The following is a 72,089-nucleotide window of genomic DNA, read 5'->3' as shown; positions in this document are numbered from 1 at the left end:
ACCAGAGAGGACTTGAAAAGGAATTCTAGACACAAAAAATACAGATTTTAACACAGCTTCTTGCTGTTTGCTGGCATGCCACAGCTCCTTTAAGAGAAGTCTTAATTATTCACCAGTAGCAGCCACATAGTTTCAAAACGGCAGCTTTCCAGCCCTGGGCCATGCTATTAGCATGAACTCTGGCTCTTTTGGGAGACCAAAGACCAAACTTTTGGATGGGTTTGGAAGCAGACTGCTCTAACTTGCTTAATAGCAATGTGGACTGACTGTGTGCCTGGAAGTGGGGCAGTGTGTGTAGTTTTTGGAAGCTCCGATCAACTCTGCCATGTTGGAATGGGCACAGGAAGCAGGCGGTACCATATGTAGACTAGTAATCTTGCAGCTTAGATTTCTAAGTGCTTAGCATTTTGAGAAACACTTCTGTTCAGAAAATAATTATAGTTACACAATAAAGATATATCCAGATTTTTAAAAAGCCCTCTAAATGGGTCACAGTGTTGGATAAATATACATAGTCTCATAGTCTTGGAAGAAAAAAGAAAAAAAGAGTATAGAGAGTCATAAAGTTAATGCTTAAAAATGGGTAAAGTCTTTAAAGAGACAGAGTACAGATAGTCATAGATTAAAAGCAATAAAGAAAAATAAGTCATGTAATGATGGAAAGTTCAGAGAGCCTGGATTATATATATTATTGTGTTCTTTGAATTTTTTGACTATGAATGAGTTAAGTAGAGAGAGAGACTTCATTGTCTGGGCTGCTAAACTAAACCAGCATGTATATAATAAAGGTATTATGATTTCCAAATTTGGGTCTAAGGAAATGTTGCTTTAAAAAAAGAGGTTCTTCTCTTGTTTCCACAGAAGATGAGAACCTGTAGATTGCTTCCAGATTAGTATGGTTTAATGGAGCAAGACCCCCTGAAAGGTTGCTGTAAACACCTCTCAAAAGAAAATACTTTGCCCAATAAACACCAGAAAGCAGTATCGAGCAAACTACACCCATATTTTTAAATATTGCTTGTAAATGTTTGTTTACATTTAAAGGTGGATATGCTATAGAGATAAATCCTTTGCATTGGTATGAATCTTGGTTTGATAAAAGTTTTAAGTCAATTATATGTATATTTATGCTCTTGATTAAGGTATTATGTTTGTACAGCTCTTTTAAAAATGTAATGTATAATTAAGAAATATAGGTTAATAGATAATCATCTATAATAGTCAAGCTTGTAGTCATGCTAGTTAGATTTTCTAAATGTATACAGATATATTTCAGTTAGATAGGTATTCTTCAAATCTTTCAGACATCTTTAGAATATGGTATTTAAAATGTTTCAAGAACTTAGGAATTTTCATGACAAGACACATCTGCTCCTGGCAACACAAGCTACTTCAAGAGGATGATGATGGGCATTAAAGAGGTTCCTTATAGAGTTGGTCAGCCATTTTGACAAGAAACTGCTCTTTCCTGGAATGCTTAACCATACATGCAGGACTTACACAGAAATGATTGCTGAACTTGCCTAAAGGTGAGAAAGGGCCTTCGGGGTTCTTGCTTCATGAAAGAATCTGCCCGACACATTCAGAACACAGAAGAAAGTGACTGGCAAACTGCCAATATAGGCAGACCTGTCTTTGAAATTTCATACTTCATGGAAAACTCTATTGGATAATGTGGGCCTGTAGGTCGAAGATGGATGCCCCAATGGTGTGGAAGAACTCTGAATGACTGTCAGGGCAGCAAGATGTCTCTATCAATTCTAGAGTTTTAGAAGTGTCTTACAGTGTACTTCCTGTTAACTTAGGTAATATCATATCCTTCTGGAGTCTTTGATGGAGTTGAAGAATTTATAGTTATAGCTAAAATTTCTTTAGTTATGATAAAATATAGTATATATAGTAACTGTAATTCTTATTTGATACTTGATTTGTTATATGTAATTTTAGTATGTTAAAGTTAAAGCTTTTCTTTACGTTTGAACAGAAAATGGGAAATGGTGTGGGAGATCATTTTCTCTCTGTGTTGCTTTTATTGGTTAATGAATAAAGAAATAGTTTGGCCTATAGCATGGGAGGTGAAGGGTAGAGTTAGAGAGATGTTAGGGAGCTGCTGCCAGAGATAAGCATGCTGAAACTTTGCTTGTAGGCCATGTCCTTGTGGTGATATACAGATTAATAGAAATGGGTTAAACTGATATATAAGAGTTAGACAATAAGAAGCTAGAGCTAATTGGTCAATCAATGTTTTAACTAATAGAGTTTCTGTGTGATTATTTTGGTTCTAGGAAGCCAGGACAAAGAAGTGGCCTGCTTCTGTGTTTTAAACTACATCTAACAATTGCAACTCTGCTGCTACCAGCAGTGGATCACCAGGCTGAGGAAATTCTGTTTCCTCAGGCACTGACTACTTCAAAGAAAAAAAAAAGGAACTTATCTAAATCTCTGTTTCTCTAAAGAACTCAAGATTCAAAGTTTGAGGAAGAATCCTACTCCCCAAGAGGCTAAGTAGCAAGCAGATCACCTAGTTTACCTCCTAGGGTTTCCTAAGATGTTCTTGGACTTCTCACCAACCCTCTTTAAAATCTCTTCTTCAGCTGGCTTCCTACAACTTCCAGACAGCTATTTGCTGACTCAGCCTCCTGATTACACATGAATTTTATTCAATGAATTACGTCTTTGAATACTTAAATGAATATTCCAGAGAATAAACAAAAATACCCCAATGATGTTGCAATTAGCCGGATTCCCTAACCACATAAAGACATTACTAAGAAAGAGAGTTACAGACCAATCTCATTCATGAACCTTGATGCAAAAATACTCAATAAAATATTGGCAAATTGAATCCAAGAACACATCAGAATCATTATTTATCGTGATCAAGTCAACTTCATTCCACAGATGCAAGAATGGTTCATCAAGTGAAAATCTGTCAATGTAATCTACCATATAAACAATCTGAAAAATAAAAACCAGATAATCATCTCATTAGATGCTGAGAAAGCCTTTGACATAATACAATATCTCTTCATGATAAAGATATTAGAGAAAGCAGGAATACAAGGAACATACCTAAACATAAGAAAAGTAATATACAACACGTCAATAGCCAATATCAAACTAAATGGAGAGAAATTCACAGCAATCCCACTGAAATCAGGAACAAGACAAGGTTGTCCACTCTCACCACATCTATTCAATATAGTTCTTGAAGCCCTAGCTACAGCAATAAGAAAACAAAGGAGATCAAAGGGATAAAAATTGAAGAAGTCAAACTCTCGTTATTTGCTGATGATGTGATAGTTTACTTAATTGACCCCAAAATTCTACCAAAAAACTTCTACAACTCATGCACACTTTCAGTAATGCAGCAGGATATAAGATTAACTCAAAAAAAATCAGTAGACCTTCTTACAGGTGGTAAATTGGCTGAGAAAGAAATCAGAGAAACATCACCCCCTCACAATAGCCACAAATAGCATAAAATATCTTGAAGTAACTCTAAGCAAACAAATGGAAGACATGTATGACCAGAAATATAAATCTTTGGAGAAAGAAATTGAAGAAGATACCATGTTCTTGGGCAGGTAGAATTAACATAGTAAAAATGACAATCTTACCAAAAGCAATCAACACATTCAGTGCAATGCCCATAAAAATCCCAGAAAAATTTTTCACAGACCTCTAAAGAACAGTGCTCAACTTCATATGGAAAAACAAAAAACCAAGGATAGCCAAAACAAGCCTGTACAATAAAAAACATGTGGGGGCATCACAATCCCTGACTTCAAACTCTACTACAGAGCTACGGTACTGAAAACAGCCTGATATTGGCATCAAAACAGACAGGAGGACCAATGGATGTGAATGGAAGACCTGGATATTAATCCACACACTTATGAACAACTGATTTTTGACAAAGAATCAAAGAATATAAAATGTAAAAAAGAAAGCATATTTAACAAATGATGCTGGAATTACTGGACATCAACATGTAGAAGAATGAGAATAGATCCATTTCTAACACCATGTTCAAGCTCAATCCAAATGGATCAAAGACCTCAATATAAATTCAGCCACACTGGACCTTATAGAAGAGAAAGTGTTAAGTACACTTGAATTCATGGGCACAGGACACCACTTCCTGAATATAACCCCAGTAACACAGACACTGGGAGAAACAATTAATAAATGTGACCTCCTGAAACTGAAAAGGTTCTATAAAGCAAAGGACCTGGTCAAAAAGACAAAACAACAGCCTATAGAACGGGAAAAGATCTTAACTAACCACACATCAGACAGAGGTCTTATTTCAAAAATATACAAAGAACTCAAGAAATTGGTCATCAAAAGAAGAAATAATACAATAAAAATGGAATACAGGAATAAACAGAGAACTCTCAACAGAGGAATCTAAAATGGCTGAAAGACACTCAAAAAATATTCAACATGATTAGTTATCACAGAAATGCAAATAAAAACAACGCTGAGATTCCATCTTATACCTGTAAGAACGGCCAAGATAAAAAGCACTGATGAAAACTTATGCTGGAGAGGTTGTTGGTGGGAGTGCAAACTGATTTAGCCCCTTTGGATATCAGTATGGTGATTTCTCAGACAATTAGGAAACTGACTTCCTCAAGACCCAGCAATAACACTTTTGAATATATACCCAAAAGATGCTCAATTGTACTACAAGGACATGGGCTCAACTATGTTCATAGCAGCCTTGTTTGTCATAGCCAGAATCAGGACACAACATAAATGCCCCTTGCATGAGGAATGGATAAGGAAAATGTGATACATTTACACCATGGAGTACTACACAGCAGAAAAAAAAAAACTAATGACATCTTGAAATTTGCAGGGAAGTGATGGATCTAAAAAACATCATATTGAGTGAGGTAACCCAGACCCAGAAAGACAATTATCATATATACTCACTTATAAGTGGTTTTTAAACATAAAGCAAAAGCAAGCCAGCCTATAAGTCACAATCCCAGAGAACCTAGACAACAAAGAGGACCCCAAGAGAGACATTCATAGATCTAATCTACATGGGAAGTAGAAAAAGAAAAGCTCTTCTGGGTAAATTAAAATCCTGGGGAACATGGGAGATGGTTGAAGCGAAGGGGAGAGGAAGGAATGGGAGTAGAGAAAATGTTTAGCTCCATTAAATCAATTAAAATAAAAGAAAACTAAAATACAAAGAATGCACATAATCTAAAAGTGGAAAAACTAGTGCCCAATGTCCCTGTGTTGTTACCCTGAGACATGATGTTGCTTAGAATTAGTCTGTACAGTACTGTGGAATTTGCACATGCATAGATATAGTTATTCCAGGCTGCCATACAGTCACTACCATGTCAGATGACCAAGAAAATCTCTTTCATTTGCAACTAGGAGCATTATATTAACAGGCCTAACAGCCCACACTCCTGAAAGACTCCCTGCAAAAATATAGTGTGAACTTTAAAAATCCTTTAGATTTCATCAGACATCAGCATGGGGATGCATGACAGTGATTAACTGAATGGACAGTATCCATCATGCTTGAATCAAGATACAGACATCAATGAAGAATCAAATGTTATGATATCACCTAACTTTCTAGAGCTTGGATACAACCCTGAATGAAAAGTAAGTGTGGGGACTTAGTAAGCCCACATTCAATTAGTATGTTGAAATCCTACTTCCAAAGTTGGTGGTATTAGGAGGAGATTGGGATGTTCTTACCACAGACTCTGCCAGCACCTTGATTTTGAATTTTCTCACCTCCAGAAGTATGAGATGTTTATGCTATTTATAATCTACCCAGTATATAGTGGGTGTTCTCTTATACTAATGCCAACAAACTGAGAGGAAATATTGCATTGACTTATTTTAAAATGCAATGTCTGTATTCATCTGGAAAATAATGGGTTTGAGGTGTAAAATAATAATAATATTCTACAACATTTCTTCTTTTTAGTCTAAACAAAAAAATGAAGGATGTTTTACTTTAACATAATAAGACTGCACACAATAAGAACAACTATCAAGCAAAGGTTATGTTCACAATGTAATAAATTCCAGTTCATTTGTGCCTGGAAATTTAGAAGAAAATACTTTCTTTCTATCCTACCTTATTAAATATAAAGTTTTATACGCAATTTACTCTCTATCATAAAAAATAATGTTGGGTTGTGGTAGTGCATGCCTTCAATCCCAGCACTTGGTTGGGAGAGGCAAGTGGATCTCTGTGAATTCAAGTTCAGCCTGAGCCAGCCTGGTATACAGAGTGAGGTCCAGGATAGCTAAGGCTACACAGCGACACACTGATCCAAAAATATTATAAAAGAAAGCTGCAACTATAGCTATCTCATCTTCAACTCCATCAAAGACCCCAGGGGCATATGATAGATATTATTTAAATAAACCAAAATACAATTTCCAAAGCTCTAGAAATGACAGAGGCATCTGACTGCCCGAATAGTCACCTGAATAGTTTCTTTACAACATTGGGGGCATCCATTTTCAGCCTATAGGCCTAGAGTATCAGCCAGACTTTCAATAAAACATGAAATGTGAGACAGTCCTGCCTATATTGGCAGTTTGTCAGTAATTTTCCTCTATGTCATGCAGAATATCTAGCAGTTTCTTTTGTGGAGCAGAAATTTTGAAGGACTGTGCTACCTTTTTAAAGTTTAATTTTCTATTTCTATAGCTGCTTATTCTATAGGGTTGTGCAGTATACCTATAATATGCTTTATGTCATAATATAAAAAACTGACTCACTTTAGTAGACACATATGCTGAAGCACTATCAGTATTAATTTGTACAGATATCCCCATAATGACCATAACTTCTAATTATTTGGAATCACAGAATTAGACATTTCAGAACTCAAAACAGTTACCCACTGAAATTCTGAATATGTTTCTATTTTATGGTCTATGTATTTTGATTTTCCACATTTTGTAAAAGAAAATACACCCATTTGTTAAATTTAGTGTTTGTGTACCCTTTGAGTTTGGTTATACAAGGAACAAGGAGGATATTTTTCTTATAATTTCCTTGACTTGCTGCCAAGAAATGGAAAAATTTTTTTCTAAACCTTTGCTATTGACAAGTTGTTTCTTATAAAACTGTGAGTACTCCAAAACATTTCTTATTAATAACTGACCAATTTCATTTTTACTATGTGCTAGAGGGCCTGAAAGACCTGTATTGGATCTTGTATGTATTATACATGTGAGATGATTTCTATTTTTATTTTCTGTAATTGCGCAAATAATAAAGTTAGTTCTGACTTATCAGGAATAAGTTCAGCAGTTTCAATCTGTAGAACAACACTTTCTGCATGATGAGAGTCAGTAATTATGTTGAGTTTCTGAAAAAATCTAATAATATCTTGAGAATAGCATACAATTCTGATTTTTGAAATAAATCATAAGGGATTTGAATCATTTTATTTATTTTTTCTGTGTTTTCCAATTTATTTGCATCAATATAGAATGTAGGGGATCCAGAAATGGGAGACAGGGGCTTTTACTATATGAGGTAAAATCTAATTAATCTTTTTTTATGAACAGAAATCTCTTGCATTTTTGATATTTTTTTACTTAGCTTTCCCATAAATTTGCTGCAAACTTTTTGCTAATTTTCATTTTCTGCCTATAATAAAGCAATTTCATCATTAGTAAAAGGTACTACAATTTCTTCAGGTTCTATTCATGTCATTTAACAAAGTCTTAGTTTTTTTCTTTTAAAATAAACTCATAAATAATTTTCACACTCTGCCCGTGCAATAGAAATATCCATTCTAGGATATCTTCCCTCTTCTTTAAAATCCTCGTAGGGAAATGTGCAGAGCATAAAATAAGCAAAATGCAATCTTGCAGTGGGTCTAAATGATCCACAAAAGCACTTTATAATTTCTTTTCTACCAAAGGCAATTGTTGCTAAGCTTCAGTTGATAATTCTCTTGGACTATTTAAGTCCTTCTCACCTTTTAAGGTTTGAAACAAATTACTCATTTCTTGAGTTGTTACTCCAGCCAAGGGTTGTATATAGGAATATCTCAGTGAAATCTTTGAAAGTCATTTAGAGTCTGCAATTGATCTTTTCTGATTTGTATATTTTATGGTTTTTTATAAACCTATTTTATTTCCTAAGAAATCAAGAGAATCCCCTCTTTGTCTATTTCAGAAGCAATTTGTAATCACCAGTAAGGCAAAATTTTCTATAATTCTTCAAACATTCTTTCTGAGGTGTTTACTTTTAAATCAGCTAATAATATATCATCTTTATAATGATAACTTGTAAATTAAGGAAGCTATACAAAAATTATTTCTAATGACTGTAGTAAAAAATAATGGCACAGTGTAGGTTTGTTTCACATCTCTTGTAGAACAACCTTCCACTGATATCTCTTAGCAGGCTGAGAATTACTATTGATAGGTGATGTGAATGCAAAATTTTCCTCTACCTACTTTAAAGAGCCCATTGGCTGAAACACCTTATTTATGACTCTTATATCTGTTACCATCCTCCATTTTCCAGATTTCTTTTTAATAACAAATAGAGGAGAATTCCAAGTATTTTCAGAGTGAGATACTATTCGATTGTAAAGAAAAACATAAATTATGAAATCTGCAGTATATGGATGGAGCTGGAAATAATTACCCTGAATAAGGTAACCTAGACCAAGAAAGACAAGTGATTTATAATTTTTTTTTCATTTTTAATGTTAACTTTGGCTCTTTAGAGGTGCATTTAATTTGAAATAACCACATAATTTAGTTAATTAATGAGATGTCATGAAGAATGGGATATGTTTCAAGGGAGAGGACATAAAGTACCATGCTATAAATGGGGTAGATGGATAAAGGTATAGACAAGATTAAATGGGAAAGGTAATAGAATAACAACATAGAGGATGGAATATTAGGAGGATTATTTAATGCTAAAGACCTTGTGAACAAGTCATACAACTACTAGTGCAGAAGCTTTCTAAATACACCCACACACACAAATACACACACATAAAATGAAGTTATGTTACAGTTAGAAAACAGTATCCTTAGTAGATACTACAGACTAACAAGTAAAAAGCATACTTCCAAGAATGCTTTGCCTCATTTCAAGTTGTTGGTCAGTGAGATTCTATAGACACCCAGATATTAGTATTTTGCCATTGCTCTTTGTTGCTCTCTAGAAATTGAAGGTAATATCCTATTATTGAAGTCATTATATCTTTAAACCTTAGAATATGGGGAAATTAAGTTGGTTAGAACTAGAAGATTCATCCCTACTATCTGACTTTCTCACTACAGGAAGGCTCTATGTAAGCTGCTGGACGAGAGAACTATCCATTAATTTTACCCAAATGTGAGCTTTATGATGAATGATAACTATCAGTTTGTTAAGAAAGGCCAACTAGTGTAATTGCAGAAGGAATGTCATAGATGTATAACCAGATTTTTATCAACTGGTGAAAAACACATTAATAACCCATGATTTTTTAACTATCCTAAAACATGAGAAAAGTGTAATGTTTTTCAATTCATGTCATCAAATTAGCTGAACTATGATTTTAAATTGTTTGAAAGAGAACAAGACAAAACACATATATACATGTTCTTCAGTTAACATAGATGTTAATAAGTACTAATTAACAGAAAAGTTAATAAGAGCTTCTTTTTGAGACAATATTGTCATTTAGTAGACTGAGGCAAGAATATCACTAATTTGAAGCCATGTTTGTCTAACAGTGACTTCAAAGACATCACGAAATCACGAGATAGACAACAACACTCTGTGTAAGAGAACCTCACATAAAAGTTAAGAAAATGACCTTTGCCGGGCACGGTACTACATGCCTTTAATCCCAGCACTCGGGCCAGTTAAAGGCCCGCCTGGTCTACAAGAGCTAGTTCCAGGACAGGCTCCAAAACCACAGTGAAACCCTGTCTTGAATAGTCAAAAAAAAAAAAAAGAAAGAAAGAAAGAAAGAAAGAAAGAAAGAAAGAAAGAAAGAAAAAAAAAAGAAAATGACCTACCTTTATTTCCTTTTTATATTTATATTATATATTTGATTTTTGTGGGTTTGTATTTCTGTTGGTTTTTGTTTTGAAATGGGGAAAGAAATGTGAAGTGGGGCAGATACAGAGGTGGGAAAGATATAGGAGGAGCTGGGAGAGTGAAAAGAATATAATAACATACACTTTGTAAAAATATTTAAAAAATACAAACTAAAAAAAGAAAGAAATCAAAACACAAATCTCAAAATGCTTTAAAATAGGAGAATGTACTATTATTATATGATGTCAAACTATTTCTAGATTTTATTAATAAATTTAGATTCAATGTCAGTTATGAATTTACTGATTTTTTTCAGAATATGGTAAAATTCTATTTTTTATTGAAAGAAAAATGTGGTGAATTATTAATTTTAGAAAAGGTAAAATAGAGAGAATCTGAGGCTTTTCCTAGCAGTTATGAAAACAATAAAGTAGCCTAATATACATAAAACCTTGTCTCATAGCTACCACCATCACCACAACAAAACCAAATGTACAAGGAAGGGATGGATTATTGAATATACATTATGAATCTTACTAATGACTTAGAATAAATTAGCCAGAATTCTATTCCACTCTGAAATAAAAATACAATTTAGCATATAGTTTAAGACATAGAAAAATGATACATAGAACATGAAGGGAAATATTTTAATATAGCACTCAAGAAGACATACATAATTCAGTTGTAAAACTGAGAAATTTTATGAGGGAAGACCAAATAATTGGCAATATAAAATAACAAATTCAGTGAGATTTTTAGAGGTTCTTCATCTCATATCACTGTGTCAGAGGTTTTATTTTCAAACTTACAGGCAGGATCTAGCCTAAATATTATGGTTTCTAGGTTTTTGACCTTAGGGAATTTCTATGAGTGAGAACATGTGTGTCTATCAGTCTATATGCTTTTTCTGAGGTTTTTCTTTGGTTTTATTTATTCTGTTTGTTTTGTTGTTGTTGTTGCTCTCTTTTGTTTTGTTGGGTATTTTGTCATATCATTATTAGTACTTAGAATATTGTTTGTATTCTAATGAGACAGAAAGAAAGAATGTGAATTTGGATTTGTGTGAAGGTGGGGAAGATCTGGGAGTAGTTGGAGATAACTGTAATCAATATATAGGATGAAAAAGATATACTTTTTATTGATTTTTACTGAGCTCTACATTTTTCTTTGCGCCCTTCCCTGCCTCTCCCCTCCCATTCAACCCTCTCCCAAGGTCTCATGTTCCCAATTTACTCAGGATATCTTGTATTTTTCTACTTCCCATGTAGATTAGCTCTATGTTTCTCTCTCTCTCTTATGATCCTCATTGTTGTCTAGGTTCTCTTGATTGTGATTTGTGGGCTGTGTTTTTTTTTTGTTTTATTTTCAATTATAAAAAATAAAATAAGTGTTTCTCTTTCACAGGTAAACTATAAAATAAGCAGAGTTAAAATTAACAACAAACTAAGAATATATTTGAATATGTAATTCAGGCAAAGGGTTTTATTATTCCTATCAAAGACAGGCCAAATGAAAATCAAGATCCTTTTATACTAAAACCAGGTAGTGATTAAGGGGATTTCTGGCTGTGGCTCTACAATGAATCCCAAGCCTACAATCGTGCATGAAATTTGAGAAAATTATCTACAGTAAATACATCCTTTTCTTTTTTTCTCTGTCAAAGCCATACTTTATCATAGGCTTTATGTTTTCTTTACAATCAGTCTGTGTCCTTTATTTCGGCAAAGAAAAAAGGGAAAATTTTATCTACTAAAAGATACAAATAATAATCATAATGATAAATTTCTCTTTAATGCTTACTATGGAAATCAAAAAGATTATTATGAATATACTAGTCTGGCAGTGCAATTAAGTCTTGCATATATTTAAGAGCAATAATTAGCTCATATTGAAAGACCCTAATTTCTAGGGTTCAGGGAAGGATCCCCCAGACTCAATAAGCCATGGCAATGGATGCAAACAGCAAGAGGATTTTTTATTGTCGAAGGCGCCTACAGGTGACTCAGTACTCTCATGATACTGAGCCCCCGTGTATTTTTTCAACAAGTATTTATAGGGTCTCGCAGTTACATAATAGGGAAACATAGCAACAGCAACATAATTGGTCAATTCAAATTAACATATGGGGTGGGTCAACATCAGGACAAAAACAAGTCTAGATCAAGCCAGTTTCAGCCAGTTTCTGCCCCCTCATGTTTTGATAGATTATACAAAGGACTGGGTGTTTTTCCTTTTTGTCAGGTGCAACTGGTCTCAAGACTGCTTCTGCCACCCACAGATATCCTGTTTTGCCCTAACCCAGTTTCAACATAAAAACGCCTAAGTTTGAAACTGGGGAAGGGGTCTTATTGAGTTGGAGTCTCACAATATAATACCCTTTCACAGCTGAAACTTGTTATTAAATCAGTTACAGAAAATTGTGGCTATTGTAAAGTGTGTAATTCTTCTGATTTCTTTCTCAGCCCATTCCTCATTTGTATAGAGGAGGGTTACTAATTTTTTGGAGTTGATCTTGTATTCATCCACATTACTTGAATGTGTTTATCAGCTGTAGAATTTTTGGGTCACTTACATACACCATCTTATCATCTGCAAATAGTGAAAGTTTGACTTCTTTTTTAATTTGTATCCCCTTGATCTCCCTTTGTGGCCTTATTGTTCTAGCTTAAACTTTGAGTAATGTGTTGAATAGATATGGACAGAGTAGAAAGTCTTGCCTTGTTCTTCATTTTGAGTTTCTCTCTAATTAATTTTATGTTGACTGTCAGCTTGCTGTATATTGCCTTTATTATATTTAGGTATGTTCCTTTTATCCCTGTACTCTCCAAAATCTTTATCATGAAGGGCTACTGGATTTTCTCAAAAACTTTTATAGCATGTAATGAGACGATCATAGGTTTTTCCTTTCAGTTTGTTTATATGGTGGATTACATTGACAGATGTTCATAGGTTCAACCATCCTAACCTCTCTGGGATGAAGCCTACCTGATCATGGAGTATGATCTCTTTGATGTGTTCTTTTATTTGATTTACCAGGATTGTATTGAGTATTTTTGCATAAATGTTCTTGATGGGAATTGATTTATATTTCTTTCTCTTTTTTGAGTCTCTGTTTGGTTTTGGCATCAGGATAACTGTTGCCTCATAAAAACAATTTGGCAATATTTCTTCTATTTCTATTGTGTGGAACAATTTATAGAGTATTGGTATTAGTTCTTTTTTGAAATTCTGATAGAATTCTGCAATTCTGCGCTGCCTTAGCTTTTTTTTTTCCCTGATTTAATTTTGGAATGTGGTACCTATCCAGAAAATTTTCGATTTCTTTTAGATTTTCCAATTTTGCAGAGTATAAGTTTTTTTTTAAGTATAACTAAGTGATTCTCTGGAATTTTTTAGAATCTCTCGTTATGTTCACCTTTACTTTTCTTATTTTGTTAATTGGGATATGACCTCTCTGCCTTTTGGTTAGTTTGGAAAAAGGTTGGCCTATCTTGTTGATTTTTGTCAAAAAAACAACTCTTTGTTTCATTGATTCTTTGTATTATTCACTTTGTTTCAATTTTATTGAATCCAACCCTGAGTTAATTTCCTCCCATCTATTCTTCCTGGGTGAATTTGTTTCTTTTCATTCTAGAGCTTTCAGACGTACTGTTAATTTGCTTGTGTGAGATATTTCCAAGTTCTTTATGTAGACATTTAGTACTTTGAAATTTCCTCTTAGAACTAATTCATTCTATCAAAGAAGTTTGGATATGTTATAGTCTCATTTTTATTGAATTGTAGGAAGACTTTAATTTCTTTCTTTCTTTTTTCCTTGACCCAGATGTTGTACAGTTAATATTTGACAAGTTTCCATGCATTTGTTGGATTTCTGTAGTTTATGTTTTTGTTAAGATACAAGGGGTTATTCCAATTTTTATATCTGTTGATGTTTTCTTTATGACTGAGTATGTGGCCAGTTTTAGAGAAGGTACCATAATGTGCTGAGAGGGTATATTCCTTTGTGTTTGGATGAAATGTTCTGTAGATGGCTATTAAGTTAGTTTGAGTCATGATATCTATTAGTGCTTTTGTTTCTCTGTTAAGTTTCTGTATGGTAGACCTGACCATGAGGATCAGTGGGGTGTTGATGTCTTCCATTATTAATATATGGGGCTTGATTTGTGATTTTAGTATTAGTAATGTTTCTTTTACAAATGTGCGATCTCTTGCATTTGGGGAATAGATGTTCAGAATTGAGACTTTATCTTGATGGTTTTCTTCCTGTGATGAAAATGAAATGGCCTCCTCCGTCTCTTTTGATTGATTTTAATTTGAAGTCTTTATATGGACATAGATATGAATAGCTACATTGGCTTGCTTCTTAGGTCAATTTGATTAGAAAATCTTTTCCTAACACTTCACTCTGAGGTAATGTCTGTCTTTGAAGTTGAGGTGTGTTTCTTATATGGAGCAGAAAGATATATCTTGCTTCCATATCCATTCTGTTAGCCTGTGCCTTTTTGTTATCAAATTGAGTGCATTGATATTAAGAGATGTTATTGACTATCAATTATTAATTCCTGTTACTTTGGGTTTGTTGGTGTGTGATTATCTATTTTGTATGATTTCATGAGTACAGCTAACTTCGTTGGTTTGTAGTTTTCTTTCTAGTGCTTTCTCTGGGGCTGGATTTGTGGATAGCTATTGTTTAAATCACTTTTTTTAATGAAACATCTTGTTTTCACCATCAATGTTGACTGAAAGATTTCAGGGTATAACATTCAGGGCTGGTATTCATGGTCACTTAAGTGACTATGAAATATCTGGCCAAGCTTTGAGAGTCTTCATTGAGTTGTCGGATATAATTCTGATTCATCTGCCTTTATACATTACTTGGCCTTTTTCCTTTTTATATCTTAAAATGCTTTATTTATTCTGTATGTTTAGTGTTTTGAATATTTTGTGGTGAGAGTCCTTATGTTGGGTACAGCATCTGTGGTATTCCGTAAGCTTCTTGTAACTTTATAGGCACATCTTTCTTTAGATTGAGAACATTTTCTTCTATGATTTTGTTTAATATATTTTCGGTACCTTGAACTGGAATTCTTCTCCTTCTTCTATCCCTATTATTCTTAGGCATTGTCTTTTCATGGTTTTAGAATTTCTGGAACTTTTTTAGGAACTTATTGGATTCAACATTTTTTGTTTACTGATGAATCTATTACCTTTATTATATCTTCAACACCTGAGATTCTCCCTTCCATCTCTTTTTCCCCCCATTGATGATTCTTGCATCTACAGATCCTTTTCACTTCCCCAGATTTTTCATTTCTGTAGCTCCCTTGGTTTGTGTTTTATTTATTGTTTCTATATTACTTTTCAAGTCTTACACCATTTCCTTAACTTTTGAAATATTTTTTCTTGTCTTTCTTTGCTTTCTTTAAAGGATTTGTTGATTTTTTCCAATTTTTTGTTTATTTCTTCCTCAACATCTTATTAAGGGAGTTTTTCGTTTCCTTTTTAAAAGCCTCTTTAATCTCCATAAAGTAAATTTTAATTTGTTTTCTTGTGTTTCAGCTACATTGGCCCTTTCAGATTTTGTTATCTCAGGATCACTGGGTTCTCAAGGTGACACTGCTCTTTAGATTGTTGAATCTATTCTCTCAGTGGTGTTTACTCAACTTTTCTTCCAAATAGTATGTCTTCTTCCTGTGCCTGTTTTTCCAACTGTTGTTGTATGGGCATGTGTAGAAGGAGCTGCAGGCCGCTTCCCACCACCCGGCTCCTGGCCACTGATTAGCTTTATACCCGAAATAACAACACACAAATTGTATTCATTTAAACACTGCTTGACCCATTAGCTCTAGTCTCTTATTGGCTAACTCTCATATCTTGCTTTAAACCATTTTTAATAATCTGTGTAGCACCATGAGGTGGTAGCTTACTGGGAAGATTCTAGTGTACGTCCATTTTGGGCTGGAGCTTCATCACATCTGACCTCATTTCCTTCTACCCAGCATCCTGTTCTGTTTACTCTGCCTACCTAATTTTCTGTCCTATCAAAGGGACAAGGCAGTTTCTTTATTAACCAATGAAATCAACACAAGTTGAAGACCCTCCCACATCAGACATGTACCTGATTTTCCAACTGGTGTGGTGCCTATGACTATGTAGACTGCTGGAGTTGCAGAGGAGGGCTGGCCATGGGGAGGATATTCAGGTTCTTGGGGTTGGATTGTAGAGTAGGTCCTGCTGGGACAGCATCCAGTGAAAGGAAGTGGTTGGGACATCACCTGAACATTGGTCTCTCATCTGACTGCAGATTGGTGGGTAGTGCAACAGAGCACTGGATTTCCACCAGAGTTGGGGGTAGCATCTAGCTGACTTGCTGATTTTGAGATGGGAGGAGGAGGGGTACAAAGGTGTGCTTAGGGTTTCAGTTAGGGTCTGGACTTGGAGCAGTCCAGCTGAGAGACTAGTCACACACCTGATTTTCCAACTGGGGTGGTTTGAGCCTGTTCCCATCTAGTCTGCTTGGATTGCAAAGAAGTGATTATGAGGAGGATGTACAGGTGCATTGGGTTGTTTGGCAGAATGAGTCTTGGCAGGACAGCATCCAGTCGATATCATGGGTTGGGATGCACCCTGGAGCAGTTCTCTCACCAGAGTGCAGACTGGTCTCAGATGTGATTTTAATGCTCAAAATTTTCATCCATTGAGAGGAAATGGTGACTTGTGGGAAATCCACATTTTGTGTAGGTGGCACTTATTTGTTTATAGTGATTTATCTGCCATAGTCAGGATTTTACTCTGATTTCCATCAGTCCACAACTTTGAATCTAGTTTTTCTATGAGGACATTTAACTTTTTGTATTTCAGTAAGGGAAAAACATAATTGCACACAAACCATTATTATATCTGACAACCCTAAAAACTTTAGACAAGGTAAAAAAATAAGGTAATATTTCCTGTGGATATAACATTCTACTGTAAATGTCTAGTTTAGTATTTTCACTTAGGAAAGAAAAAAGATAACATCTATGGTGGTTAGTATTTAATCAACTTCATAAAAGCTAGAGTTATTTTAGAAGGGGGAATTTCACCCGAGAAAATGTCTCTAACAGATTGGCCTGTGGACAAAATTATGGGAGTCAATTTCTTGATTAATGAACTTCACTTGAGAAATTGGTACCACCAGATGGGCCTGTGGGCAAACATGTTTGCGATATTTTCTTGATTAATGATTGATGTGGGAAGTTTCCACTGTGGGCAGTGCCACTGCTGGGTTGGTGGTCCAAAGTACTATAAGATATTGGGATGAGTAGTCCAAGGAAAGAAAACCAGGAGTGAGCTTTAGTCCATGACTTCTTCATCAGTTCCTACTTTAAAGTTCCTACAATCTGTCCTTATCCTGACTTCCCTGGATGATGGACTATAAGCTATGAGATAAAATAAGCCCTTTATTCCCTCAGCTGATTTTGGTCATAGTGTTTTATCAAAACACAGAAGCCCTAATTAAGGTATTATCCATTTCCTATTAGAGAAATGTTTTTCCATGTTGATAGCTTTATCACTTATAATATTGGAGATTTATTAATGTTCTATTTAGAAATTGTCATGTTAGCTTAAGTATATTTTAATGTATTTAAAGGAGTATATATTATAAACTAGTATAATAGAGATTACAAAATATTCTATTTCTTTAAATTAAAATTTTGTATAAGCTTTTGATGGGGGAATCTCATTCAGCCAATGACCTTTGAGAGGCTGAATCGGATTGGGTATTGCTTTAGGTAACAAAAAGCCTATGGGAGTACCCACTCAGCCTCTTTCTGGTCACCACACCTGGATTTTGTATCCCATTCCTGTTTCCTCATTGTAATCCATGATTTTCCCTTTTGATAAAGAAAAACTTAGTATATCCTATTCTGAGCTAGCGTGGGATTCCTTTATTCATGTTTCCCCATCTGACACATTCTGCTTCAAACTTTAATGCAGTAATTTATATTTCAGTCTCATAAAATTACATTTTTGTGTGTGCAAGTTATATTTTTTAATTTTTTAGTTTTATTTTTTAAAATATTTATTTATTATGTATACAATATTCTGTCTGTGTGTATGCCTGCATGACAAAAGAGGGCACCAGACCCCATTACAGATGGTTGTGAGCCATCATGTGGTGCCTGGGAATTGAACTCAGGACCTTTGGAAGAGTAGGCAATGCTCTTAACCTCTGAGCCATCTCTCCAGCCCCGTAGTTTTATTTTTAAAAAGCAAAAAAACTCTTATTTTTATTATACATACCAATCCTAGTTCCCACTCACTCCCCTCCTCCCATTACCTCCACTTACCCCCCCCACACACACCCTACAGCTACTCCACAAAGAGGGTAAGGCACATTGTTTTGGAGAAGGTTGAAGGCCCATCCAACTATAGCTAGGCTGAGCAAGTTATACATCCAAAGAGAATAGGTTCCCAAAAAGCCAGTACAAGGAGTAGGGATAAATCTTGGTGTTACTGCCAGTGACCCATCAGTTTTCCCCAGCCATGCAACTGTCAACCATATTCACAGGGACTAGTTTGGGTCTATTTTTGTTCCTTCCCAATCTGACTGGAGTTGTTGATCTCCAATTAGCTCAGGTAGACTGTTTTAGTGGCTGTACTCATTATGACTGTGGCCACATTACTCATATTTTCACTTCTTCCACTCTTCAACTGGACTTTGGAAGCTCAGTCCAGTGACCGATGAGGGTCCCTGCCTCTGTTTCCATCAGTTGCTGGATGAAAGTTCTGTGGTGATATTTAAGATGTTCATCAGTTTGACTATAGGGCAAGGCCAGTTCAGGCAATCTCTCCTCTTTTGCTTCGGGTCTTAGCTGTGGTCATCCTTGTGGATTCTTGTGAATTTCTCTAGTGCCGGGTTTAATACTAGCCCTATAATGGTTCCCTCAATCAAGACATCTCTTTTCTTGCTTTGTCTCTATCCTTCCTCCATCACATCTTTCCCATTCCCTCAAGTTCTCACCCTCCCTTCACTTCTTCCCTCCTCTTCCCCTGCCACTCTTCGCTCTCCCCCCACCCCCATGCTCCCAATTTTATTAGGCAATATTGTCTATTTCGACTTTCCAGGTAGATCTACATTATGTTTTCCTTAGGAATCACCTTATTACTTATCTTCTCTAGTATCATGAACTGTAGGCTCAATATTCTTTGATTACGTCTAGTATTCACTTATGAGTGAGTCCATATCATGTTCATCTTTTTGGGTCTGGGTTACCTCACTCAGGGTGGTGTTATCTAGTTCCATCTATTTGTATGCATATTTCAAGATTTTTTTTTTAACTGCTGAGTAGTACTCTAATGTATTAATGTGCCACATTTTCTTTATCTATTATTTGGTTGAGGGGCATCTAGGTTGTTTCCAGGTTCTAGCTTTTACAAATAATGCTGCTATGAATGTAGTTGAACAAATGCCATTGCAGTATGATTGAACATCTTTGGGTATATGCCCAAGAGTGGTATTGCTGAATCTTGAGGTAGGTTGATTTCTAATTTTCTGAGAAACCACCAGACTGGTTCCCAAAGTGGTTGTACATGTTTGCCTTCCCACATACAATGGATGAGTATTCCTGCTAGTCCATATCTTCTCCAGCATAAGCTATCATTGGTGTTTATGATTAGCCATTCTGACTGGTATAAAATGGTATCTCAGAGTTGTTTTGATTTGGATGTCCCTAATGGCTAAGGATGTTGAAAATTTCCTTAAGTGTCTTTCAGACATTTGAGATTCTTTTGTTTAAAATTCTGTGTTTAGTTCTATACCCCATTTGTTAATTGGGTTATTTGGAATTTTGATGAGTTCTTTTATTTATTTATTTTATTTATTTATTTTTCCATTAAAAAATTTACACTTCCTCCCCTCCTCCCATTCCCCTCCAGCTCCCTCACTTACCCTCCTCCCTCCTTAAGAGAGGGCAGGGAACCCTGCCCTGTGGGAAGTCCAAGGCCCCCCACCCCACTACATCCAGGCCTAGGAAGCTTTGCATCCAAATAGACTAGGGTCCCCAAAAGCCAGTACATGAAGTAGAAAAAAGTCCCGGTGCCTTTATCAATGGCTTGTCAGTCAGCCCCCATTTTTAGCCACATTCAGAGAGTCCAGTTTGATCACATGCTCATTCAGTTCTGGTCCAGGTGGATTTGGTGAGCTCCCATTAGAACAGACACACTGTCTCAGTGAATGGACCAACCCCTCGCGATCCAGACTTCCTTGCTCATCTTCTCCCTCCTTCTGCTCTTCAAATGGACCTTGGGGGCTCAGTCTGTTGGTCTGATGAGGGACTTTGTCTCTATCTTCATCTGTTGCTGAACAAAGAATCTATGGTGATATTAGAGATAATCATCAGTGTGACAGTGTGGCCAAGCCAGTTCAGGCACCCTCTACTCTGCTGCCCAAGGACCTAGCTGGGGATATCCGCATGAACACCTGGGATCCCCTGTAGACCCAAGTCTCTTGACGTATTGAGTTCTTTATATATTTTGCAGAGCGGTCTTTTGTTTGATGTGCGATTGGTAAAACCCTTTTATCCATTTAGTAGGCTGCCCTTTTCTCTTAATTTATTATGCCCTTTGCTTTATAGAAGCTTATTAGGTTCAGGAGGTTCCACTTATTTATTGTTGCTCTCAGTATCTGTGCTACTGGTGTTAAATTTAGGAAGTGGTCTTCAATGCCCATGCATTGAATGCTATTTTCCATTTTCTCTTCTATCATCTTCAGTGTAGATGCATTTATATTGAAGTCTTTAATTCATCTGGACTTGAGTTTTATGCATGCAGATACATATGGATCCATTTTCATTCTTCTACATGTTGATATTAAGTTATGCCAGCACCATTTGTTGAAGATGCTTACTTTCTTCCATGGTGTAATTTTAGCTTCTTTATCAAAAATTAGGTCTTCATAACTGTGTGGATTAATTTCCATTTCTTTGATTCAATTCCATTGGTCAACCTCTCTGTTTTTATTCTAATAGCAATCTGTTTTCATTACTTTAGGTCTGTAATAGAGCTTGATTTCAAGGATAGCTCTGGAAGTTCCTTTATTGTATAGGATAGTTTTGGCTATGCTGTGTTTTTTTGTTTTGTTTTGTTTTGTTTTTCCATATGAAGTTGATTATTGTTCTTTTAAGGCCTGTAAAGGATTGTGTTGGGATTTTGATGGGGGATTCCATTGCATCTATAGATTGCTTTTATTAGGATTGCCATTTTTATTATGTTGAACTTATCTATCCAAGAACATGGGAAATCTTTCCATTTTCTGGTATCTTCTTCAATTTCTTTCTTCAAAAATTTAAAGTTTTTGTTGAATAGGTCTTTCATTTCTTTGGTTAGTGTTACCCCAAGATACGTTATGTTATCTGTGGCTATTGTGAAAGGTAATATTTCTCCAATTTCTTTCTCAGCTTCTTTTTCATTTGTATATACTGAGGCTATTAATTATTTTTTAATTGATCTCATATCCTGCCACATTACTGAAGATATTTATCAATTGTACAGGTTCCCTGGTAGAGATTTTGGGGTCACTTATACATACGATTTTATCATTTTACAAATCATGAAAGTTTGACTTATTTCTTTCCCATTTGAATCCTCTTGATCTCCTTTTGTTGACTTATTGCTATAGCCAGAACTTCAAGAACTATTTTGCATAGATATGAAGAGAGTGGACAGTGTTGTTTTGTTCATAATTTTATTGGAATCATTCTGAGTTTCTCTCCATTTAATTTGGTGTTGGCTATTGACTTGCTGTATATTGCTTTTGTTATGTTTAGAAATTATCCTTATATCCCTGATCTCTCAGAGACCTTTATTATGAAGGGGTGTTGAATTTTGTCAAGTGATTTTCAGCATCTAATGAGATGATCATATGGCATTTTTCTTTCAGTTTATTCATATGGTGGATTACATTGATAGATTATTATATGTTGAACTATTCATGCATCTCTGGCCTGAAGCTGACTTGATCATGGTTTGTCAATATTTTATTGAGTATTTTTGCATCTTTGTTCATGAGTGAAATTTGTCTATAATTCTCTTTCTTGGTTGATTCTTTGTGTGATTTAAGTATCAGGGTAACTGTAGCCTCATAAAAAGAATTTGGAAATGTTTCTTCTCTTTCTATTATGTGGAATACTTTGGGGATTATGAGTATTCTTTTTCTGGAAGTTATGGCAGAATTCTGCACTAAAATCATCTGAACCTGAGCTTTTTTATTGTTGTTGAAAGTCTTTTGATGATAGTTTTTATCTACTTGCAGTTTATAGGTCTATTTACGTTGTTCACCTAGCCTTGATTTAATTTTGGAATATGGTATCTATCCAGAAAAATAGTCCATTTCTTTTACATTTTTTATTTTTGTGGAATACAGGTTTTTGTTGTATTACCTGATGATTCTTTGAATTCCCTCGGTGTTTGTTGTTGTGCTCCTGTTTTCATTTCTGATTTTTGTTAATTTGGACGTTCTCCTTCTACCTTTTGATTAGTTTTGATAAGGATTTTTCTACCTTATTGATTTTCTCAAAGAACCAATACTTTGTTTCACTGATACTTTGTATTATTTACTTTGCTTCTATTTTATTGATTTTAGCCCTCAGTTTGATTATTTTCTATCTCATAGTTTCCTGAGTGAGTCTGCTTTTTTATGTTTTAGAGCTTCTAAGTTTGTTTTTAATTCACTCATGTGAGCTTTCTACAATTTCTTCAAGTAGGAACTTAGTGCTATGAACTTTCCTCTTAGCACTGCTTTCATAGCATCCCATAGGTTTGGGTACATTTTACCTTTATTTTCATTTAATTCTAGGAAGTCTATAATTTTCTATTTCTTTCTTGACCCAGGGATGATTCAATAGTTCAATGTTCAATTTTCGTGAGTATAGGCTTTCTGAGAATAATGTTGTTGTTAAATTCTAACTTTAAACCTTGCTGAACCAAGAAGATACAAGGGGTTACTCAAGGTTTTTGGATCTGATGAGATTTGCTTTGTTATCTGGTATGTGTTTAATTTTAGAGAAGTTTCCATGAGGTGCTGAGAAGAAGGTCTATTATTTTGTGTTTGAGTGGAATTTCCTGTAGATGTCTGTTTAGTCCATTTGAGTCATGACATCTGTTATTTCTCTGTTAAGTTTCTGTTGGGTGGACCTGTCCAATGGCAAGAGTGGAGTGTTGAAGTCTTCTACTATTAGTATGTGGGGTATGATGTGCAATTTAAGCTTTAGTAATCTTTCTTTTACATATGTAGGTGCTCTTCTATTAGGTGCATAGATGTTCAGGATTGAGACTTTATCTTGATTGATTTTTCCTGTAATGAGTATAAAGTATCCTTCTCCATCTCTTCTGATTGATTTCAGTTTGAAGTCTAATTTGTTGGATATTAGGTAGTAAGAAACCTGCTTGTTTCTTAGGTCTATTTGATTGCAAAATCTTTTCCCACCCTTTTACTTTAAGGGAATGCCTGTCTTTGAGGTTGAGGTGTATTTCTTTTATACAGCAGAAAGCTGGATCCTATTTTTTGTATCTGTTTCCTTAGCCTGTGTCTCTTTCTAGGTGAATTGTGTGCATTGAAATTAAGATATATTAATGACCAGTGATTGTTAATTCCTGTTATATTTCATTGGTACTATGTGTGTATCTATTTCCCTTCTTTGGGTATTTCCGGTGGTAGGCTCTCTGTTGCCTGTGTTTTTCTGAGTGCAGTTAGCTTCCTAGGGTTAGGATTTCCTTCTAGTACTTTCTGGAGGGCTGGCTTTGTGTGTACATATTGTTTAAATATGGATTGTTCATGGATCATCTTATTTTCTCCAATGATGGTGATTGAAAGTTTTGCTGAGTACAGTAGTCTGGGCTTGCATCCATGGTCTCTTAGAGTCTCCAGCGCATCTGCCCAGAATCTTCTGGCTTAGATGGTTTCCATTGAGAAGTCAAGTGTAATTCTTTTTTTTTCCATTCAAAAATGTACACTTCCTCTCCTCCTCCCATTCCCCTCCCCCTCACCCACTCCCCCCTGTTCCCTCCCTCTCCGTCATTAAGATAAAGTGACCTTTATATGTTACTTGACATTTTTTCTTTGTACCTCTTAATATTCTTTCTTTATTCTGTGTGTTTTGCATTTTGGTTATTGAATGGCAAGTGTTTGAGGAGGGCCTGCTGGTTCATCCCTGCTGCCTAACTTGCTCAACCCCAAAATAACCACACAGAAAAGATCCCAGTGTCTGTCTCTTGCAGAACCATGGTGTCTCTATGACTCCACCTTTCCTTCTTCAAGAATTCAGTTCTGTCTTCCCCACCCACCTAAGTTCTGCCCTATCAACAGGCCAAGGCAGTTTCTTTATTCATCAATGGCAATGACAGCACACAGAGGAGACTCCCACATTACCTCCCATTTTTCTGTTTAAATAAAAATGAAGGCTTTAATATAGCAAAATTCTAGCAGGAATTAAAATATTCATATCTACTTTATCTTTTATCATAACTAAAGAAAACCATAACTATAACTATAAATTTTTCAACTCCATCAAAGACTCCAGAAGGATATAATATTACCTAAGTAAACAGGAAGTGCATTGTGAGCAACTTCCAAAACTCTAGAAATGACAGAAGCATCTCACTGCCTGGACAGTCATTCGATGATCTTCTGTACCATTGGGGCATCAGTCTTCAGCCTACAGGCCCATATTATCCAGCAGACTTTTCCATGATGAAGAAAATTTCAGAAGAGTCCTTTCCCTGATGACAACTGTTCAGACTGGTGAGTGGGTGCCATCCCCGGTGGGGAGGAACAAACAGGGAAGGAGCACTGAGCCCCTGCAGCTTCTGTTGCAGGGTCCTCTTTGTTCCATACATCCCGGCCCCAACCCCCAAGCCTGCCCTAGTGTCTGAGAGGTCCTTGGCCCAAGAACAGTTCCTGTTCCTGCACTGAACAGGGGTGAGTGTGCACCCTCCCAGCTGGAGGGGAGTACACCACACCTCCAGCTCCTGCTTCATGGGCTTTTTGGCTACACACAACCCTCCGCTCCCCCTCCAAGTTCGCCCTTTTGTCTGCAGGGTCCTTTGAACTCTAAGAGTCGTGTCCCTGTGCTGAGGACAACCTTTCAGACTGGTCCCTGGCCAGCAAGGGGCCTTGATCCTGTAAGAGAAGATCAATCATAGGGGTCCCTGGCCAGAAAGGGGCCTTGATCCTGTACCAGAAGATCCATCAGAGAGCTTTTGATGGAAGAAATGGGCAGGTGCCAATACAAGAATTCCTCCAACAACCTGAAAAACAACATAGTAACACCAGAACCCAATGAACATACAGCAGGAAGACTTGAATACCCTAATCCAGAAGAAGTAGAAAAAATTAACATTATGAAAGCAATAGAGTCCCTTAAAGAGGATATGAAAAACTCCCTTAAAGAAATGGATGAGAAAAATAACAAAAAGTATGAAGAATTGAGTAATCCATAAAAGATACCCTAGGAAACCAAGAAAAAAAAGGCAAACAGGTATTGGAAACAGTTCAAGACTTAAAAACTGAAATGGAGGCAATGAAGAAAACACAAACTGAGGGCCGGCTGGATTTGCAAAATCTAGGTAAACAAACAGAGATGACAGAGACAAGCATAACCAACAGAATACAAGAGATAGAAGAAAGAATCTCAGATGCTGAAGACAACATAGAGAAAATAAACACACTGATCAAAGAAAACAGCAAATCCAACAAATTCTCATCACAAAACATTGAGGAAATCTAGGATATATTTAAAAAAACCAAACCTAAGAATAATAGGGGTATGAGAAGGAGAAGAATTACATCTCAATGGCCCAGAAAATATATTCACCAAAATTAAAGAAGAAAACTTTCCCAACTTAAAGAAGGATATTTCTATGAATGTTCAAGAAGCATACAGAACACTAAATAGACCGGATAAAAAAAACAAAAAACATCCGCTCGCCATATAATAATCAAAATGCAAAACGTGCAGTATAAAGAAAGAATATTAATAGCTACAAAGGAAAAAGGTCAAATAACTTATAAAGGTAAACTGATCAGACTTCCACCTGACTTCTTTATGGAAACCATGAAAACCAGAAGGTCTTGGGTAGATTTTCTGCAGAAATTAAGAGACCAGGGATGCAAGTCCAGACTACTTTACCCAGCCAAGCTTTCATTCACTATCAATGGAGAAAACAAAATATTTCAGGATAAAAACAAATTTAAACAATACGTAGCCACAAATCCAGCCTTACAGAAAGTAATAGAAGGAAAATCACAAACCATGGAATCCAACAATGCCCACAATAGCAACCCTTCACCAGCAACTCAAAGAAGGGAAACACACAAACTCTACCACCAAAAGAAAATAACTGGAGTTAAAAACCACTGGTCATTATTACCACTTAGTATCAATGGACTCAATTTACCTATAAAAAGGCACAGGCTAAGAGATTGGATACAAAACAGCATCCAACATTCTGCTGTTTACAAGAAACACACTTCAACCACAAAGACAGACATCTACTCAGAATAAAGGGTTGGAGAAAGATTTTTCAATCAAATGGACCTAAGAAACAAGTGGGTGTGGCTATACTAATTTCTAACAAAATTGACTTCAAACTAAAATCAATCAGAAGGGATGGAGATGGATACTTTATACTCATAACAGGAACAATTTATCAGGATAAAGACTCAATCCTGAATATCTATTCCACTAATATAAAAGCACCCACATATGTAAAAAAAAAAAAACATTACTAGATCTGAAGGCAGACATCAAACCACACACACTAATAGTAGGAGACTTCAACACTCCTCTCTCACCAATGGACAGGTCAATCAGACAGAAGCCTAACAGAGAAATAAGAGAATTAATAGAGGTAATGATTCAAATGGATTTAACAGACATTTATAGAACATTCCACCCATATAGAAAAGAACACACCTTCTTCTCAGCAGGTAATGGAACCTTCTCGAAAATTGACCACATACTCGGTAACAAATCAAACTTCCACAGATACAAAAAAATATTAGTAACCACCTGTGTCTTATCAGATCACCATGGAATAAAGTTAGAATTTAAAAAGAATTCTAACCCCAGAAAACCTACGAATTCATGGAAGCTGAAAAGTCAAATACTGAACCACCCCTGTGTCAGGGAAGAAATAAAGAAAGAAATTAAAGTCTTCCTTGAATTCAATGAAAATAAAGACACAACATACCCAAACCTATGGGACACTATGAAAGTGCTGCTAAGAGGAAAGTTCATAGCTCTTAGTGCCCACATGAAAAAAAAAAAAGCTCACATTGGAGACTTAACAGCACAGCTGAAAGCTCTAGAATAAAAGAAGCAGACTCACCTAGGAGGAGTAAAACACTGGAAATAATCAAACTGAGGGCTGAAATAAACAAAATAGAAAAACAGAAAACAATCCAAAGAATCAATGAAACAAAGAACTGGTTCTTTGAGAAAGTCAACAAGATTGACAAAACTTTATCCAAACAAATCAAAAGGCAAAGAGAGAACATGCAAATTAACAGATCAGAAATGAAAAGGGGGACAGATACTGAGGAAATTCAGAGAATCATTAGGTCTTACTACAAAAGCTTATATGCCACAAAGTTGGAAAATGTAAAAAAATGGACTTCTTTTTAGATAAGTACCATGTACCAAAATTAAATCAAGACCAGGTGAACAGTTTAAATAGACCAATAAGTCGTGAGGAAATAGAAGCTGTCATAAAAAAACCTCCCAACCAAAAAAAGCCCAGGACCTGGTGGCTTTAATGCAGAATTTTATCAGAACTTTCAAGAAGAGCTGATACTATACTCCTTAATGTGTTTCACATAATAGAATGAGAGGAATCATTGCCAAACTATTTTTATGAAGCTACAGCCACCCTGATTCCAAAACCACACAAAGACCAACCAAGAAAGAGAATTACAGACCAATCTCACTCATGGACATAGATGCAAAAGTTCTCAATAAAATTCTGAGAAACAGAATCCAAGATTATATTAAAGAAATTATCCATTTCGACCAAGTAGGCTTCATCCCAGAGATGCAGGGCTGGTTCAACATATGAAAACCTATCAATGTAATCCATCATATAAATAAACTAAAAGAAAAAAATCATATGATCATTTCAGTAGATGTGGAAAAAGCATTTGACAAACTTTAGCACCCCGTTGTGATAAAGGTTTTGGAGAGCATTGTGGCAGCTTAGTCTCTTTGAATGCTCACCTTCCTAGACCTGGATGGAGGGGGGAGGACCTTGGACTTCCCACAGGGTAGGGAACCCTGACTGCTCTTTGGACTGGAGAGGGAGGGGGAGGGGAAATGGGGGATGAGGGAGGGAAATGGAAGGAGGGGAAGAGGTGAAATTTCAATAATAATAATAATAATAATAATAATAATAATAAGAAGAAGAAGAAGAAGAAGAAGAAGAAGAAGAAGAAGAAGAAGAAGAAGAAAAATTCAAAGGCAGTTCAGTAGGCAAGTTCAGCAGTCATTTCTCTGCAAGCCCTGCATGTCCAGTGAAGCAGTCCAGGCAAGAGCAGTTTCTTGCTCAAATGGCTTTCAGACTCCATAAGGAGCTTCTTCGATGCCCATCTTCCTCTGGAAGTAACTGGTGCTACAAGAAGCAAACTTGTCTCACTGTCGTGAAAAGCCTTAAGTTCTTAAACATTTTAAATGCCATATTATGAAGGTCTCTGAAAGTTTTGTAAAATATCTATTTAACTGAACTATATCTCTATACATCGAGAAAATCTAACATGACTGAAATTTTGACTATTATAGATGACTATCTATTAACCTATATTTCTTTTTTTCTTTCTTTTCTTATTTATTTATTTATTTATTATTTATTTATTTTTACTTAAAAATCTCCTCCTCTTCCCCTCCTCCCATTTCCTTCCCCCTTCCCCAATTCTCCTCTCACTTCCTCTCCAGTCCAAAGAGCATTCAGGGTTCCCTGACCTGTGGGAAGTCCAAGGTTCTTCCCCCTCCATCCAGGTCAAGGAAGATGAGCATCACATAAAGACTAGGCTCCCATACAACCCGTAAATGCAGTAGGATCAAAACCCATTGCCATTGTCATTGTCTTCTCAGTCAGCCCTCCTTGTCCGATACGTTCAGATGGTCCAGTTTGATCACATGCTCCATCAGTCCCAGTCTAGCTTGCTTTGGTGAGCTCCCATTAGATCAGCCCCACTGTCTCAGTGTGTGGGCCCATCCCTCACAGTCTTTACTTCCTTGCTCAGGTCCTCCCTCCTTCTGCTCCTCCCTTGGACCTTGGGAGCTTAGTCCAGTGCTCCAATGTGGCTCTCTGTCTCTAGGTTCATCCATCGCCAGATGAAGGTTCTATGCTGATATGCAAGATATTCATCAGTATGGCTCTAGGATAGAGCCATTTCAGGCTCCCTCTCCTCAGCTGCCCAAGGATCTACCTGGGGACATCTCCATGGACACCTGGGTACAGCTCTATAGTCAAGTCTCTTGTCAACCCTAAAATGGCTCCTGTAGCAAGCTGCGTGAAGCCACACCTGATGGCAATGTAGAGAGCTGTGTGGAGTCGCACCTGATGGTGCTGGCTCCTGCCCTCCGCGATCCCGAAAGCGAGTGCTCTCTGTGATAATCAACTCCTATGGCTAAAGCCTGACTTATGCTATTATCACGCAATGACTGTCAGCTGCTTGCATATGCGTGAACCTATGGGCAGTGCCCACCTGACAATCTGAGGTTGGCAGCCCAGGCGTACTTAAGGGCTGGGAGAGGTTTGCCCAGGGAGAGAGAGAGAGGGAGAGAGAGAGAGAGAGAGAAAGAAGGAGAGAAAGAGAAGGGAAAAAATTGCTGTGAATAAAGTCCTGGAATGAACTGCAGTGAGAAGAGTTCCGGTGGTCACGTCATCCTTGCTGGACGAGCGGGGCCGCGACAGGCTCCCTTAATTAAGATAAATACTTCCCTGCTCCCATATCTACCCTTCCTTCATCCCAACCCCCCATTACCCCAAGCTCTCCCCATCCCCCCTTCTCACTTTTTCTCCCCATTTCCACTTACCCCCAGTCCACCCCATCCCCAAGTTTCCAATTTTTGCCTGGCAATCTTGTCTCTTTCCAATATCCAGGAGGATAACTATATGTTTTTCTTTGGGTTCACCTTATTATTTAGCTTCTCTAGGATCACAGATAATAGGTTCAATGTTCTTTATTTATGGCTAGAATCCACTTATGAGTGAGTACATACCATATTCATCTTTTTGGGTCTGGGTTACCTTACTCAGGATATTGTTTTCTATTTCCATCCATTTGCATGAAAAAATTCAAGATGTCTTCAACAAATGGTGCTGGCATAACTGGATGTCAACCTGTAAAAGAATGAAAATAGATCCATATCTATCACCATGTACAAAACTCAAGTCCAATTGGATTAAAGACCTCAATATCAATCTGAACATACTGAGCCTGATAGAAGAGAAAGTGGGAAGTACTCTACAACACATGGTCACAGGAGTCCACTTCCTACATATAACTCCAGTAGCACAGACAATAAGGACAACATTGAGTAAATGGGACCTCCTAAAACTGAGAAGCTTTTGTAAAGCAAAGGACACTGTCATTAAGGCAAAAAGGCAACCTACTGCCTGGGAGAAGATCTTCACCAACCCAGCAACAGACAAAGGTCTGATTTCTAAAATATATAAAGAACTCAAGAAACTAGACCTTAAAAGGCTAATTAACTCAACTAAAAAATGGAACACTGAACGGAACAGAGAATTCTCAACAGAAGAAGTTCAAATTGCCAAAAGACACTTATGGGTATGCTCAACCTCCTTAGTGATGAGGGAAATGCAAATCAAAACAACTTTGAGATTCCATCTTACACCTGTCCAAATGGCTAAAATTAAAAACACCAATGATGGCCTTTGCTGGAGAGGATGTGGAGTAAGGGGAACACTCATCCATTGCTGATGGGAATGCAAACTTGTGCAACCACTTTGGAAATCAGTTTGGCGGTTTCTTAGGAAATTCAGGATCAACCTACCCAAGGATCCAGCAATACCACTCTTGGGAATATACCCAAGAGATGCTCTATCGTACTACAAAAGTATTTGTTCAACTGTGTTCATAGCAACATTATTTGTAATAGCCAGAAACTCGAAAAAACCTAGATTCCCCTCCATGGAAGAATGGATAAAAAATGTGTGGAATATGTATGCATTAGAGGGTTACTCAGCGGTAAAAAAAAAAAAAAAAAAAAAAAAAAAAAAAAAAAAAAAAAAAACTATGTTTCTTAATTATACATTACATTTTTAAATGAGCTACACAAACAAAATAGCTTAATCAAGATCAGAAATACATATAACAAAATTGGCCTTAAATTTGCATCAATAAACCAAGATCCATACCAAAGCAAATTATTCATATTTATATCATATCCCCCTTTAAATGTAAAATAACATTTATAAACAGTAGTTGGGAATATGGGCATAGTTATTTTTTTTTCAAACTGTTTCCCTGCTGTTTGGGGTCGCCGTTATTCAGGTCTTTAATGGTATTTCCTGTGCTCTAGGTTCCTCTCATTCAGCAGTTGGGCAAAGGCCTTTCAGGAGGCCTTGGTTCATGAAACCATATTTTCTGGAAGCAAGCCACCAGTTCTCATCTTCTGTGGAAACAAAAGAAGAACCTCTTTTCCCCAGCAATATGTCCTTTTAGACCCAAATTCGGAAGTCAAGATACCTTTACAATATATATGCTTTATTACCTTAGCAGCTCATACAATAAAATATCTCTCTGTACTTAGTTCATTCATAGTCAAAAATTTCAAAGAAAACAATAATATAAATAATCCAGATTCTCAGTATATAGTCCATCTGTCTTATTTCTCTTTACTCCTTTTAATTTATGACTGTCTGCACTCTGTCTCATTAAAAATTTACCAGTTTTAAGCATTAACTTTATTTTATGACTCTCTATACTCTTTATTTTATTTTTTTTTTTTTTTGGTTTTTCGAGACAGGGTTTCTCTGTGGTTTCGGAGCCTGTCCTGGAACTAGCTCTTGTAGACCAGGCTAGTCTCGAACTCACAGAGTGCTGGGATTAAAGGTGTGCGCCACCACCTCCCGGCCTCTGTACTCTTTTTCTTCTCTCTTTAAAGTCTATGTACATTTATCCAAAACTATGACTCATTTAGAGTTCTTTTTCACCTGTATTTGTCTTTAGTGTGTATCCATATTTATCTGTAATTATTTTTTGATGAGAAGCATTTCTTAAAATGCTAAGCAGCTTGGTCTCAGTGACTTGGGTGTTGGTTCCACCTTTCTCAGGCTTTAAATATGGTGGCAGTAGTTCACCTCAGCTCTTGGGCTGCTGGGTGGGAACCATCCTTACCACCTAAACTCTGAATAGAACCATGCAGCATATGAACCCTTTTTATCTGAGTAAAAGCTAAGTCTGCCATCCTGTGCACTGCATGACCTATCAATATTTCTGTGTAAGGTGGCAGGAATTAGCCATGCTCTCCTGTTTGTGCATGCCTAGTAGATCTGATCCCTCTGCCTGCATGGGCAGGGAGCGCTGATTCATGGGCATGGTCTCAGTGACTTTCCTCCCAATTCCAACTGGGCACACAAACACCCAGGTCCACAAATGCCATTGAAATGTTTCATAGCCAGAGTTTGTGCTGGTGGAATGGCCCAGGAAGCTACACTTTAAAACTGCATGGCTCCCACAAAGCCAGAACATGAAGTAGGAACAAAACCCCATGCCATTGTCCTTGGCATCTCATCATGTCTCATTGTCTGCCATGTTCAGAGAGTCCGGTTTTATCCCATGCTTTTTCAGTCACAGTCCAGCTGGCCTTGGTGAGCTCCCAATAGATCAACCCCACCCCTCATGGTCCTGACTTCCTTGCTCATGTTCTTCTTCCTTCTGCTCCTCGTTAGGACCTTGGGAGCTCAGTCTGGTGCTCCAATGTGGGTCTCTGTCACTATCTCCATCCATCGCCAGATGAAGGTTTTATGGTGATATGCAAGATATTCATCAATATGGCTATAGGATAGGGTCATTTCAGGTTCCCTATCCTCAGCTATCAAGGAACTAACTGGGGACATTGCCCTGGGCACCTGGTAGCCACTCCAGGTTCAAGTCTCTTGCCAACCCTAAGGTGGCTCCCTTAACTAAGATATGTGCTTCCCTGCTCCCCTATCCAACCTTCCTTTATCCCCAATCATCCCGTATCCCCAAGTTCCCCCCATCCTCTCCTTCTCACTTTTCTCTCCCCATCTCCCCTAACCTCCATCCCACACCACCCCCAAGATTCCAATTTTTTGCCCGGCAATCTTGTCTACTTCCCATAGCCAGGATGAAAACTATATGTTTTTCCTTGGGTTCACCCTCTTATTTAGCTTCTTTAGGATCACAAATTATAGACTCAGTGGCCCCTATCTATGGCTAGACACCAATTATAAGTGAGTACATCCCATGATCTTCTTTTTGGGTCTCGGTTACCTCACTTAGGATAGTGTTTTCTATTTCCATCCATTTGCATGCAAATTCGAGAAGTCATTGTTTTTTACCACAGAGCAGTACTCTAATGTGTATATATTCCACACTTTCTTCATCCATTCTTCCATTGAAGGACATCTAGGTTGCTTCCAGGTTCTGGCTATTACAAATAATGCTGCCATGAACATGGTTGAACAAATGCTTTTGTCCTATAATAGGGCATCTCTTGGGTATATTCCCAAGAGTGGTATTGCTGGGTCCAGGGGTAGGTTGATCCCAAATTTCCTGAGAAATCGCCACACTGATTTCCAAAGTGGTTGCACAAATTTGCATTCCCAACAGCAATGGATGAGGGTACCCCTTTTTCCACAACCTCTCCATTAAAGGCTATCCTTGGTGTTTTTGATTTTAGCCATTCTGACAGGTGTAAGATGATATCTCAAAGTTGTTTTGATTTGCATTTCTCTGATCGCTAAGGAGGTTGAACATGACCTTAAGTATCTTTTGGCCACTTGAACTTCTTCTGTTGAGAATTCTCTGTTCAGTTCAGTACCCCATTTTTTCATTGGGTTAATTAGCATTTTAATGTCTAGTTTCTTGAGTTCTTTATATATTTTGGAGATCAGACCTTTGTCTGTTCTGGGGTTGGTGAGGATCTTCTCCCAGTCAGTAGGGTGCCTTTTTGTCTTAGTGACAGTGTCCTTTGCTTTACAGAAGCTTCTCAGTTTCAGGAGGTCCCATTTATTCAATGTTGCCCTTATTGTCTCTCATGCTGGGGTTATACATAGGAAGCGATCTCCTGTGCCCATATGTTGTAGGGTACTTCCCACTTTCTCTTCTATCAGGTTCAGTGTGTTCAAATTGATATTGAGGTCTTTGATCCATTTGGACTTGAGTTTTATGCATGGTGATAGATTTGAGTCTATTTTCATTTTTCTACAGTTGACATCCAGTTGTGCCCGCACCATTTGTTGAAGATGCTTTCTTTCTTCCATTGTATACTTTTAGCTCCTTTATCGAATATGAGGTTTTCATAGGTTTGTATGTTAAAATCCGGGTCTTCTATACGATTCCATTGGTCGACTTCTCTGTTTTTATGCCAGCAACATGCTGTTTTCATTACTGTAGCTCTGTAATAGAGTTTGAAGGCAGGGATAGTAATGCCTCCAGAAGTTCCTTTATTGTATAAGATTGTTTTGGCTATCCTGGTTTTTTTGTTTTTCCATATAAAGTTGATGATTGTCCTCTCAAGTTCTGTGAAGAATTTTGATGGAACCTTGGTAAGGATTGCATTGAATCTATAAATTGCCTTTGGTAGAATGGCCATTTTTACTATGTTGATACTCCCAATCCAGGAGCAAGGGAGATTCTTCCATTTTCTGGTGTCCTCTTCAATTTCTTTCTTCAATGCCTTAAAGTTCTTGTCAAATAGATCTTTCACTTCCTTGGTTAGAGTTACCCCAATATATTTTATGCAGTTTGTGGCTATCATGAACGGTGATGATTATCTTATTTCCCTCTATGCTTCCATATCCTTTCTGTATAAGAGGGCGACTGATTTTTTGGAGTTGATCTTATATCCTGCCACATTAATAAAGGTGTTTATCAGATGTAGGATTTCTTTGGTGGAGTTTTTGGGGTCGTTTATGTACACTATCATATCATCTGCAAATAACGCAAGTGTAACTTCTTCCTTTCCAATTCGAATCCCCTTGATCCCCTTATGTTGTCTTATTGCTATTGCTAAAACTTCAAGCACTATATTGAAGAGGTATGGAGACAGTGGACAGCCTTGGCATGTTCCTGATTTTAGTTGGATGGCTTTAAGTTTCTCTCCGTTTAATTTGATGTTAGCTGATGCTGAGAAAGCATTTGACAAAATTCAACATCCCTTTATGATAAAAGTCTTGGAGAGATTAGGGATACAAGGGTCATACCTAAATTTAATTAAAGCTATATACAGCAAGCCAACAGCTAACATCAAATTAAACGGAGAGAAACTTAAAGCCATCCAACTACAATCAGGAACACGCCAAGGCTGTCCACTCTCTCCATACCTCTTCAATATAGTTCTCGAAGTTTTAGCAATAGCAATAAGACAACATAAGGGGATAAAGGGTGATTCAAATTTGAAAGGAAGAAGTTAAACTTGCATTATTTGCAGATGATATGATAGTGTACATGAGCGACCCCAAAAACTCCACCAAAGAACTCCTACAGCTGATAAACGCCTTTAGTAATGTGGCAGGATACAAGATCAACTCCAAAAAATCAGTCGCCCTCTTATACACAAAGGATATGGAAGCAGAGAGGGAAATAAGAGAATCATCACCTTTCACGATAGCCACAAAAAGCATAAAATATCTTGGGGTAACTCTAACCAAGGAAGTGAAAGATCTATTTGACAAGAACTTTAAGGCATTGAAGAAAGAAATTGAAGAGGATACCAGAAAATGGAAGGATCTCCCTTGCTCCTGGATTGGGAGGATCAACATAGTAAAAATGGCAATTCTACCAAGGACAATTTATAGATTCAATGCAATCCCCATTAAAATCCCATCAAAATTCTTCACAGATCTTGAAAGGACAATAATCAACTTTATATGGAGAAACAAAAAACCCAGGATAGCCAAAACAATCTTATATAATAAAGGAACTTCTGGAGGCATTACCATCCCTGACTTCAAACTCTATTACAGAGCTACAGTAATGAAAACAGCGTGGTACTGGCATAAAAACAGAGCAGTCGACCAATGGAATCGTATAGAAGACCCGGATTTTAACCCACAAACCTATGAACAACTAATTTTCGATAAAGGAGCTAAAAGTATACAATGGAAGAAAGAAAGCATCTTCAACAAATGGTGCTGGCACAATTGGATGTCAACCTGTACAAGAATGAAAATAGAACCATATCTATCACCATGCACAAAACTCAAGTCCAAATGGATCAAAGACCTCAATATCAATCTGAACACACTGAACCTGATAGAAGAGAAAATGGGAAGTACCCTACATCATATGGGCACAGGAGATCGCTTCCTATGTATAACCCCAGCAGCACAGACATTAAGGCAACATTGAATAAATGGGACCTCCTGAAACTGAGAAGCTTCTGTAAAGCAAAGGACACTGTCATTAAGACAAAAAGGCAGCCTACTGACTGGGAGAAGATCTTCACCAACCCCGCTACAGACAAAGGTCTGATCTCCAAAATATATAAAGAACTCAAGAAACTAGACTTTAAAAGGATAATTAACCCAATTAAAAAATGGGGCACTGAACTGAACAGAGAATTCTCAACAGAAGAAGTTAAAATGGCCAAAAGATACTTAAGGTCATGCTCAACCTCCTTAGAGATCAGAGAAATGCAAATCAAAACAACTTTGAGATATCATCTTACACCTGTCAGAATGGCTAAAATCAAAAACACCAAGGATAGCCTTTGCTGGAGAGGTTGTGGAGAAAGGGGTACCCTCTTCCATTGCTGGTGGGACTGCAAACTTGTGCAACCACTTTGGAAATCAGTGTGGCGGTTTCTCAGAAAAATTGGGATCAACCTACCCCTGGACCCAGCAATACCACTCTTGGGAATATACCCAAGAGATGCCCTAGCATATGACAAAAGCATTTGTCCAACTATGTTCATAGCAGCATTATTTGTAATAGCCAGAACCTGGAAGCAACCTAGATGTCCTTCAATGGAAGAATGGATGAAGAAAGTGTGGAATATATATACATTAGAGTACTACTCTGCGGTAAAAAACAATGACTTCTCGAATTTTGCATGCAAATGAATGGAAATAGAAAATACGATCCTGAGTGAGGTAACCCAGACCCAAAAAGAAGATTATGGGATGTACTCACTCATAATTGGTTTCTAGCCATGGATAGAGGCCACTGAGTCTATAATTTGTGATCCTAAAGAAGCTAAACAAGAGGGTAAACCCAAAGAAAAACATATAGATATCCTCCCAGCTATGGGAAATAGACAAGATTGATGGGAAAAAAATGGTAATCTTGGGGGGTGGGGTGGGATGGGGATGAGGGGAGATGGGGAGAGAAAAGTGTGAAGGAGAGGATGAGGGCAACTGGGGGAATCGGGGTGATTGGGGGTAAAGGAAGGTTGGATGGGGGAGCAGGGAAACTCATACCTTAGTTAAGGGAGCCACCTAAGGGTTGGCAAGAGACTTGAACCCGGAATGGCTACCAGAAGCCCAGGGCAATGTCCCCAGTTAGTTCATTGGGGCACCTGAGGATAGGGAACCTGAAATGAACCTATCCTATAATCATACTGATGAATATCTTGCATATCGCCATAGAACCTTCATCTAGCGATGGATGGAGATAGAGACAGAGACCCACACTGGAGCACCGGACTGAGCTCCCAAGGTTATAATGAGGAGCAGAAGGAGAGAGAACATGAACAAGGAAGTCAGGACCATGAGGGGTGCACCCAACCACTGAGACAGTGGGGCCGATCTATTGGGAGCTCACCAAGGCCAGCTGGACTGCTACTGAGAAAAACATGGGATAAAACCGGACTCTCTGAATGTGGTGGACAATGAGAGCTGACGAGAGGCCAAGGAGAATGGCACAGGAACTTTCATCTGGCGATGGATCGAGAGAGAGACAGAGACCCAATTTGGATCAACCGTCTGAGCTCTTAAGGTCCAAATGAGGAACAGAAGGAGGGAGAACATGAGCAAGGATATCAGGACCATGAGGCGTGCACCCACCCACTGTGACAGTGGAACTGATCTATTGGGAGCTCTCCAAGGCCAGCTGGACTGGGACTGAATAAGCATGGGTTGAAACTGGACTCTCTGAACAAGGCGGACAATGAAGGCTGATGAGAAGCCAAGGACATTGGCACTAGGTTTCGATCCTAATACATGAACTGGCTTTGTGGGAGCGTAGCCTGTTTGGATGCTCACCTTCCTGGACCTAGATAGAAGTGGGAGGAACTTGGTCTTCCTGTAGAGCAGGGAATTTGGACTGCTCTTCAGTATCGAGAGGGAGGGGGAGTGGACTAGGGGGAGGAGAAGTGGAGTGGGGATAGGGGGAGGGGAGCGGGGGGAGGGGGCAATATGTGGGAGGAGGGGGAGGGAAATGGGAAATGGGGAGCAGTTGGAAATTTTAAGTAAAAAAGAAAAAAAATAAAGTAATATGTGCAAAATAAAAAAAAAGATTTTAATCTCTGACTTTCATACCTAGAGTTAATTTGAAAAGCAAATATTCATAGATTAAAGTAAATATAAAGATAATTGTAGTAAACAGTAGCATTACTTTATACAATATGCATAAAGAACAAACAAACATTGAGAAATTCAACAGCAAAATGTGTTTTCTTTGTAATCGAACATACAGCAAAAGAATACATAAAGAGGTGGTTTGGATTAGATACAAATCATTGAGCCACTTTTGGTGTTTTTTTTTTGTTTTGTTTTGTTTTCAAAAAACCCTTCAGATCTATAGAAAATGTAAAGGAAATATTGCAGTTTTAACTAATTTACATTTGAGTTTAAATTGGGATTCACATAAAACTGGTTCAATAGGGTTACTTCATTTGAAATTAATATTTTATAAAAATCATTGGTTATATACAGTAAAATTTAAGATTTAAGGTAATTGAGATAAAAATTTCTCTAATGTTATCACAGCCTATAAAACATTCTTAACATCAATTCAAATATAGTTTTAAATTAAAAAATGATTAAAATGTATCTGTTGACTTGAATCTGTTAGAAAAAGTTGACATTGCTTTACCATAGAGAGATTAAAATAAAATTTTCAGAAGTATGTATTTCATATCCTAATGAATAAATCTGTAGCCTAGGGAACCAAAATCTATTTCATGTTTAATAAAATTATTAAACATAAATAAACACAATATATTGCATGTCATTAGAATACCTAAGTATTATATTATGCATTACGTTCAGTTTGAAATATTGTAATGTTACTAATTTGTAATTATTAATCATATTGCATTTTATTAGTAGAACATATTTAAAGCACAAAGTTCTCTAAAGAGAAACATTTCATATTTTATACTTCCAGTAACACTTTTTTTCTTTGGATCGCCAAAAGATGGCCTCACATTATTTTTATGCATTGGGCTCTTCAAGCTGTCTACCTGGTCCTTCCTAGAGCCATCAAACTAAACTGTAACCTAAAGCATAGTGCTGTTACCCCATGTATATCTGTGACCAGAAGAAAAAAAGGAAAAAAATCTGTGAATCTAAAATTGCTTTATATGCATAGTTGCAGACATTATTGGGATGTTATAGATTCTTTAAAGCTTCCTATATTAAGTTTGCTTTTAATTTTTCTGGGGTCAGCTACATTCTTTGCTATGAAATGATTACTTTATTTAATGCATTTTGTCATGGAGTATATTTACTATGGAATTATGACTACAAACATTTCTTCTTAACACCTTGTGTACCTTTGTTACCTCTTTATTTTTTGCTTTTTCTATTACTTTGTGGATTCATCAATGATGTACCTTTTTTCTTGTTTGAGAACTATTCTCTTGCCTGAAACTTATTACACTATTCCTACTTCAGTCTCCTGAATGCTAGTATTATTAGACACAAGTTGCTATGTCTAGCTCCAATTCATCACTGTGTTATATGTGTATTGTCCTTATTTTAACTTGCTCTCTGATTTCTTTCTTCATTTAATGTTTTTAATTTTTTATTCAATAGGCATATATCTGTGTCTCTATGTATATATTTTTGTATTTACATTTTATGAGTTACTTATTTAAAGACAATTTTATCATGTCATTGGTTCTTGACATGTGAGCCTTATCTGATACCATTTAAGATATGAGAGAAAAATCAGTAAAGTTACTAGCTCCCTGCTGCCATTTTCATTTCCCTTTTTTTATTCTTAGACCATCTAATATAAACACTCAGGTCTTATAAAGTTACTAATTATATATGTCCATTATTGATTCTCAAAGAAAGGTGCTTTGCACCATGTTCCTGATACAGAAAATTTCAAGTCTAGGGAGGTACATTGACAGAAGTTTATTTCTCAGCTAAGTACTAAGGCATTAAAGTGCATTGTATGGTGACACACAATCCTAGCTCAGGTCTCTCCTTACAAGGCTGTAGTGTCATTTGTTCAGTACCATGACCTCACAGGTTTAATTTTTTCTTAATTGTTTCACAAAGGAAAACCTTTAAATACCACAAATATATTAAATTTCTATCCTATCAATAGAGATTAAATTTTAACATGACTTTTGATGACTGCAGCATATCCTCTTTAGCCTGTCTAGCATTAACTCATAAGGTGGTATTTTAAATTTTTAATGGTTATCATTTGTTTTGTTGAAGATAACTATTCATTTACTAGGGATATCATAATGAAGCATTATAATGCATAAAGGATGGTTGAAATAAACATTGATTTTCTACTTGTAGTTTCATAAGCTAGAAATAAAAATTCTGGCTGTTATCAATTCCTTCTTTGACTTTCTCCTTGCCTCTAGTGTTGCTGGCAATTCTTGCTGTAATGGTTCATTTCATATGTCACCTTGAATGGGTTAAGTAGTGCTTGGTTAGTAAAACATTAACTCTAGATGTGCATGAGAATGTACATAGAGCCCTGTGCTAAAAAGTTAAAATCTTTCATTTTCAGTTATATGGAAAGGCATCAAAGCATCAATTTAGGACATTAGAATAACAAATATCAATGAAATGTGAATTCTTTCATGTTCTGGCAAGTAGTTTGGATATCTATTTTTCTTAATCTTGAATTTTGCAACTCCTGATACTTGGATATTCAGAAATTCCAATTTATGCTATGGAAGTATCTTAACTCCAAATTGTCCAATCTCCTTTCCATGTCTTTTAATATGGACTTAATTGTCTCATGAGCTTTCCAGTTGTTTCCTTTATAGGCAGCATATCATGGGACTTTGAGAATTACAAGAGATCATAATCCAATCCTAACAATAAATATCTTGTATATTTGTATACCTATCCAATTACTTTGTTTCTCTGAAGAAAACTAATTCTTCTGTCTTATTGAGAAATCTAGCTTGTCTCTAGTTAAAGATATTGTAATGACATTAGTTGTACTGAATTTGACCTGCAATATTTTTTAGTCTTCATTCTAATTTATTTATATTTAAAAGACTGTAGTTTCAAAAACAGACAATATTTTTAGATACCAAGGTTTATAATTTCATATTATTTGGAAAGTTACTACTTTACCAATAATGATAGACATATTAGAGCTTTTTGAAAGAATTTTTAGCATAATATAATTTAAATTCTTCCATGTGTAAAACTATATCTCTGAGGGTTCAATTCCAGAAACATGCCAGTTCAGGTTAAAAAATTTGTTTTATTTTTTCATATGTTGCATTAAAATGTCTTTATTGTTGTTTTTGTTTTTATTACTGCAGAAATTGAAGTCTGATGCCCATATTGTGTTTTATTTGAGTTATTTTAGTTTTCTATTTATGTGGAAGTTGAAACAGTTCTTAAGAATTAGAGTTAACAATATCCAGTCCATTTGTATTTTTTGCAAGATTAGAGAAAATAATCTATTATCTATCTTATGTTGGTGAGTCTGAAGTTTTATACCTAATTTTATTTCTGTTGTGACTAAAGAAAACTATAAGTTTAACTATGTATTTTTCAGCTCCATCAGAGACCCCAGAAGGGTGAAAATGTCACCTAATGTCAGACATCAGGTTGTCTGGACAGTCACCCAAAGTTCCTCTTTAATGTTGGAGCATCCACCTCTGACCTACAGACATAGCGTATCTGACAGACTTTCCTGTGAAGCAGGGAATTCTGAAGAACTGTCCTATCTTGGTCTTGGCAAAGTTTAGCAGTCGCCTTTCTTGTATCCTGATGGTCCTTTTTGGACAGTAACTGTTACCAATGGAGGCAAGGGTGTTGATGTGGGAGCGGCGGGGCTGCGTCCCCGGCACCCGGCCGCCCCGCATGGCTAGCTTATGCCCCGAAATAATTACACAGAAACTGTATTCTTTTAAACACTGCCTGGCCCATTAGTTCCGGCCTCTTATTGGCTAGCTCTTACATATTGATCTAACCCATTTCTAATATTCTGTGTAGTACCACGAGCTGGCTTACCAGGGAGGATCTTAACCTGCGTCTGTCTGGAATGGGAGAATCATGGCGACCCCTCACTTGGCTCCTTTCTCCCAGCATCCTGTCTGTTTACTCCACCCACCTAAGGGCTGGCCTATAAATGGGCCTAGGCAGTTTCTTTATTATTTAACCAATGACCTTCCTCCATCACAAGGGCAGTTCCTTTACCCACATGGCTAGCTTTTGCCATAAAGAAAACAAGCTGCATATGGAGTTTCTTTGATGCCTATTATCTCTGAAGTAGATTGGTGCTGCCAGGAGCAGATGTGTTTCACTATCATAAAAAGCCTTAGGTTATTAAACATATTAAGTGCCATATCCTATAGGCCTTTGAAGTGTTTGAACACCATCTCTCTATCTAAATATATTTGTTTGTGGTCTTGAAAACAAACTATCTATATATTTTATATCTAAAATGACTAAGTTTAACTATTATAGATTACTATTGATCTGTATTTTTAATTATACATGACATTTTTAAATGAGTTACATAAGCATAATACTCCAAAGAGCAGAAATATACATATAGTCTAACAAAATTAACTAAATTTGTATCAATATATAAGTCCATAACAATGTAAACTGTTAAAGACTAGAATTTGCTTTCTTGGTTTAAAAGTAGATTTGATAATCTACCCTTTTATCCTATCATTTCTATGTCCCCCCTTTTTCTTTTCAGTCTCTCATTTACCATAGAAATAAAAGTATGACCTCTTCTCCAAAGAAATACACCTTTTAACTTAAATTTTGAAGTCAAGATGTTCTTAAAATACATATGTTGGTTTAATCCAGTAGTTTCCACAATCCAATGTCTCTTAGCAGCCAAAAAATTTAAAGACAATACATTAACTTACAGGATCCAGCTCTTTGCATGTTTTCCATCTTTACCTGGATTATTATATTTTTATATTACTGTAATTTGTAAAGATTTTATTATCTTAACACTATATTTTTAAATCTGACTGTATATAGTCTTTCTCTTCTCTCAAGTCTATGCATAGTTTTTAAACACACTGTAAACCACGTAGAGGCTCTTTTTGTCTTTATCTGTCTTTACTGTGCATCTGTAACCATTTCTGTCTGTATGAGAGAAAAAAAAAGAAACCAGCTGTATAACTTAAATCATGGCATGTTGGCAGTTGGCTCCTAACCCTTGGTTCCCAGAGAGGCTAGTCTTATGGTGGAGGTATGTCTACTGGCAACTCTGGGAACCAAGTTTGCTACCCCGACTCTGGGAATTTTCTGTGTCCACCCCACCACTGAGTAGCATGTCATCTGTAGTTCATAAATACGATATAAGTGTTTGGTAATAGGGCCTCTTAAAAGAGTTATCCATTTTGGCCACTAGCACTGAGCCAGGAAGCTATCTCTCAAAGAAGCCACGCCTCTGCTCATCACCAGAAAACAGAACCCACCCAAGAGTTTGCGGCTACCAAGGAGCCATGCTTAACACTGTTCTTGTGTGCCTAGGTTCCCCTTTTTAAGCTTTTGTTCCAAGGTTTTACTTGGAAATTATGGCCCCATGTTGGAACACTGTATGTAGGCAGAGTGAGAGAATTGCCAGGAAATACAAAAAAGACCAATATGGGCACACTGCACTAAAAATAGTTACCAGGCCACGTGGCAATGTATAGATAGAAATATGGGTTAATTTATGTGTATATGAGTTAATTAGTAGCAAGCCTAGGTTATCCACTGAGCATTTATAAATAATAAATGCCAGGTTGGAGAGAAACACCCAAGTACAAGTGTAAACAATGCAGTCAGTGGCACTTAGGTAATTACTAGAGATAGGTTTTCTTTTCAGAGCTGAGGACCATAGCTAAGGTCTTGTATTTGCTAGAAAAAAAATGCTTTTAACAACTAAGTTAAAACCTTAACTCCAGAGAGACTCTTGAAGTGAATTTATGACCAGGCTATTGAGGACAAAGATTATTTTTGAATCCAGGTTCTTATTTTACTTGAGAATATACTCTCAGAATCACTGATACCAAGGACTACCAAGTTAAGGATGAATATATAAAACCAAATATGGGTGTGGGAAGATGGCTCTGGGAAAGAGCTCTTGCTCTCCAAGCATAAGAACCTGAGTGAGAATACTCTCAGCACACTCAAAGAAGCAGGGCATAGCTGTGTGTAGCTGTAACCTGGGCATTGGAGGATGTGACAAGTGAATCAAGAGAGCTCTGTGGGCAACTACCCTAACCAAACTGTTGAACATCCAGTACAGTGAGAGACTCTGCCTCAAGAAAACAAGGAGGATAGCTGTGGCACTGTCTCAAGGCAATAAGGCAGAGAGTTTAATTTTGCCATGCCTTATGACTTATATATGGTGCCTTCAGCAATGGAAGTTTAATATCAAGTTCAGAAGGGTAACCAAGAACAATGTCCATATTCTGTATTGCTTATTGGACCTCACTGACCAATCTCAAGGAAAGCACCTCACACTTGGAACTGGCATTAGATAGTTCATAATACCTGGTGTCTTAGGGTTTCTATTATTGTGAAAAAATATGACGAAAATTCAGGTCGAGAAAGATAGGGCTTATTTGGCTTACACATCCATATTGCTGTTCATCATCAAAGAAAATCAGAAAAGGATTCAAACAAGACAGGATCCTGGAGGCAGGAGCTGATGCAGAGGTCATGGATGGGTACTGCTTACTGGCTTGTTCCTCAAGGCTTGTTCAGCCTACTTTCATATAGAACCCAGGACCACCATATAGCCCAGGGATGGTCCCACCCACAATGAACTGTGCCCTCCCACATCAGTCGGTAATAAATAAAACACTCTACAGGTGAATCTTTTAGTGGCATATCCTTCATTGGGGTTTCTTCCTCTCAGATGACTATAGGTTCTATCAAATTAAAATAAATGTATTATTCCTTTGAAAAGGGTAATTTTATTAAAACTCTTGATTGATTTTATATATGAGTGTGTGCTTATGTATGTACATGTATATACAGCAATGATATATTACACACACACACACATATATATATATATATATATTCAGGAAACTTAAATGATAACATGTTTCCAAATGACTCTTTTAAAGGTCTTTAATGCTACTATCATTTTCTGCCTGTTATGATATATTTGATCACATTGTGACAGTCTGAGACACTTAATAAAACTAACCTTGAATCAAGGGGTGAAGTCAATGATGAGCTAGCTGACCATAATTAGCCATAGAGGCTTTGGAGGACAGTGTGATAGAGAGGCACAGAAAGGATTAGGCAGGTACTTAGAAAGATTCATGGGCCTTTTAGGTCTGGGAAGTATGGACAGAGGCATAGATGATTGCTCCTCTGCTGTTTTCTTTATCTATCAGATTTCTTCCCCAATATCTAACTGATTACTGAGATTTTATTGATAATAGTATAATTTAGATAATTGCTTTATCTGGAAGCCAACATGGGGCTTCTGCTGTTCTTTACAGGCATATATAAGGCAAATGGTCTTTTTGTAGTCCCAATTCACTTAAAAATTAAAGCTGGCTTTGGAGTTGGAGCACAGCTCTCTCCTTCTCTAAACCCAAGCATGCTTGTTAAAGGTAAATCCAAAATCTCTGTCTCGTGTTAGAAGAGCCACCTGATATGGGACAGAAGAAAACCAAAATTTTATTGCCACTAATCTCACAATCTTTTGGTTTTATTTTGACTCTTTAAAACTTTTCTTGAGTTATAAATATCTCAAAATTTATAAAATTATTATATATCTATCTATATATAAACTTTCTGTCATGATATTAATGGTCATATAGAGTATAATTGTTTCTAGAAATAAGCCTCATCTAGCTTCCTGTACATGATTTTGGACTTGAGTCTAAAGCAGGTCACTAGGAACTAAGTTTGTGTTACCTCGGATGTATTTATCAGATTGTGGTCTTGTAACCTCTAGAAGACCTGCTGCATATGACATTTAAAATGTTTAAGTTTTCTGCAGTGAACTGTGGTCATTCCTAACAGCAGCCTGAGGTATCCAAGGAGGTTATGGGACCCTGCAATGGCGAATCCACCTAGACTGGTAATAATACCACCAAGCTGACAAACAACACCCCCAAATCAGCTTTGGACTATAAAAACTGCTCAAGACAATTTCGAAGCAATTAGCTAAGATGATCCAGCCCCACAAACTACTCCAGCCAGAACTTGAAATAAGCCCTGTGCTTTCCAATCACACCAAGACTGGACAACAACTAGCCCTCCTAGGATCTGACCATTATCTCAATTTTCTCAGGGTCTCCTAAAGATGCCATTGCTCCCAGACAGTGGGAAGTAATTTTAAGAGCATCATGCTCACATTACCAAGAAGAGGGTGGATGATTTGGGTTATTTGGTGGATTGTGGATGTTTCTCATCATTTGAGGGTATGGTTGCATTTTGGAATTGGTCATGGTCAAGTTGGAAAGTAAGCAAAGGAGGTTAAATTCAGGGTTTTTTTTTTTACTGAAAAGATTAAAAGGGGGGATATAAGAATGGTAGGATAGAAGGGTAGATTACTGAATCTACTTGTAAATCGAAAAGCAACTAGTAATCTCAAATATTTTACATTGGTATGGATATTTGTATGTGGATACAAACTTAAGGTTAATTTTTGTTAGAACATATTGTGTATGTGTTCTTACTCTTATTTAAGGGCTTTTGTATGTTGATACAAATCTAAGGTTATTTTTGTCAGAACATACTGTATATATATTTCTACTTTTGAGGTATTGTACCTATGCAACTCATTACCAATGTAATGTAGAGTTCTAGTCTTTGAAAGCTATTATCTCACACTATTTATGATAATTAAGAAATACAGGTTAGAAGTTAGTCATCTATAACAGTCAAATTTGTAGTCATGTTAGGTATGTTTTCAAGGTCAAACGGAGACATATTTTAGATATAAACACTTCAAAGGCATACAGAATATGGCATTTAAGATAGCTTAAGCCTTTTCATGATAGTGAGATATGCCTGTTCCTCGCAGCAAAAATCTACTTCAGAGAAGATGATGGGCATCAAAGAATATCCATATGGGATTTGCTTCAAATGTGGCAACACTAGCCACTGGACAAGAAACTGCCCTTGCCTCAACTGCTGACTGTATGCTGTCCAAATTGGACAAGAAGGACACAAAAGAAGGTGACTGCTGAGCCTTGCCAAGACAAGGTAGGATATTCCTTCAAAATTCTTGCTTCACAGTAAAGTCTGTCAGATATTCTGGACCTGTAAGCTAAAGATGGATAGCCCAATGTTGCAGAGGAATTTTGAGTGAATGTCCAGGCAACCAGATGACTCTGTCATTTCTGTAGATTTGGAAGTTGTTTGCTCTGTGCTTCCTGTTTACTCAGGTAATATTTTATCCTTCTTGGGTGTCTGATAGTTTTGAAAACTAGATAGTTACACTGTTTTCTTTGTTACCAAATTAAGAAAATAAATTTCAAAAGAGATGTAAGCTTTATAAGGTTAAGAGACATAAATGCTTATTTGTCTAGCAAAATGTTTTAAGGTCCAAAAAGATATTTTAAACTTGGTAATATAAGTTATGATAGAAAGTGGTTTAGGTCTAAAACTTTGAACTCATCAAGATAGGATAGATAGGCTGGGTGGTGGTAGCACACACCTTTAATCCCAGCACTCCGGAGGCAGAGGCAGGTGGATCTCTGTGAGTTCGAGGCCAGCCTGGTCTAGAAGAGCTAGCTCCAGGACAGGAACCAAAAGCTATGGAGAAAGCCTGTCTCAAAAATCAAAAAAAAAAAAAAGATAAGATAGATAATTTTAGGAGGAGAGTTCGCTTGTTCGTCCCAGCCACCAAGCTAGCATAGCCCTGAAATAACCACACCGAAACTGTATTAATTAAACCACTGCTTGGCCCATTAGCTCTAGCTTCTTATTGACTAACTCTTATATTAATTCAACCCATTTCAATTAATCTGATTATCACCACAAGATTGTGACTTACCTTACCAGCAAAGTTCCAGCACATCTATCTCTGGCAGCAGATCCATGGCATCTCTCTGACTATGGTTTCTTCCTCCCAGAATTCAATTCCGTCTTCCCTGACTACCTAAGATCTGCCCTATCAACAGGCCAAGGCAGTTCCTTTATTAACCAATGAAAGCAACATATAGACAGAAGTACCCCCTACACCATTTCCCCTTTTCTGTTTAAATATAAAGGAAGGCTTTTACTTTAACATAGTAAAAGTTCATATAACAAAATAGGTATCAAAATAAGAATTGCACTTACAATAATTATATCTACTTTATCTTTTATCATAACTAAGGAAAACTATAACTATCTATGTATTCTTCAACTCCCTTAAAGAGTCCAGAAGGATATGATATAACCTAATAAACAGGAAGTACATTGTAAGCAGTTTCCAAACTCTAGACATGACAGAGACATCTAGCTGCCTGGAGAGTTAACCAAAGTTCTTCTGTACCATTAAGGCATCTATCTTCAGTCCATAGGCCTATAATAGCCATCAGACTTTTCCATGAAGCAGGAAATTTCAAAGACAGTTCCACCTGTATTGGCAGTTCATCAGTCACGTTCTTCTGTGTCCTGCAGAACATCTGGCAGACTCTTTCATGTAGCAGGAACCCCAAAGGATCATCTTACCTTGAGGCAAGTTCAGCAGTCATTTCTCTGTGGATTTTTCATGTCCAGTTCAGCAGTCCAGGCAAGAGCGGTTTCTTGCCAAATGGTTAACCAACTCCATAAGCAGCCTCTTTGATGCCCATCTTCCTCTTGAGGTAGCTTGGTGCTGCCAGGAGCAGATGTGTATCACTGTCATGAAAAGTCTTAAGTTCTCAAATGCCATATTCTTAAGATCTCTGAAAGATTTGAAGAATACCTATCTAAGTAAAATATATCTCTATACATCTAGAAAACCTAACTAACATGACTACAGTTTTGACTATTATAGATGACTATCTACTAAGCTGTATTTCTTAATTATATATTACATTTTCAAGTGAGCTACAATCACAATACCTTATTCAAGATCAGAAATACATATACATATAACAAAATTGACCTGAAATTTGTATCAATAAAACAAAGATCCATACCAATGCAAATTATTCATATCTATATCATATCCCCATATAGATGTAAACAAACATTTATAGGTAATATTTGGGAATATGGGCATAGATTTGTCCATTCTGCTTTCTGCTGTTTGTGGGCACTGTTAATCAGGTCTTCATGGTGTACCCTGGGTGCTAGGTTCATCTCAGTCAGCAGTTTGGCAAAGTAATTTTTTGAGGATGCTCATTGTGACCTTTTAGGGGACGTGGTCTATCAAATCATATTGGTCTAGAAGCAATCCACAGGTACTCATCTTCTGTGAAAACAAAAGAAGAATTGTTTTTCCAAAGCAACATATCCTTAGACCCAAATTTGGAAGTCATGATACCTTTATAATATACATGCTGATTTAGATTAGCAGCCCATGCAATGAAATGTGTCTCTGTACTTAGCTCCTTCACAGTCAAAAAAATTCAAAGGAAACACAATAATATACATAATCCAGACTCTCTGTAAATTTTCTGTCTTTACATGGCATATTTTTCTTTACTTCCTTTAATCTATGATTATCTGTACTCTGTCTCTTTAAAGACTTTACCTTTTTTAAAGCATTAAGTTTATTTTATGACTCTCTGTACTGTTTTTCTTCTCTCTCCCAAGACTATGTACATTTATCCAACACTGTGAAACATTTAGAGTTCTTTTATGTCTGAATCTGTCCTATTGTGAATCTGTAATTGCTTACTGTCCAGGAGTGATTCTTAAAATACTAAGTGCTTCTTAAAAACTTCAGCTGCACCACTGTTAGGGATAATACAATACTGCCTGTTTGCCTGCCCAGTCTAAAACTTAAGCTATGCTATTACTATGATATATGTGGTACTTCCTGCTTGCTCTGCACAGTCCAGCATAGCAGAGCTCCTTGCACACCACCCCACTTCCAGGCACACAGCAGGTCCAAGTTGCTATCAAGCAAGCTGCAGCCATCTGCTCACAAACCCCATTCATATGCTCTGTCTCCCAAAAGAGCCAGAGGTGGTGCTGGCAGCATAGCCCAGAAAGCCGGCATTTTAAAACAGCCATGGCTTTTTTTCCTGCTACAGCTGAATCAGGAAAACCTCTCTCAAATGAGCTGCTGCACACCACCAGCAAACAGCTAGAAGCTGTGTTAAACTCTGTATTTTTTTTCTAGAATTCCTTTTCAAGCCCTCTCAGGTTTTGCATGGATTTGGTTGGCCACATGGGTGCCAATTTGTAGGAGGAGGGCCTGCTTGGTCATTGCAGATGCCTGGCTAGCTTAGCCCCGAAATAATCACACAGAAACTGTATTAATTAAATCACTGCTTGGCCCATTAGCTCTAACTTCTTAATGCCTAACTCCTACATCTAAATTTAACCCATTTCTATTAATCTGTGTACCACCATGATGTCGTGGCTTACCAGCAAATTTTCAGCATGTCCATCTCTGGCAGCAACTCCATGATATTACTCTGACTCTGTTTTCTTCCTCTCAGAATTCAGTTCTGTCTTCCCTGTCTACCTAAGTTCGGGCCTATCAACAGGCCAACGCAGGTGCTTTGTTAACCAATGAAAACAACACATAGACAGAAGGACCTCATACACCAGATAATAGAGTAATTTCTCCAAATCTGTCAAATATAAATGGACTGGACATTGTAAATACAATTCTTACTGGATAGTTATTCTGATTTTATATAGTTTTACCATGTTACAGTGAAAATCGTTCCTTTTTATTTAGATTAATGGGAGGAAATGTTGCTGGATATTTCACCACACTGCAACACTCTGAGACTTAATTAAGTTAACCTTGAATCACAGGGCCAAGTCAATGCTTAGCTGAGTGGAATTAGCCATAGAGATTTTGGAGAACCCAGGGTATGATAGAAAGGCAAGTAAGAAATAGGGAGGGTCTTAGAAAGATTCAAGGGCCTTTTGGATCTTGGAAGCATGGACAGAGAGGATCAGCTGGTTCTTCCTCTGTCACATTCTTGATCTAGCAGGATTTTACCCCAATATCTGACTCCTGAGTTTTATTGATAATAAAATAATTTAGGTAAATGCTTTACCTGTCCCTATCTCCTTTATGTTACAATCTTATGGCTGATTGAATAAAAAAAAATATCCTCCATAGGCTCATAGTCATCAGAGAATGGCACAACTTGAAAAGAATTAGGTGTTATGGTGCCCTTGTTGGAGGGAGTGTGTCATAGGGGGTGAGCCTTGAGGCTTCAAGAGCCCAAGGTAGGCCCAATATCTCTCTCTTCCTGCTGCCTGCAGATCCAGATGTAGAACTCTCAGCTACCTTTCCAGTACCATGTCTGCCTATGTACTATCATGCTTCACACCACAACAATCCTGGATTAAACCTCTTAAATTTCAAAGAAGACCCAGTTAAATGCTTTGTCATGTTGCCATGGTCGTGGTGTCTCTTCACAGCAATAACACACTGACTAAGACACCTTCCATTCCCACCACTCCCAATGCTCTGTGTCCCATTATCTCCCTTTTGCTCTTCATGCCACTTGTGTTCTATGCCCATATGTTGAAGTCTTTCCCCTCCATGGTCTCTTTCAAGTCTCCTGGCTTCTACTGCTACTCCAGTTTAGGTACACATATCTATAGTTTCAGAGCTAGCATCCTCACAAGAGCAAGCATTCAGTGCTTATCTTTCTGGGTCTATGCTCACTCATTCAGAATTGTTATTTTCAGCTCCAACTGCTTACATGACAATTTCATCAGTTCATTTTTACTCATATCTGAATAATATTACATGAGGTAATGTACCACATTTTCATTACTCAATCATCAGTTGATGGACATCTAGGCTTTCACCTAGCTATTGTGAAAAAAAAGCAGCAATGGACATGGGTGAGTATGTTCATTGATGCTCTTCATAGATTCGTGGATCTCTGCTGAAGGATGTGCATTCCTTGGGCTATTATTTTATTTCTGTGTTTCTATGATGTGAGTGAAAGCATATAGGGATGTCAGAGGAGAACTTTGTAGAGCCTTCCACCTTTGTTAGGGTTTTGGAGATTGAAGTTAGGTCTTCAAGTTTTCATACCAAGTGTTTTATAACCCCAAAAGTAAGATATATGCTTATAGAGGAGACATACTTGACATCAACCTATGTCCTCCAAAAGCATGATCAGATTTCTTCATGCACACTCCTGCACTTGTACATTCACACACAAGGTCATGAATACACACATTGAAATAAAAAGAAGATATGTATTGATATTCAGTAAAATTTCATTTCTAATTGATAGGTGTACTCTTTCAAGATTCAGAGAGAAAGAAAATAGGAAAGAGTGTTAGTATGTTCTGAAGATGCATGCTTCAACTCACACCTATTGCCATGTGTGCTCTGCCCTCTTAAGTTTCCACTACTTCGCAATAGCACCACCAATCGCAACCATGCTTTCTGTCAATGGGCATTTTGGGATATTCTGAATTGGAATAAAAAATGGAATGAAGGTAAACATATTCAGAGTCAAAGAATGCTATACATCTTTGATGTTCAATTCATTCTCCAGCCATTTCATTTACACAAATGTAACTGCTCTGTCCTCCTTAATAGGTAGTTTGTGGTACAACTGAAATCCTAGGAACTGAGTAACCATCTTTGTCATGGGTTTGAGTCTGGGTGAAGCTGTATACATGACAATAGGTACACTAACACAATTTTACGAAGCACAGTGCATACAATGAGAGAATTTCCTCTCCATAACAGTATTAACTTGTTAAATATAAAACAAATAATCCAATTGTATAATTTTCATGTGAATCCTTCTACCAATTTGGGGGACAAAAATGATGCCAATTTATTTATTTTGGAACTTCAAGTGAGATAGGAGTACCCCATTTGGTAGTAATTACATTTTCCATTAGGCTGCGGTCCTCAAATTTTAAATAAAGTTGGTGCTTAGGAGAGTCAGGTCATCTAATCATGTTCTGGAAAGAGGCCATCACATGAGAGCCATGCAATCTGTTGTCACACCAGTGTATACAAACTCAGCTCACTCACACACCATAGCCTTGGTGCAGAGAAGAATGGCAAGATTGCTGGGCAACAGGGCCTTCTCCCCACTTTCTATGGGCCTGTATTTCCCATTGTCTACTACCTCTCACATTTTGGATACTCCTCTGGCCTACACTATGTCTTCCCTCTGGTTTGACATGTGATAGCAATCCTGATTTTAGGTACATGCCCTGGTAAGGAAAATGAAAGGGCTTAGAACCCTTTCTACCTGTGGGGTTGTAATGTATTTTGGAGGAACCCAGAAAAGATCCAGTGGGGCTTGTATAAAAATATACTGAATCCATGGTCCAATTTTATATCTCGGGGCACTTGCAGTGTAAATGTGGCAGTGGGCATGATCTGCACACGAAAGGGCAAAGTTTACTACTTTACTGCTAACCTGGGCATTTTCATTTTTTTTCCAGGAAGCATCACTTAGATTTCTGCACTAACAGGGCCATGCCACTGTTGATGGGCATGTCCAACTGGCACAGAAGAGAGATTAATGACAATTGTTAATTCCCCTCTGACACAGACATTCGGCCTGTGTCCAAACATCTCCACTCCTGCATCATTTCCCTGCAATTCTACTTCTGTGGAGGAGCAAAGAGCACATCTCTGGTCTGTATCCTCTGCAAGGACATGTGCTGTATTCCCCTTCTTATGGTTCACACAGTGCAGCGTGACAGATGTGGTGTCACCTCACGGAGCTGACTTTCAACTGTGTGCCCAAAGACCCCAGCCCCTGGGCACTCACCTTCATGACTGAGTAACTGCTTTTCTATTGTTTGTGAGCTGTAAAATTCACTAACTCACACCTATTGCCTGAGATGTCACTCACCTTTGGATATGCGGTGACTTGTTTGTTTAGGAGACACACACACACACACACACACACAGAGAGAGAGAGAGAGAGAGAGAGAGAGAGAGAGAGAGAGAGAGAGAGAGAAGGGGGAGAGAGGCAGTAAAATAATCCATGAAGAGGTGAGAATGAAAATTTTGTTCAGGTTGATATGTCAACGTGGATCAAACTTCGGGGAGTCTGGTGCTAGGCAGGTTTGCTACCAGTATATTTAAACATAGTATAATCATGGGGAAAGTCTCCTGGAGTAATACAATCCCTAGTACAAGAGGAAGTGTGATTACTTTAAAACTCAGCTCAGGGTACATGTCGTGTCTTCCAAGAAGATGAGTTCTGGAGACAGGTTATCTGTTCTATCTTAAGAGCTAAGGAAAGATCTGGCCTGGTCTTGGTCATACAGATAGCATAGAGGTCAATTAGACCCTTAGGTATTGCTCTGGTTCTGGTTATAAAGTTTGGAGGGACCACTGGCTGTACAGGGAATGTGAGGGTGTCATCTGGGATATTTGGTATCTCTGGTCCTGGTTGAGGGAGCTTAGGGGAGGCTCTGGCTGTACAAAGAATGTAAGGGTCATTTGGACTCTTAGGTATCTCTGGTTCTGGTGGTAGAGTATAGGGAATCCCTGAATGTAAGAGCCATTTAGATTACTAGCTGCCTTCCAGTCCTGGTTGTTAGAGCTTGATATGGTCTGGTCCAACAGATAGGGAATATCGCCAGGCTATTAATCAACTCCAATCCCCAGCTTTCTGGATGGAAGAACAAGTTTTACATCTTTTCCATTGAGAAGACAATCCTGAATGCTTAACGTTCCTGGTTTCCCAGGAGATCTGTTGGCACAAGGACCTTCTTGCTCCCAACAGACTGGGTCACTGTGATAGGAGTTGAGATGTGCCCCAGGAGGCAGACCCACATTTGGAAAGTATAGATGCCACACAGTGAAATGAGAACTGTCACAGAATGTGTTCTGTATGCATCATCAGTGTGGACAAGGAACAGATAAAATTTCTGAGTTCAAATGCCTAAGCAATGAATATGTACGTGGAGCTAGGGAGATGGTTCAGTGAGTAAAATGCTTGCTGAACTAGCATGAAGACCCCTAGAACCTTTGAAAACCTGAGCACAGGGTGCTGTAAAGACAGCTCAGTGTTTAAGAGCAGTTGTTGCTCTTGCAGAAGACACGAGTTCAAATCCTAGGACCCCTGTCAGGTGGCCGAGGCTGACTCCACCTCTGAGGGGTCTGAGGCCCTCCATGGGAACCTGAACGAACACATTTGCAGATACGTACATAGACACATACACACACTGACACACACACACACATATACAGAATCTTAGGCCAACAGTGAGTGTCTGTAACACCAGTACTGGAGAAGAGAGATAAGGCAGAATCCTGGAGCTCAATGGCCTAACACTCTAGGCCAATTGATGAGCTCCATGGTAACAGAGATACCCTGTGTCAAAATAACTTAGGTACCTGAAGCATCTCTGGCTTCTAGATGCAAAATCACATGTGGCAGCATATGCACATGCACTTGTGCACACACACACATGCAATGCATTCATGCACATATGTTCTACACCTATGTGATGTGGGATTCCCCTATGCATGCTATGAATATGTTTTATAACCATTGGTTAATAAAGAAACCTCTTTGGTCAATGGCAGGGCAGAACAGAGCTAGGTGGGAAAACTAAACTTAATGTAGGGAGAAAGAAGGTAGAGTCAGGCAGATGCCCTGTAGCTGCCAAAGGAGAAGGAAGCCAGAACCTTACCAGTAGTCCACAGCCTCGTGGTGATACACAGACGAATAGAAATGGGCTAATTTAAGATGTAAGACCTAACTAGGAATATTCCTGAGCCGTCAGCCAAATCATGTCGTAATTAATAAAGTTTTGTGTGATTATTTGGGTCTGGGTGGATGGGAACTGAACATGAAGTCTCTACTTACACATATGATCATATAAACATATGTACTACATACCAAAAGATTTGCACACTCACACACATGTATTCACACATGTGCTACACATATGAACACATATACATGTTCCACATACCAAAAGATTTACACACACCTGCACACATACACACAGATGCACACATGCATTCACCCACAAGTGTGCCTACACACATGAACACATTTACACATGTACCACATACTAAAAGATTTATGCACATACCTGAATACACAACATACACACATACATTCACACACACTTGTGCTACACATATGAACACATTTACACATGTACCACATACCACAATATTCTGTCTCCCTCTCCCTCTCTCCGTCTCTTACTCTCTTTGTCTCTCTGTCCCTCTCTTTCTCTCTCCATTTCTCAATGTCTCTCTCTTTCACACATACACAGAGGTACATACAGGATTCGATGATATGGTAAAGTACTTTTCATCTGGTACTGATAGTCAGAATATCTCAAGTAGGAGATATTCAATGTTGGAAGCAGTACTGAAGGTCCATACAATCACACATATTTTGTGCAAAGGGGAAAGTTCCCCTAGATAATTCGCAGTTTAGGAAGTAACATGATCCCAGCCAGAGGGGAAGCTCTCATTGACTGTGGAGAAACAAATTCCAATTGTAGAAAATGGGAGATGCCAAATGCACTCTTGCTTTTAATGCTTCTGCACCACAGAACACGATGAGACAAGTGGTCAGAACCACAAGTGGCCCCATGCAGAAATGTGAGTTAGCAAGGGACCATTTTTATTTTAAAAGGCATGAAATGTCAGGAAGGGAGCACAATTACATGACTCATCCCAGCAAATCTGAAACAATTTCATATTTGTTAAATCAAATGTTACCAAGTAAAGATTTCTCATGGTATGACAATTGTTTTAAGTGTACAGAAGACCTTGTATATCACTGATGTTCACATGCTACATGCACAATAAATTTGAAACACAAACATTCTCAGTTACTGCTATCCATACAAAGGAGGAATAGATAAACCACGAGGAACTGAACTATAGGCATACTTAAGAATCACCTCTTAATGTGACAGACAGATGATATCATGTAGCAGACCACATTTCATTGAAAGACCTTATAAATTTTGTCGGAAAATGACATTTTCACATACTCATCATAATACTTACACCATTTTTTGTTCAGGATTTTTAATGAATTCTACCAATTTCACTACTTCTGGGGCACAATCTTTTCAAGTATACAGGGTGCACTCCCTTTGCACGGTTATAGTCATTCCCATAGGTTCCATGACTAACAAATGTAACAGAAGTATGCAATGGCAAGAGTGTGTTTTCTTTAATTATTTCTCTGAAGATGACAAGGATGGACCACTATTGTGTCTTCTAATTTGGGAAAATGTTACTGAGGTACAAGACCCCACTGTATTGGCATCAATGCACTGCTAACCATTAATTACGATGCTGCCAAGAAAAACTTGTCATTATGACCCATGAGCTGGAGGATCCTATAGACATCTCTGGACTGCTGTCACACAATTCCTTTGGTTTAATTGGGTTTTTAGCAGAAAGAGGTATCTTTAGGAACAGGAGAATACAAGAAGATGTAGTCACTGAAGCTGCAAACCACAAGCATTTTCTCCCAGAGAATTTCCATGAGAGAATAACTCCCCTTGTATCGACTTTCATTTCTTCAGAATATTATGAGAGCAACAGATCCAGGAGAGACTGTTGACCAGCAGCACTTTCTTGCTGGTGCTGTTAAGTACAGAACATATTAAATGGGTTTAAAATAAATAGTCCTCATCAAGCCTCATTTCAACATGAAAGGCTCAGTACTTACATTCAGCATCAGAAGTTTTATTTCCAAGGTAGCTATTAGACGTCTCAGCTCTTCAATCAGGGAATTTCCCTGAGAATCACTCAGTTTTACAAGTTTCTAAAGTGAAAGAGATATGGGCAGAAATCAGCCCTGGCCATTTTGTTTACAAATGCGAACAGCAATATTTAAAAGGGAGTAAATGTGGTGAAAAGACATGGTTTCATTATTCCAAAACAAGCAGACACCATGTGCAAAATGAGGATCCATCATCTACCAAAGAGACACAGATGTTACCACTCCTCACCCACTGCTGAATGTTCAACCATGAGAGGGGGGCTCAGGGGAAGGGTGCTTTGCCTAGCATGTGTGATAGCCCGGGATCCCTCTCCCCGCAAATCCGCAAATCAAAAATAAGAGCAAATTAAACCCAATGAAAACAGAGAGCATGAGGCATGAGTTCATTTACTGCCACTCACTCACTTCTTTTGGAGCTGGAGTAGCTTGTCGTGTACCAATGAATAACATGAAATTAAAACTCAAGGTTTCCACCCCCACAGTCCCTTTAGTAGTGAGTGAAATAGCACATGCCACATCTAAATGGTTGTGTTAAATACTGTGGGGGTTATAAAACTTCGCAAGACCTCTTCTGCAGGGCATGTCACCCCTGTGACCTGGTGAACAGCCAGCCTAGCCACAGTGGCAAGTGAGTTCCAGGTTTAGTGAGCCATCCTGTCTCAAAAAGTTATGAAGGAGAGTGACTAAAGACACCCATGGTTGGCTTCTGACCTCCACACATACACCCAGAAGAAAGTACGTGTGTGTGCTTTAGTACACATACACACCCAACGGAAAATGCACTGTGAGACAAGAAGAGATGGTCTGAAAAGCATCAATGCCCTGTACAATATGAACAACTCTGGATGAAATTACCAAGGCAGCAATTCCTGCTTCAAAGGACTCTAAAAACCATATGTGAAACATAAAAGTAAAAACTAATTTTGTACTTAGATTTACATGGAACCATGCCACCATGAGGAAAATGCTGGAAGATGCGGTGGTACAATGGTCTTGCATTGCTTTAAGAAAACCCTGACTGGCAAGTTGCCAGGCAGGAAGTAGAGGTGTGGCCACAAGAACGGGAGAATTCTGGGAAGAGGAAAGGGTCAGTCTGCAGTTGTCACCCAGACCAAACGGAAGCAGTATGCCTCGCTGATAAAAGGTACCAAGCCACGTGGGTAACACAGACAAGAATCATGGGTTAAGATGTAAGCTATGAGAGTTAATAAGAAGACTGAGCCAATGGTCCAACCAGTTTATAATTAATGTAGATCTCTGTGTGCTTCTTTGGGACTGAATGGCTGCGGGACCAGGTGGAACAGAAACCTCTGTTGACAGAAAGATGTTTACAGGTAACGTTCCAAAGGTATAAACCAAAGCATGGAAGGAACGCCAGAGTATTCAATGCCCCTGTGTGTAGGTTGCTTTCAGAATGTACAATAGACTTCCAAGTACTGTTCACACAGATCTTTAAATTCTTCCATTCTCTTCTTCTGAAGACCCAGAGATTGATGAATAAATTTTTGCTGCTCCTTAAAGATATTCTGCAAACAAAGACAGTAAAAGATGTAAGAACAATTCAGAAAAACACAGAATGCTTACAAAAACACGACTCTGTATGATATTTATGCAAAACATATAGAAGGAAATAACTAGTAATTTTTCAAGCAACACAATTACCACTTCACATGAGTTATTTAATACTAAAAAATTACCGTAGTAATGAGAATCACATTCATTTAATGGAAAGTGTTCCTACTTAACAGTATCGAAAACATTGCTGTTATTTCTGAAGACTAGAAAACCCAACCATTGGAGGCTTCCATAGCTGGTGAACCCTCTGTGTTTATAGAAATTACTCTGAGATGGCCCCATTGTCTCTCACTCCCTACATAGGATCCCAGTCCCTTTTGTCCTTCCCAGTAAGAGTAAAACCCACAGCTGCCATGCTTAACTGGAAAGGATTCTGTAAGACTTACGTCGGATACTGTCCTGGACCAATATAAGAATGCACAGATAAAAGTGTATTTTGAAACCAATTCCATGAGAGGGGGACCTTAAGTATCTCTTCTCTCATGCCAAACAATCTGAGACAAAGAGGTAAATTATTTTTCTGAATGAGCGTGACTAGCAAGAAACTGAACCATGACTGCAACCCAACTGGTGGTATTGCAGGGGCCATGCTCCTGACCACTGGACTGAACAGTGGATGCCTCCATCTCCCTCCTCATTCCAGCCTCGGCCTCCCCACCTTTGGAAGTCAGAATCTCCAGAAGGGCAGCTCCATCCTCCAACAGGAAGGAAGATTCCTGTTTGGCGTCAAGTATTTGTGCCCCAAACTTCATAAAAACCTCACTCAAATCTCCAGGTTAAAAGGGAATCAGTCATCCCGTGGCCATCATGGCATGAAGCCTTGCCTTCCTCACCTCAGAGTGGACTTGTCTGAACTCCAAGCACTGAACACTATGCCTCCAACTGCTCTACCATAGCCATAAGGACTGCTCTCACTCTGCCTCCCTCATAACTGTGTCAGAAGGCTTTGTTGGGTCTCCTGCTCCTGATGTCTGCACTTTGTGGATGGATCAGGAAGGGCTCCCTCTCAGGAAACAATCCCATACCTTCTCCTCTACTCACCAGGCAGTGCCTGCTCACCCCCCCCCCCAATGCTGGTTCCTAACCCATCACTGGCTTTGTCATCTCTCTGTGGGAAAAGGAACAATCCAAGGGGAAACAGCCAGTCTCTCCTCACCACATCAACCACCCTGCTTGCCTCCCTAAGTTCTTGTCTTGTCCCTTTCCTTCAGACTTGCTGCATGAAGCCCTGCTACTTCTGATGCTGACACAATGCATTCCCTTAAAGCTAAGCCTGCTTGATACTTAGAGGTTTTTTTTTTTTTTTTTTTTTTTTGCATGTTTCTTGACTTGACCTGCATCCTTGGATAATTCTCTTTTAAAATGCTTAATCTGAAGAGAATAGTCTTGATAAAGTTTCTGCCTGTGAATGATAGCAATGAACAATGCGATATTCCAACCCAATATGAAGAAAGTACATTTGAAGCACAACTGACTTACCCTCACTAACGCTATCAGTGGAGGATGGAGAAATGGCATCTGAAATATTCTGACAGGGAAAAGGAAGCTGATTTGGATTATTTAATCTTACATTACAGCATTTGCTCCTCCCTGCTGAGAGAGAAGTATCTTCACACGTCTTTGTGCCAGAAAACTCAGGAAGAACAATAATTTTACTGATATTCCACAAATATTCGTCTGTCTGACAAGCACAACTTGTAATTAGTTCTCTCTTTCTGAAGAACAGGTCCAAGTAGCATGCACATCCGCTACCATCAGAGAATTTTATGGTGACCTACCCGCTCTTCCTTACATTGTGCCAGTGTGGATCTCAGTACAGTAGCATTGTAAACACTGCTCCTGTTAGCTATATGACATTGGAGGCATGGGATTTTCATTTCTATCACATCAAACAGATGCTCAACTGACTGTGGGATGAATGCTTTGAGCATTTCAAGATCAACTTGCCCAGCACATTCATGTGATGCATACACCTTTCATACTGTTCCACTGACTCAACAGCAATGTGTCAAAATGGTCATTGTAATTCATTCCTAGGAAACACATCTGACTTCGGTTATGATGTGAGGCTATAACATGACTAAAGGAAGTCTACCCTATACATAAATGCCAAGCCGAATATGTTCTCCAACTGAGCTTCTGGCCTGTGGGGGTCACAGCTAATCCTCAACCTCTTGCCATTGTGCTTACTAAACAAATGTCAAAGCATCTGGGATCAAAGCACCACCAAGAATCAACAACTGTACCTTTGCTCGCACTGGATTTTTAGAACGTCCTCAAATTTCTGCTCCAAGGTTTAGAAAGACTCCATGATGATCAGTGTGAATCTTTCTCTGTTTCCCTGAAGAAAGTTCTTATTGGGCTCTGTATTGAAATACAGTCTTTTAAACATTACTGTAAAGTTCCTTCAACTTTAGTTTTCTACTTGGAAAAACACTTGCTATTAATAGAGGGGAAACAATCTGTCAATGACAAGAATATCTGCCTCCTTTCTTTCAGTCAAGAATTTCAGTGGTTATGACCTTGATATGAAATTGGATAGCTGGACTTCAGTGTCTATATATTACATACAAAACACAGTGAAGGGAACTTAACAAAACTAGCAAAAAAAAAAAAAAGGTTTAAAATCTCTGTGTAATTTCTTCATGAGACATCATTATAAGGTAAAATTTATGCAATGTACATTCAGAGGGACTGCTGGGCCGCTTTGTGCAAAATACAAAAGTAGTCCATTTACAAAGATCTCCAAAGGCTCAGAAATTATTGCACGGTCAGATGAAAATACTGTAATTATTGTAACCATTGAAGCTTTTAGGCAAATTTGACAGGATAGACACCCTGAATATTCTAGGTGGGGAACTCAGAGCCTTAAGCATAGTAGGCAAGTGCTCTCCCATTCAGGTACATCCCTATCCTGATTCCTGAAGTTTCCAGATAAGATTCTTTGTCAGAAAACTCTCAGAGCTCCTAGCACATTCTCAGTTGGTAATTTTTTTAACAGTTTGTGTGACTGACTTCTGACAGAGAAATTTAAAGCAGGACTTAGTCTGCTCATACAATGGTCACAGTGCTGACTTCAGCTTCCCACTGCAATATGCTATTCTTTACACATTAAACAGTGGTCAGCTATTTAAGGGAGGCTGGCACTCACCCCTACACACACAGACACGGGGGAGGGGAGAAGGAGAAGAAGAGAGAGAGAAGGGGGAACTAAAATACAAACAAGTAAAGTAATTTTTGTGGTATTTTGTTTGGTTTTGTTTTTTTGAGACAGGGTTTCTCTGTGCAGCTTTGGTGCCTGTCCTGAAAATAGCTCTTGTAGACCAGGCTAGCCTCGAATTCACAGATTTGTCTGCCTCTGCCTTGCAAGTGCTGGAATTAAAGGCATGTGCCACCACTGCCCAGCTTAAAATGTGATATTAAAAACAGACATATCACTTGTAAGAATTAAAATCTTGAAGACAGATAATTACATCCAATTTTCAAACATCCCACAGTTAGTAAATAAGAGCATCCACACCACAGGTGTCATGTTCTCCATATTGGCAATAATTGTGAAGTAGAGAGTTGGTAATCTAATAAAAATTATTTCGATACTGAGTGTTTGAGAACAAGGCATTAAACACACTCTCTTATCTGCCAAGTGATACCTCCCTCACCTTGCACTTCTTTGGTTCAAACAATTTTCTCAAATTTTTGATATCTCCCAGAATGTACCTTCAAATTCTTCAAATAAATTCTGTATTTCCCTCCTGCAAAGAAATCACGTTTTTACTTCAATGTACATAACAGGCCATTCTTTTGTAGTGAGTGGAAGAAGTGGAGGGTGCCACATAGCCTACATACAATTCACATTTCAAGAATTGAGTTTTCTAGATTTTTGTGTTCAGAGGAAGGGCGGGTGTGAGTGCACCTGTGCCGACCTAGGAGGCAGAAGTGAGGTGTCTTGCTCTCTCCATGGCCACCTTATTTCTGTCAGATAGGTTCTATGACAGGACCCATAGTTTGTTGGAGGCATAAGATTTTCATTCCTTATCACATTGAACATCTGATCTACTGCGTGATGTTGCTTTGAGACCCTTACGTTCAATGCACCCAAGTACATTCACATGGTGCATGTGGCTTACTTGCTGCATTTATTTATTTATTTATTTATTTATTTAATCTCAGCTTATTTTTGCTAGTCTGGCAGTCAGCAAGCACCCGCAATAACCCCTCGGCTCTGCCATGCCTCAGCCCTCAGTTCTGGGCTTAAAAGGTGGGTGTGACCAATCATGCCTTTTTCTGTGGGTCCTGAGGCTCTTGTGTTTGCACCAAGCACTCTTCTACTAAGCCCTCTCTCCAGACAGACTTTCCTAAATTTATTTTGTGAAAAAATGAAATGCATAACCTGGCCTCTTGCCCTTCTGTTCCAGAGGAAGTAATGTCCTCACTGCTGACATCAGTGTTGTATTAAAACTAAAGAGGAAAAATATTTTGAAACAAAGTGTGCTGTTCTCCTCCTCCCCCATGTAAAACAGTGTCATTATGGTGTTTATAGACCCCATAGCCTGCATCTGTTCCTTAAACTTTTTCAAGTAGTCATCTGTGAAGTCATGAACACACATGCATACATATCACATATATATCACACACAGAGAGACACAGAGAGATGCAGATACACACACACACACCACTTTAGGCATGACTCTCAGACCAGTCAGTACAGGCACCTATACAGGCCTTCCAGAGAGTCACTGTGCTCCCAGAGAGGCATGTTGACTAGGTATGTGGCAGGTTTCCTGTGTGGTAGAAATTTCAGGTGGGGGAACCTAAAGGCTCAAAAAAGCTTGAGCAAGAGTTACTAGCATCTGAAACCTCCTGATATTCCAAGAAAAGTTAATGCACGGTATCCATCAGTGCTCCACCCACCAAGAGATTTTAGGATGTTCCCTGGGGTGGACACAGTCCTACAGGGGCCCTTCTGTTTCTGTTGTTGCTGTTTCTTTTTTTTTTAACCTGGGGTGATTGCATCTGGGTTCTTGGTGTCATCAGATGTGCGATTTGGATCCAGCCTCGGATGCTTGCCAGCACTGTCAGGGGCTTTTCCACCCACCAAGAGATTTTTAAGATGTCCCCCGGGGTGGACACAGCCATACAGAAGCCCATCTTGTTTTTTAAACCTGGAATGATTGAATCAGTGTTCTGGGTGTCATCTGACATGAGATTCGGACACTACCTCAGATGCATGCCAGAACTGTCAGGGGCTTTCCCAACCACCAAGAGTTTTTAGGATGTTCCCCAGATGGACACAGCCCTACAGGGGCCCATCTGGTTTGTTGTTGTTATTATTTCTGTTTTTTTTTTAACCTGGGGTGTTCTGGGTGTTATCCCATGTGGGGTTCAGATCCAGCCTTGGATGCATGCCAGCACTGTCAGAAGCTTTCCTACCCACCAAGAGATTTTAGGATGTCCCCCAGGTGGACACAGCCCTACAGGGGCCTATCTGGTTTGTTATTATTGTTGTTATTGTTTCTGGTTTTGCTTTTTTACCTGGGGTGGTTGCATCTGGGTTCTTGGTGTCATTCGACGTGGGATTCAAATCCAGGCTTGTATGCATGCCGTCACTGTCAGGGACTTTCCCCTCCCCACTTGACATGTCTAGAATCTTCTTGGGCTAGTCAAGACTCCAGTCACTACAATTAGCAGGAAGAATTACATGATGGCAATGGGAACAGGGGATTGGACTCCACAGGATATGCCCAGGTGCCCTGGCACTTGTACTGCAGCAAAGAGAGGGCAAGAGGATGTCACCAAAGTTCAGTTCTGTGCCATATCTCTATCTGAACAAGGAGCTCTCCCAACCCACTACCTCTCAAGATTGGTCCTCTGCTGCCTTCCCAACCCTTGGGTGGGAAAATCCTGGGCACTGCCTCACGCCTGTAAAACAAGTCACCTAATGCCGGTGTCTGGTTGGGAACACTGACCCAGTGAGGGCCTACTCTGTCACTGGGGCCATGTCTCCCAGCTTATAAGCTGACCCACTCACCCTTCCCAATCCCTGTAGCCCTTTTGACCCCCCCCAACCTTGTACTCTGGGGCCTTGCTCAGTCCCATTTGACAGAAAAGCTCCTGAGATCATCCCACAGGTTTCCCTTGGTCTTGCCTCTTTGTGATCCCACTGTCCTGGTGCATGAGCTAAGTAAGGTTCCTCTCTGATCCCTATCACAACTGGGGAGACTCATAACAGAGTTATCCAATAGCAAATCATCTACGTGGGGTACTCTCCCACCCTGGGAGCCTTCTTCTTAGAGAGTGGACGTTCCTATGTAGGCCCCACCTCCCAATGCACATGTCTCTGACTGGCTGTAAAGTCATACACGCCCAGGATTAAGTGGCCTAAAGTGGCACTTGTGAGATCTAGATGCAGAAGGGGCCCAGTCCTGCCCCACCCCTTGAAGACCGGCATTTCTGTCTAGGCAAGGCCCTTGGCTGCATGCCAGCAAGCCCAATATGTCCCTTGAGGACTCCAGCTGGACACAAGAAGGAAAACATGGTCGGTCACTACTTCCCCTTCTGTACCTCACTGCCACACCCAGCTCTCTTTAAACCCGCCACCCTCAGAACCCCTTCCTCCACTTCCCTCAGCATTTTATTTCACTACCAGGCAAAAGTGAGTCTTTCAAACTTAACATCACAGATAAACCTTGAACCTTCTGCCTCAAGATCCCAGTGTACACCCCAAAGGGCCGTGCATCCCTGCTGACCTGAGCTTGTGATTGAGTCTGCTAATTACCCTGTCCACTCACCTCAGTGACCACACTTGACTATGTTCCTCTGAGAGGCTCCTTTCCCACCCCCGTCAGACATAGGCCCCACCTCTGACACTCCTGAGGCTGCCTACAGGCCCCCACATTGGTGTGAGGCCATTCATCAGTCACCCATTCCCGACTCAGGCCAACAGTTGCCTTCATGCTTGATTAAAGTGCCCAGAGTTCCCTTTCAGACTAGTGAGCCTGTCGAACTATTGCCAGTGGAAGCACCACGGGAGGACCCAGTTGTCCTGTCAGGTCCCAAAGACTTCAAGAAACAAACAAAAAACGGCAGACATGGAAAGTCCCTACCACCTCTCTCAGGCCCCTGACTCTGCCCCACCCAGTGTTCTAGGGCCCCTGCTTCCTTCATCACCTCTTTCCATTCTTGGCTCTGGCACCACTTCTATCCTGAAGTGGAAGTAAGGCTCCCCAAGTCACCTCACAGGCCACCTGGCCCCTCTCTCTCTCCCTGGTCCCACTGTCCTGTGTCAAGAGCTTTCATCTTCCTGATCCCTCTAAACCACTCCAGGAACCCTGCCACAGTACCCCAAAACCCTCAAAACAAAGAAACAAAAACATTCCGTCACTTACCTATGCACCCCGGCTCCACTAGTCAGCCTCCTTCCACTCAGAGGTTGGTCATGTTTAGATTGGCCCCACCTCCAAATATAACACTCTCTGATTGGCTGGTATGATAGCCCTTGTGCATGCACAGAGAGGTGCAAGACTGTGCACATTCACCAAGGGGCCCAGCATGCCTCGACCAGTCACACCCTCCTGTTGAGGGATGGCCCATGGCCTCATTTCATTGGGCCACAGTCACAGCCAGTTACATCCATCTTTCTATGTGTCTATCTCTGATTAGATGCAAAAGGAAGGCACGCATATGTGTCATGGAGGCCAGTGGGTTCGATGGGTTGCTCTTGTGACATGAAATATAAGCACTTACAAAGAGAGGTCAGGCAATATTCGAGTGATGAACTGATCTATCAGTTAGATGAGCATTTACCCTTGGGCACAGCAGTTGAGCATGTGTGAGAGGTGTGTTGTGCTTTTCTCTCCAAATGGCTCTCTGGTTGTGTGATGGCCAGTGGTTGTATCTCAGAGGTCTCAGGTGTTCATTCTGTCCCGGAATAGTACATAGGAGCCAGATATTGGATATCATGTGTCCCGCCTCTAACACACTGTCTGGCTCAGACCTCCCAGGCCCTGTATTTCTCCAACCTATCCTCTGATGCTCCAGATGTGCCTAGTCCGGTTTGAGGCTAAAGCTAGACTCAGGCACATCACATCACAGGCCCTCTTGAGCAAGCCTCCCCGTGATCCCTACCATCCAACCCCAAGGGCTGTGATTCAAGCATTACTCTCCTAATACCTTACCAGGGGTATTCACCTGGTTGATCCTAACCTAACCACACCCTTGAGAGCTTCTTTCCCTTCAGAGACCAGTCACAGATAGTTAGTCAGAGCCTTTCTAATGTACATGTGCCCCCTTTTTTTGCTGGAAGGGTGTGCTCACATGCAAGACAGGCACAGCATAGACTGATGAGTATGGTGGCCTATCCAGGCATGCATGCATGCTTGACAGATGGCCATCAGACACGTCTCATGATATACACTCTGCTCCCCAAGGACTGTGGATGAAGGTAGTCTCTGATTGCCACGGCGGGAGCCTCACAGTAGAGTCCCTTAATGGTCAGTCACATACCTTCACCACCCTGATCCAACAGAGTAATCTCAGATACTTCTTGTTACAAGGAGAGAGGGCCGGCTTTTGGTCCTGGCCACCCAGCTAGCTTACACCCAAAATAATCATGCAGAAATTGTACTAATTAAATCACTGCCTGGCCCATTATCTCTATCCTCTTATTGACTAACTCTCACATCTTGATTAAGCCATTTCTATTAAATCTGTGTATCACCACGTGATTGTGGCTTACTGGCAACATATAAGCCCCTAAGATGGCTATGTCCCTCTCAAGCAGGAGATTCATGGTGTCTGCCACATTGCCCTTCTTCCCAGCATTCAGTTCGGTCTACTCCACCTATCTAAGTTCTGCTATATCAAAAGGCCAAGGTAGTTTCTTTGTTCAACCAATGAAAGCAACATATAGACATAAGGACCTCCTACACCAACTTCTGTTTTTAGAGTGATGAGGGCCTCATCCAGATAAAGGCCACCTTTCTGAGGATAGAGTTAGGTTTGTTGAAATAGCTCCCATGCGGGGGACTGACCCTTTGTAGTAGGAAGGGGCCTGCTACTACTTCCCACCTGCCCAGCTAGCTTAGACCTAAAACAATCACACAGAAACTGTATTAATGAAATCACTGCTTGGCCCATTAGCTCTAGCTTCTTATTGGCTGACTCTTACATCTTAATTTAACTAATTTCTATTAATCTGTGTATTGCCACATGGCTGTGGCTTACCAGGTAAAGTTCCCAGCTTCTGTCTCTGGTGGTGGCTCTATGGCTTCTTTTCAACTCCACCCTTCTTTCTCCCAGCATTCAGCTTAGTTTTCCCCGCCTAGCTAAGTTCTGCCCTGCCATAGGTCCAAAGCAGTTTCTTTATTCATTAATGGTAATCACAGCACAGAGAGGGGACTCCCACAGCAAATCTTTGGGTCTTCTATCAGGCTATCTTAGTTAGGGCTTCTATTACTGTGATACAATCCATAACTAAGGCAACAACAGAGAATAAAGAGTTTATCAGGGGCTTATAATTCCAGAGTGATAGGGACCATACTGGCAGGGAATGCAGGTGGCATACACGGCAACTTCAGCTGGAAGCTGGAGCTGAAGACTCCCATCTCAAACTACAAACAGGAAGTCAAGAGAAAAATGAGGCTTTTGAAACCTCAAGGCCATCCCCACACACACCTCAGTGACATACTTCCCTCAGCAAGGCCTCATCTCCTTAGCCTCTCCAAACAGTCACCAGCTACCATTGTATTTCAGAGACACAAAAGGCAGGAAAGAGACCAAAGTCTGACATCAACAGATAAGCCTGACTGTGTTTATCAGCACAGCAAGGGGCTGAAACTTTCTGAGATGGAAGCTGTGCCAAAAGAAGGCAGCTGGTCAGAGCTTGCACATGAAAGGACAAGGGACTTGGATAGGAGGAAGTTGATAGGATAGGAGAAAGCTCTGTGGGGTACATACAGATGAAGATGTTCTTGAGAAATTCATGAGCTTCTCTTCCTGGGATTGTTTGCCCAAACAAGGCGGTCTATCTTGAGAAACTACCTGCCATAGCCTGGAAATATGGATGTGACTGGCCCATCGCAGCAGGGGCAATGCCAGCAAGACAGTCTCTGGAGACTTATGCTTTCCTACAGCCAAGGCATCCTAGCATCCAAGGACTGGGGACCCAGTATTCAAATGCATGAGACTATGGGGGCACATCTACAAACCAGCACACAGGTGAAGCTCTGGTGGAAATCCATTCCTCCTCCCCCACAAACACCACAGGATAAAAACAATTGAATACCCCAGGGCTGAGATAGTTCCTCTGAACTGAACCCACCCCAGAGAAACCATGGGCCCTGAGGAGGTGGGTTATGTAAATTTTGAGCCAGCAACCATCCTTAACCACCATGCATGTGTTTCTGTATTTGTACTTCCTGCTTGCCTGTCTCTGCTCTCCTACCTAATAAGAGGCTACTGGACTTGACTAAGACCCAGGGCCAACACCATTGCCTCGCATTGGAGTGCAACTTGTTTTTAATCTAAATGCTTGTTTTATTATTTTACCAATAACATCTCAGAAGTCAGAAACTGTGTCAAAACACACTAGCTCAGCAAGGTTGAGGATACCACCCTACCAATCTAAAAGAAACCACCAAACTTTCCATCCCTCCCGTCTACTTCTAGTGTGTTTCTCTGTCTTCCTGACTCCATTTTTAACCTCTATGGCTACTTCCTGTCCACTAACTGCTGGCTCTGACTCCTGATGCGAGGTTTTTATTTAAGCAACACAATCCTGGGGTCACAGTATGATAAAATATCCCATAGCATAGAAGGTGGTCCATTGTGAGGCTGGCTGGGAGGCACACATGGTATGAACTAATACCTGCCCTTCCCTTTCAGATGTAAAGTTGTGAATGGCTCCATATCAGGTCACCCAGGCAGATACTGAGGCCTAGAAGAGTACGATCAGGGTTTGTGTGGAAGATTCAAAGTTGTTTCACAGTCAACACTCTCCCGTCTAAGCCCCTGAGGTGCCTATTTCTCTCAGGATCCTTTTGCTTGTCCAGCTCCAGGTGAAAATGAAGCTTTGGACATCACCTGCAGAGACCAGTCTGCTACCGACTTCCTTGAGACCACACTGTCATACCTGAAGGCTTTGACCCTGACCACTGTTACTGTTGTGCCCAGACTCTCTGGGGTCTGTATGCACAATGCAACTTCCAATCTACCCTCAGTGCAGTGGCTATTCCCTGGATTACCTGTGAAATGAAGGCCAGGCCATCATCTGACCCAATCATGATGGGGAAACCAAACCTTGGCAGGATTTCTTCCAGAATTTTCTTAGCCACCACATAAGTAGTCTCATGTTTTGTGGGGTATGCTTCCACCCATCCTGAAAAGGTATCTACAAAAACTAGCAGATATTTATAACCAAACTTGTTGGGCTTAACTTTGGTGAAATCCACTACCCAATGTGTGCCTGGTCTCATGTCTCTGAGAAAATTCCCTTTGCTAGTTGGATGTGAGACTGCATGGCGGTTTGTTACAGTGTTTTAGATGATGTGGTTCCTCCCATCTCTAACTTGAATAGCTGAATGGTGGAGGAGGTCTTGCATTCTTTTGCCACCCATATTGATGCTATGCCTTTCTTTTGGAGCATTTGTAATCCCATACTTTGGGGCAGGATCATCTTCCCTTCTGTGGTATGCCACCAGCCTTTTACAATCCATAGGCAGCAAAACCCTGTTGTGCCTAGAAACTCCCTTACTTGTCTTACATTTTTTGGAGTAGGAATTTTCAGCACAGTCTCTTTGCATGCTTCTGAGAGCCATCTCTGGCCCTCCTCCAAAATGTACCCCAAGTACATCACCTGGGATTTACAGATCTGGGATTTCTTAGCTGAAGCTTTGTACCTTGAGTACCCCAATGCTTGCAGCAAATTCTCAGTCCGTTTTTGCAGGCCTGCTCATCCTCAGGTGCCACCAGCAGATCATCAACATATTGTAGGAGGCTTACCTCAGTGTTCT

The 72,089-nt window shown here is 38.9% G+C and overlaps 1 protein-coding gene across 1 annotated transcript; it reads right to left on the bottom strand.

Annotated features, from left to right (window-relative positions):
* Positions 1–58,310: 58,310 nt before the first annotated feature.
* LOC130868514 (X-linked lymphocyte-regulated protein 3C-like) lies at positions 58,311–67,034 on the bottom strand. The gene is given in 10 exon segments (XM_057760704.1): positions 58,311–58,367; positions 58,453–58,548; positions 59,934–60,040; positions 61,392–61,483; positions 62,328–62,445; positions 63,799–63,833; positions 64,472–64,513; positions 64,624–64,666; positions 65,080–65,243; positions 66,940–67,034. Coding segments are annotated over 10 exon segments (849 nt in total).
* Positions 67,035–72,089: the final 5,055 nt, after the last annotated feature.

The sequence above is a fragment of the Chionomys nivalis genome, chromosome X (genome assembly GCF_950005125.1).
Source record: "Chionomys nivalis chromosome X, mChiNiv1.1, whole genome shotgun sequence".
Classification (NCBI taxonomy): Eukaryota; Metazoa; Chordata; class Mammalia; order Rodentia; family Cricetidae; genus Chionomys; species Chionomys nivalis.
Note: the sequence above shows the minus strand (reverse complement) of the source record. Positions and strands in the feature narration are given on the sequence as shown.